Source organism: Staurois parvus, unplaced genomic scaffold (genome assembly GCF_062004578.1).
Source record: "Staurois parvus isolate SC_StPar_1 unplaced genomic scaffold, SC_StPar_1.0 ptg000690l, whole genome shotgun sequence".
Taxonomy (NCBI): Eukaryota; Metazoa; Chordata; class Amphibia; order Anura; family Ranidae; genus Staurois; species Staurois parvus.
Genome location: NW_028318486.1, coordinates 934,518 through 995,952, shown reverse-complemented (window position 1 = coordinate 995,952; position 61,435 = coordinate 934,518). Strand labels below are relative to the sequence as shown.

The window sequence follows — 61,435 nt, the reverse complement described above, 5'->3', positions numbered from 1 at the left end:
AAGGTTGGGTGCAGAGGTCAGATGGGATGTGGATGGGCAATGCAGAAGTAAGCAGCTGTGGAAGAGGGTTGAACTCTGCTCTCTGTGTGTAGCACACCCCTGAACTCTGCTCTCTGTGTGTAGCACACTCCTGAACTCTGCTCTCTGTGTGTAGCACACTCCTGAACTCTGCACTCTGTGTGTAGCACACTCCTGAACTCTGCACTCCGTGTGTAGCACACCCCTGAAATCTGCACTCTGTGTGTAGCACACTCCTGAACTCTGCACTCTGTGTGTAACACACCCCTGAACTCTGCACTCTGTGTGTAGCACACCCCTGAACTCTGCACTCTGTGTGTAACACACCCCTGAACTCTGCACTCTGTGTGTAGCACACCCCTGAACTCTGCACTCCGTGTGTAGCACACTCCTGAAATCTGCACTCTGTGTGTAGCACACCCCTGAACTCTGCACTCCGTGTGTAGCACACTCCTGAAATCTGCACTCTGTGTGTAGCACACTCCTGAAATCTGCACTCTGTGTGTAGCACACCCCTGAACTCTGCACTCTGTGTGTAGCACACCCCTGAACTCTGCACTCCGTGTGTAGCACACTCCTGAAATCTGCACTCTGTGTGTAGCACACTCCTGAACTCTGCACTCTGTGTGTAGCACACCCCTGAACTCTGCACTCTGTGTGTAGCACACTCCTGAACTCTGCACTCTGTGTGTAGCACACCCCTGAACTCTGCACTCTGTGTGTAGCACACCACTGAACTCTGCTCTCTGTGTGTAGCACACTCCTGAACTCTGCACTCTGTGTGTAGCACACCCCTGAACTCTGCACTCTGTGTGTAGCACACCCCTGAAATCTGCACTCTGTACGTAATGCACTCCTGGTATTTAATGCCCCATTATGACCTTCCCACTGTTAGTGAAATTTGGCCACTCCCACTATTTGATGCGGTTTGGAGGGTGCTTGTGGGGGGGAGGTGGGTTGTGGGGGGTTGTGGTTGAGTTTATGCACCTATTCTCTGAGAAAAAAAGCCCTGGAGGAGATAATGGCATAGTTACCTTTTGTTAGTTATTTTAACGTGACTATTATTATAGTTTTATATTCTTTCCTCTTTTTATTTCAACTTTGGATATGCTGAAGCTGGTCAGGGATGTTTTTATCTTGTATATTTTATTGCTGTTATCAACAAGAAATAGAACACTATGAGGTTGATTTACTAAAGGCAAATGGACTGTGCACTTTGCAAGTGCAGTTGTTTCAGAGCTTAGTAAATGAGGCAGGGGCATACCTACAGGGGTTGCAGGGGCTGCAATTGCACCCTGTACACCTAGATAAGAGGAGCGGTGGAGCAGCTGCATATAGAGGAACTGATCTCTCCACTTTCCTCCTGCAGCTGCTGAATGCCTGCAGGAGGGAGAGAAGGAGAAGCAGGCATTCAGTGGCTGCAGGAGGAAAATGGAGAAATTGGTTCCTCTCTATGCAACCACCACTACTCCTATCCAGATTCTTTCTGCTGCCCCCCCCCCCCCCAAGCCTCCAGCCCCCCTGTGCTCCTTCCCAGCCCTCCCTCACCCTCCCCTGTCAAGATGGAGAGCAAGGAAGGGGCCAGTAAATGTTTAATTTACCAGCCCTTTCCTTTTCTGAATGGAGAACCAGTGACTGATCACTGACTTTGTCTATTTATAAGTGAGGCATAGTAAACTGCATTCACTACGCTTCAGTTTATGAATGAACGGGAAGCTCTGTACAGGACTATTCCTGCCCATTCATTCTGCACTGCTGAGGCTGCAGAGATGGAGATTGAGATTGAGGGCTGTATCCTCCATCTCCTTTCTCTGTCTCAAAGGTAAAACATTATAGGTCTCTTTAGAACCCTGATATCTCACCAAAGCCCACCCAGCAAGGCTCCTAAAATAATTGTACAAAATTGTAGAAAATATTATTGTAAAATAAATAAATAAAAAAGGTAAAAAAATAATTAAAAAAAATAACAAAAATAAAAAAAACGACTGACACAAGTGGCGGAACTACCAGGGTCACAAAGGTCGCACTTGCAACCGAGCCCTGAAGTTCCACCACCAGGCTCAGAGGGAAGGGCCCCAGCCAGGGGTCGGGGGGGGGGCCTTCATGATTTCTTGCACCAGGGACCCTGAATGTTCTAGTTATGCTGCTGGAATGAGGGGAAGCTCTGCTGACTTCCGTCATCCAATCATGTGCAAGCAAAAAATGTTTTGTTTTAAATTTTCCTTGCATGTGATTGGATATTCTTTGCAAAGCGAAGATTCACCTCATTTATTAAGCGCACAGTCTATTTACCTTCAGTAAGTCATCCCCTATATATAACTATGTAACTACAGCAATGATCTGTTACCGCAGGGAGAGGTGTCATTCTCCCACTGCGCCCATCGCCTGTAACTAATATACCAGAAACAAAGCCGGACAAGTGGTCCACATACTGGGGAACAGGGGCGGACTGACAACTCATGGGGCCCCCGGGCAATAGGGGATCATGGGGCCCCTGTGTCCTTGCCCAAACTCAAAAAAGCCTATGAAAAAGGTACCAGGGGCATCTCATGGGGCCCCCTACTGACCCCAGGCCCTCTGGCAGTGCCCGAGTTTCCAAATGGTCAGTCCGCCCCTGCTGGGGAAGGAAAATGTACTTGGATTAGGCTGCTATAAATATATTTCCACGTAAACATTAGGAAAAAAGAACATTAAAAATGCACATGTAATTTTGTTCGTAAGAACTTGACTACTAAATCAGAATACTAAATATTGTCTGAAGTCCCCCCTAATACTTATATGGATACATAGTTTCAGTATCCTTTTAGTTTACATATAGAGAGAACACACAGAGAAGAGACTCAGACTGTACCTGTGACTGCCGCAGCCAGCAGGGTGTTGAGAAAGAACAAACTCGCTCGCTCCATTGTCATCATCACTCTCTTACATCTCCCTCTGTCTCTGACTGTCTCTGTGACTCTTGACACTCTTGTCACACTGTCTCTGGGTTGCTGGGTTTCAAATTCGTGTTTTGTCGTTTCCTGTCTGTTGCAATGCACCCTAGTGATCATGTGCTCTGTGTATAAAGGAAACAGGGAGTTTTTGTATAGAAGTCCTTGGTGTATTAGGCAGCAGAGTGCATTGAGAGAGAGAAACTGAGCGCGAGAGAGACACGGAGAGAGAAAAGAAAGAAAGAAAGAAAGAAAGAAAGAAAGAAAGAAAGAAAGAAAGAAAGAAAGAAAGAAAGAAAGAAAGAAAGAAAGAAAGAAAAAGAAGGGGAGAGAGCGAGAGAGAGAAGGAGAAAGAGAAAGAAAAGAAAGGGATTGAGAAACAAAGTGAGAGAAATAGAAAAGAGAGGAGGGGAGAAGATAGATGGTAAAGGAGAAACAGAGCAAAAGGCGGTAAGACAGAGACAGGGATTAAGCAAAAGAGAGACCGAGAGGGTGAGGATTTGGAGAAAAAGACGGAGTGTGATACACAGTGCTGGAGAGAAGGGGTGGAGAATTAAGAAGAGGTAAAGGAGAAAGAGTGAAAGAGAGGGGAGAGAGAGGGACATAAAAAGAAGAGAAAAGAAAAGAAAAGTAAAGAAAGGAAAGGAAAAGAAAAGAAAAGAAAAGAAAAGGAAAAGAAAAGGAAAACAGAAGAAAAGAAAGGAAAAGAAAAGGAAAACAGAAGAAAAGAAAGGAAAAGAAAAGGAAAGGAAAGGAGAAAGGAAAGGAAAAGAAAAGTAAAGGAAAGGAGAAAGGAAAGAAAAGGAAAGGAAAGGAGAAAAGAGAAAGGAAAGGAAAAGAAAAGGAAAACAGAAGAAAAGAAAGGAAAAGAAAAGGAAAACAGAAGAAAAGAAAGGAAAAGAAAAGGAAAGGAAAGGAAAGGAAAGGAAAGGAAAGAAGAAAGGAAAGGAAAAGAAACAGAAAAGAGAAGAAGAGCAAGATAGCCTATAAGAGAGAGGGGATAAAGATAAAGGGTGGTTCAGGGGGTGAATATTGGGGAGACTGAGAGACAGTAATTGGTAAATGAGAGCCAAGATGATACTTACCAATACTGTCATACTGATTGAGACAAAGTAACTATAAAACAATGGAACCAGGCCGACTTTGAAATGCATGGTACCAACCAATATCCAGGACAGAGGATGGAGAGATTCTTCGTTTACTTGGCTCTGGTTTCAGCAGCTACAGGTAAGTCCTCTCTGCCTCCTCTCACCACGCTTATGATAAAGATTTGTAGAGAACAGGGGCGGACTGACCATTTGGAAACTCGGGCACTGCCCGAGGGCCCGGGGTCAGTAGGGGGCCCCATGAGATACCCCTGGTACCTTTTTCATAGGCTTTTTTGAGTTTGGGTAAGGACACAGGGGCCCCATGATCCCCTATTGCCCGGGGGCCCCATGAGTTGTCAGTCCGCCCCTGGTAGAGAAGCAACCAACAAAATTTCAGCTCTCGTTTTGATAGAGCAGAATTGAGAAAGCTGCCACAAAGGAATGAAGTCCGGGTTTGCTGCTCCCATGAGTTCAAGGCAAACCCTGCATCGCCTGAAGTCTGCAGTTCCAGGGAATTTAGGAAATTTGCCAAACTGAATTCTTTATAACCATAATGCACTGCATGGCCTTTGAACATAGGCCAGATGACTTAGAAGGGCTAATAATGGGGGATTTGTTATATGCCAGCCCCTTCACTATAAGGGGGTGGGCTCCCTGAAGCCAATTGTCAGTGTCTACTGGAATAGATTAGGGAGAGCAGATGTCTGAGACTGTGTAAAGAGAGTTCGTTGCTATATTGTGCTACCCATATTCAGGGTTTAACATGTTATAAAAGGGCCGACCCTCGCTTCCACATTTTGACAGCTAGTGGGGGATCTTCTCCCCATGCTAGTTGTCACAATTTTTTTTTAAAAAACCGACAAAGCCCCACACGGCTGGGTCACTCATTCATAGTATTCTGTGAATGGGAAACTACAAGTTCCGACCAGGGGCGGACTGACCATTCAGAAACTTGGGCACTGCCCAAGGGCCCAGGGTCAGTAAGGGGCCCCATGATATGCTCCTGGTACCTTTCATAGGCTTTTTTGGGTGTGGTTTGAGTGTGGGTGAGGACACAGGGGCCCCATGATCCCCTATTGCCCGGGGGCCCCATGAGTTGTCAGTCCGCCCCTGGTTCCAACAGTCTTTTCAGCTGTTCACAATGAACTACCATGGCACTGAGGAGCACCGTGGTAGTTCCTGTCAGTTTGTATCTGCCTGCCTGTACGAGATACAAGTACACTGATACATTGACAGGTCTTCAGGAGACCTGCATGACACCAGCGATCTGCTGATTGCTGGTGCAATGCTTTACAGGCTCCTGCAATACAATTTTTTTACCTGCAAAAAAATGTGCATTTATTATTTTTTTGTCAAAAGATGAACTTATCCTTTAGGCTGGACATATGCTGATCAAAGTTCAGGTGATCTCTGATGAACTGACTGAAATCTGAGCTGTAAGTGGTCCTTTTGACACCCTGTCACCTGACATTTTTTTGTTCCAAAATTTGATGGAGTCAGGCAGATACTTATTGGCCGATTAGTGACTGCAGCTGATTGACATTGCCCATATTCTGGCAGCCTCTGGCACTGGCTACCAGAATCCAATAGCCTCAGCTGTAGATTAGTCCATATGCACTATTCAGCTTGGATGGAGAAATCTGTTAGGATTAGATGTCTTTAACTTCTCCTATTGCACCCTCTTTTTTTCCTCATCCTCCTCATATGCCTCCCCTGCCATAGCCTGCAATTTGACAATGAAGAGTTTGAAAATTATTTGACTACAAGATTATTATATTATTATTATTATACAGTATTTATATAGCGCCAAAAGGTATGCTCAGCGCTGTACAGTAGATCAATGACTTTCTGCAGGAGGATGAGTTTGGTCATGCACAAACTTTCCAGATATTGAGGATGAGGAAGATAGCACCATGACCAAAGTGGAAGGGGACCTCAGGCAGGAAGCAGTAAGAAGAAGTGATGCTCCAGCAGTAGAATGTAGACAGGTGTAGTTTGGTCTCCCTGCACAAGTCACATTGACATCACCACCTGTGCAGGGAGGGTGGAGGAGAGGAGGAACTCACGTTCCTCTTAGGCCTACGTAGGAGTCATCAGGTGGGTGGCTGTTCCATTGGATGCCGTTGTCATGGATGACTGCGCCATCTTTCGTGAAGCTTATAAAAGCCATGACTCCCTACAGATGGCATGTGTTGTGTGTGAGGTTGGGACAGGGAAAGAAACTCGCTGGTTAGGATGAGTTTGCCTAGTGAAAGTAGAGGTTCCAGTGGAGTTAGGGTAGAGTATAGATGGGTCACCAGTTCATCAGTGTGGAGCCTCTTCATTAGATATCCTGATTGCATCACTGCCTGTAAGCCACCTCCTCTGCCAGGCACTGTTGGCATGCGATTGTCACTCTATGTAAAGTTCTTTCTGTGCGCTATTACCAGTTTACTGCTTCCACCTAGACTGTTGGAACTTTCACATTAATGCACTTTGCTGCAACTCGTATCTCCATGTATCTTTCCTCCTATCTGGCTATCCAATCTTGGATCCCCACGCGAAAGAAGTTACTGCAAAGTTGGCTCAAGAAATGAGGGGAAAGTGGATGATGAGTTGGCAGACAGTCCATGGACGTCTCTGATTGGAGAGGAGGAAAGTTCTGAGGGACAAGCAAAATATTAGCCAGGGTGAATTTTCTCCAGGGGCAGGAGCAGCTTGCAGGGGACTTGAAGGAACTGCCATCCTAATCCTCCTGACATCACTTCCACATAAATATAGACCATTGCTATCCACAGGGCTAGTCCACATAGCTCTAAGTTGTGGACCTATTCTAGTATCTGCTGACAGCACAGTTGTGGTCTGCAGAGTATCAGCCATGGTAAATGTACCAACAGCCATCTGCGTACGACATCTTGAGAGAACATATGCCTCTGCACCACAGACTGTGGTGGCAGCAGCACCTCAATGAGACAAGTCACCATCAAAAGGCCTGCACCGCACCTCATTCCTCACTTCTGACATCTCCCCATTCCACAACATGCTCCTGCTGCATCCAACGCAACATCTGCAATCTCTAATGCTGACAGGGAAGGAAGTCTCACAAATGGTTTCAGAGGCTTAATGTCACATCAAGTGAAGGCTTAAAGGTGGATTCTAAAAAACAAAAAAAAAAAATATATATATATACAGTTGTGTTCAAAATAATAGCAGTCAGACATCACTAACCGGATCAATCACTGTTTTTGGTAGAAATGATATTTCTACATGGCAAATAATTTACTAACAGGTGTAGTAGAGTAATAGAAATCCAACAGACCCAACAGTCATGACATGCATGCTGCTGATTCTGTGTCATTGAATCACTCATTGAAAGGGGCATGTTCAAAATAATAGCAGTGTGGAGTTCTATTAGTGAGGTCATACATTCTTTGAAAAACAGGTGGCAATTATTGCCCTTATTTAAGGAAGGAAGGCAGCAAATGTTGTACATGCTGGTTCAGTGCATTTCTCTCTGAAATTCTGAGGAAAATGGGTCGTTCCAGACATTGTTCAGAAGAACAGCGTACCTTGATTAAAAAGTTGATTGGAGGGGAAAACATATAAAGAAGTGCAGAAAATGATAGGCTGCTCAGCTAAAATGATCGCAAATGCTTTAAAATGGCAACCAAAACCTGAAAGACGTGGAAGAAAGCGAAAAACTACCATTGGAATGGATAGAAGAATAGCCAAAATGGCGCGGACTCAGCCAACAATCAGCTCCAGGAAGATGAAAGAAGGTGTGACGTTCCCTGTGAGGACTGTTACAATTAGAAGATGCCTATGTGAAGCCAAGCTATCTGCAAGAAGCCCCCGCAAAGTCCCACTGTTGGAAAAAAGACGTGTGCTGAAGAGGTTACAATTTGCCAAAGAGCACATTGACTGGCCTAAAGAGAAATGGCGCAACATTTTGTGGACTGATGGAAGTAAGATTGTTCTTTTTGGGTCTAGTGGCCGGAGACAGTTTGTCAGACGACCCCCAAACACTGAATTCAAGCCACAGTACACTGTGAAGCCCAATCCCCTGATCTTACTGCAATAGAAAACTTGTGGGGTGACATCAAAAATGCCGTTTCTGAGGCAAAACCAAGAAATAGAGAAGAACTGTGGAATGTAGTCCAATCATCCTGGGCTGGAATACCTGTTCACAGGGGCCAGTAGTTGGGTGACTCCATACAACACAGATGTACAGCAGTTCTCAGAAACAGTGCGACTACAACCAAATATTCATGAAGTCATTCAAAGGAAAGCAAAATCTTCAAACATTTCTCAGTTTACATAGTGAATGTTTGAGTTTGTAAAGAAGAATACAAACACTGCGATTTTTTTGAACCGTCTAATATTCACTTTTCTTCAATTTTTTTAGAGGAACAACACAAATTTGATCTATTTTTCTTCATGTTCTGATTTGGAATATAATGTGTAGTGTTCCCAATGCATTTGTGTGGATGGAAATAAAAGCTATTAGAAGGATTTTGAGCTTTATTCACTTTTTTCAACACACTGCTATTATTTTAACACAACTGTATATATACACACACACTATATGGCCAAACGTATTAGGATGCCTGCCTTTCCACGCACATGAACTTCAATGGCCCCCCAGTCTTAGTCCGTAGGGTTCAATATTGAGTTGGCCCCGCCCTTTGCAGCTATAACAGCTTCAACTCTTCTGGGAAGGCCGTCCACAAGGTTTAGGAGGGTGTCTATGGGAAGGTTGGACCATTCTTTCAGAAGCACATTTGTGAGGTCAGGCACTGATGTCGGGGGAGGAGGCCTGGCTCACAGTCTCCGCTCTAATTCATCCCAAAGGTGTTCTATGGGGTTGAGGTCAGGACTCTGTGCAGGCCAGTCAAGTTCCTCCACCCCAAACTGGCTCCTCCATGTCTTTATGGACCTTGCTTTGTGCACTGGTGCTCAGTCATGTTGGAACAGGAAGGGGCCATCCCCAAACTCTTCCCACAAAGTTGGGAGCATTAAATTGTCCAAAATGTCTTATGTGGGATCTCGCTTCAAATGGTAGAGCTTTTCTTTTCAAAAGCACACAGCAACTCGCTTCTTTTTAAGGGCCTTTTTGCCCATTTTTATTTAAAAGAAACAGTTCCATAAATGCTTCCCACGCAGGGGTATCCACCATCAAACAAATTAAACAATATTCAGCCTTCTGGCTCTCTCAGGTATACCTCTTTAGGTCTGTCTCCTACAGACTCCTTCCAAAAGGTTGTTTTTGCACACAGCGAACCTCTAGCACACAGCTATTCTGGCTTCCACCTCTACTAGGTGAAGCCCACCTGACTCCAAGGCAGAGACCTCCTGTCTGCCAGGGTGGAGCCCTCCTGACTCCTGTCTGCCGGGGTGGAGCCCAGAATCATGGCCTGGCCTCCACAAAAAGGCCTGCACACACCTGTGCAATCAGTAAGCTGGCTGCTCTGAAAACATGGACCCAGGATTGGAGATTTCATCCCTCCCAGATCTCTTAGAAATCTCCAGGTCACAGGTCCCAAAACAGGGTTTGCAAACCAAAGAGGAAACTGATTTCCTCTGCATTATGAGAACTGACTGGAGCCCCTCAACCTGTATAGTCGAGAATCCTGGGTCACCACCGTGATTTCCACCGTGGCAGGATACCGCACTGCCACACTTGGTATGCTGACACCTTAAGAGTTCCCTACACTGGAACTAAGGGGCCAAGCCCAACCCCTGAAAAACAACCGCACACCATAATTCCCCCTCCACCAAACTTTACACTTGGCACAATGCAGTCGAGCAAGTACCATCCTCCTAGCAACTGCCAACTGCCTGACAGAGAAGCATGAATGGTCACTCCAGAGAACACATCTCCACTGTTCTAGAGTCCAGTGGCGGCGTGCTTTACACCACGGCATTCGACACTTTGCATTGCACTTGGTGATGTAAGGCTTGGATGCAGCTGCTCGGCCATGGAAACCCATTCCATGAAGCTCTCTACGCACTGTTGTTGTGCTAATGTGAAGGCCACACCAAGTTTGGAGGTCTTTAACTATTGACTCTGCAGACAGTTGGCAACCCCGCTCCATAATTTTACATGGCCTACCCCTTGGTGGCTGAGTTGCTGTTGTTCCCAGTTGCTTCCACTTTGTTATAATCCCACTATAAGATGAGCGTGGAATATTTAGTAGCAAAGTGATTTCATGGATGGTCTTATTGCACAGGTGACAACCTATCACGGGACCACACTTGGAGTCACTGAGCTCCTGAGAGCGACCCATTCTTTCACCAATGTTTGTAGAAGCAGTCTGCATGCCTAGGGGCTTGATTTTATACACCTGTGTCCATGGAGGGGATTGGAACACCTGAATCCAATGATTTGGAAGGGTGTCCCAACACTTTTGGAAATATATTTATATCTATGTCATGTTTCACATGACTGTCATATGCCTTTAAGTGTTCTTTGTATTTTTTCTCTGCTCCTCCCTTTCCTCTGGTTTAGTTAATGCTGTATAGATAGCCCACACTTTTTCCCAGTAATGCATTTCAGCTTCAAGCCTCATGTCTTATTGAAGCAGATCACATTATGATCTTTTGACCTATCCGATGTTCATTGTTGTAAGATTCTCTCAGTTTATGGAATAAACTTCACAAGATCTACAAAATGTCATCTGGATTGAGTCACTGCCTGTGTTATTCAACTAAGATTGGAGTTATTGCTATCTCATCACAACTGTAAGTTACAGAGATCACACTTTCAAGGCTTAGATTGTAGAGACAGAACAATATATATATATATATATATATATTACATATTTCTAGATATTATATATATAACATATTTTACAAACGTATGAAATAAACAAAAAAAAGGATCAGGGACTTTTCTGCAGTCCAGTAGTATTAACGATTTGGGACCAAATTGACAAATTTTTATTAAAAAGGCTCGAGCCTTCAATTATTATATGCAATAGCTTTCTCATAGTTATAATAGGGATTAACTCTTTGTACCACCTCTGACATGTTGGTTGTAGCAGTGGTTCTCCAATTATTCACTATGGTTAGACTTGCTGCTCACAGGATGTGCATCACCTTAATTCTATACTAAACAGGGATCAAGGGATATACCTAGTAGTGCTAAATGAGGATTAGGTTAAGATTCCAGAAGCCACGTATATTTTTACATTCATATAAAATATGTAGCAAATAAGCTCTCTTCCCACACTGACGCCAACAGGTCGGAGATGTGTCTGGGAATATCCTAAACAACCTATAGAGAGTTAAGTACCATTGGTGTAGGAAATTTAAAGAATTATCCCAATGATGTACACATCGTGTGCTATTACTCAGCACCACTTTTTTCAACTTCAGATGCAGGCAGCACCTGAACCAAATGATTTCTGGCTACATCTAGTCCAACACTGATTTGGACATACTCAAAGGTGAGAACCCCATAAACCAGGGGTGTCAAACTGGCGGCCCTCCAGCTGTTGCGAAATTACAAGTCCCATCATGCCTCTGCTTTTGGGAGTCATGCTTGTAACTGTCAATCTTGCAATGCCTCATGGGACGATTATAAAATCAAACATTCTTCTAGCCTGTTTCTGTGTCCCAGATGTCACCTTTATAATGGTTCATATTTTGACATTTTATTAAATTTGTAAGACACGTGAGGAACTGCTTCCAAACTGACCAGTTTGTACAAAATTGAGTTTTTTATCTTTAATTTTTAAAGCAGAACTCTGCAGTCCACCGGCGCATAAACGTAAATTCCTACATCATATTTCCCAAAATATGAATAAATGTTCTATTCCCTCTAATCCTTGGTTTACCAATTAACAAGCCTGCAAACTGCATATCCAACCCTCCTGTTATCTTGGGATTACCCCAGAGCCTACTTCCCACAGGTCCTGCATATGCCCACCTAAGCCTTTCTTTGGGATTAAACAAAAAAAGATTTGGAGTGCACTTGGGTGTTAGGTCACTTCCAATTTTAAATACACTGGTGCCGAGTCCTAATTAACTGAAAACGGGGGAAAAGGAAATATGCAAAGGGAAAAAATGGACTTTAGAGGCACAGAATGGGATTCCCTATCGCCATGATGATGTTGACATGTGTCGAAGACAAATTCGGTACCTCATGTGTCCTAGAAGGGAAAAACTTGCACTTAGGTATAGCATAGTGTTAGAGAAATGGACATGTACTGACCCAAGAGCAGCGTTCAGCAGTTACTGTCTTTTATTTTTTAAAAGCAGTAATATTTATTTCCATAATCATTAATAATACATTTTAGGCGTATTTTTAAGTGTTTTAGGGTGTTAACAATTCATTCATTATGCTATTAGATAGATTGTGAAATCTACATTACATAAAAGTGTGTTACTACTCAAAACTTTGTATCTTTGAGCCACAGTGACCCTTATCTACAGAATGCAGCTTGAGTGAAACTGCATATTATCAAACTAAGGAAAGCAGAAAGAGAAAACAAGAGTTAGACTAAAGTATATTAAAACTAGTATCCATTTATATCATATTTAGAGCAGTACTCTAAATGTTTATCCTTCTCAATCTCCCCCCTTTTTGATGATAACCACCCCAAAGAGAAAGGTATTGCATAATGTCTCAAGGTATGTCTGGGTAGGAAGGTACCAGGCATCTTCCTACTGGCCAAAGACCTCCAGTCTTCTCCATCAGGAAGCCATTCCCTCAGGTTGGGGTATATGGTTGCAAGTGTCCATATATTGCAGGTCTCCATTAAACATATCGCTCTGGATCTGTGACATCTCTATTGCAATGCAAGGTTCTCTCCCGAGAAAACACACATTCTGGATATCAGGTGCATCAGAAACTTGACTGAAAGGTAAACAGCAAGTATGAATAGTAAGATCAACAAAAGCAGCATACCAAGCTTCTGGAACCAACTAGAAATGCCACCAAACCAGTCTCCAAACACCCTAGACCTTCAAAACGGTTTCATCTTCTGCTATTTGCCTGGCTTCAAGTTGAAGTAGTGAAATGTTTACCAACCCCACTTTCATCATGTACTATAAGGTTCCGATAGCTCAGCAGTTAAATTAGAGTGACCCTCAGTAGAAACCACATAAGGAACAGTCACTGCCACTAATGCTGGTTGCTTCAGACTGAAAGGAAGACTAAAACACACCCAGCATGGTAACGAGTATGGTCGGGAGAATCATCCATTGAGCCGAGTTCCCATTAAGTGGGCTTCTCAACAGCATCTTGGTGCAGCTTTTTACAGTGGCTGACGTGAGTCTAAGAAGATTTTCCTTCAAGTTTGACGGCAGTATTTGTGATCAGCAAAACCTGAAAAAGGTTCTTCATATCTTTCGTCAAGACTCTTTCTGATTGGTTCTTTCACCAGTATAAAATCCCTAGTTTTAGGCAGTGGGTACCTGTGATCACTGAGGGATCTTGGGTTGAAGAATAGACAAGATCATAAGTTCTCATAAGCCTTTGATGCAAAGCCCATCCATAAGGAAACAGTTCACTTACTTTTTCTTCTAACTGTTGGGGAAAGTAATAACCAAGGGCGTATTTACCACAAGGCAAACAAAGCATTTGCCTAGGGCGGCATTTTTCAGGGGGGCAGCAGCATTTTTCAGGGGGACGGCGCTGCCTCCTGGAAGAAGGGACACATTCAGCATGGGGACCAGGTGGGATCCGAGAGATTCTGTGGGCTGCTTAATGGTGTATGCAGAGCCTGACTCTTGTTCCCAGGGCATGTCCAGAGCTGTGAAGGTGAGTGTCTTCTCTCTCGCCAGTGTGGGGGGGTGGCCAGTGTATGGGGTGTGGTGGTAGTAGAAGGCTCTCTCGGATGTGGGGGCTGTGGTGTTGTTGGCCAATGTCAGGCTCTCTTCGTGGGTCGAGGGGGGTGTTCATTGGTGTCAGGGTCTCTCCGTGTGGGGGGGGGGGGAGCTGATTTTATGTGTTGCCTAGGGCAGCACGAAACCTAACTACACCTCTGGTAACAACCCAATCTTGAGACTGCCCCAAATAAAACTTTTTAAGGGGATAATCCAGTCTTGGCCTTAGGGGCTGTTCTGATAATGTGAAGAGCTATAGGAAGGCATTCAACTCATGATTTACTCGTCTCCTCTCTCAGTTTTGCTAGTCTATTCTTAATAACCCCATTTAGTGTCTCTACTTTACCAGACGATTGAGGGTGATAGGGAGTGTGTAGGGCCTGACTGATATTCAAGAATTCAAGAATATGGGTAAAAACCCCTGCTGTCAAATGGGAGCCCCTTTCAGACTCAGTTAGCTCTGGGACCCCACAGCGGCACACTACTTCGACTAGAAGTTTCTTTGCTGTGGCTTTTGCTATAGCAATTTCACACGACCTTCATCCTGTCTACCTTTGTGTCTTTGCGTCACAGTGACCCTTATATACAGGGTGTAGCTTGAGTGAAACCCCATATTATCAAAATAAGGAACGCAGAAAGAGAAAACAAGAGTTAGACTAAAGTATATTAAAACTAGTATCCATTTTTTATCATATTTAAAGCAGTACACTAAATGTTTGTGTTTCTCAATCTCCTCCCTTTTTGATAACATCACCCCAAAAAAGAAATATATTGCATAATGTCCCAAGGTATGTCAGGGTAGGAAGGTACCAGGCATCTTCCTACTGGCCGAAGCCCTCCAGTCTTCTCCATCAGGAGACAATTCCCTCAAATTGGGGCGTATGGTTGCAAGTGTCCATATATTACAGGACTCCATTAAACATAACGTTCTGGATCTGGGACATCTCTGTTCAGAAGTTGCATTTGCAGTGCGAGGTACTCTCCCAAGGAAACACACATTCTAGGCGCATCAGAAACTTGACTGAAAGGTAAACATCAAGAACATGGGTCTAGGACACATGTTCACAGGCCATCTCCATGGAGGAACCTGTAAGCAGAGGCAAATTTCTCTGCAAGTTCCATCATTTCTTCCAGGCTTGGGTTTCACAAATTTCAGACAGGGTTCTCTGAGCCACCAGTTAATTAAACCCGTGTTGGATCACCAACCATAGTTTAAAATCAGCTAGGTAGTTGCAAAGCCAGAGGAGAGCCCTTCCAGGAAAAAGAAACTTTTAAACCTGTTTCTAGTTCAAATTAAAACAGGTCTTAGCTGCATGCAACTGCAAATGTTTGTAGAGGCTACATGTACAGATGCAAGAAAAGTATGTGAACCCCTTGGGATTACGTGGAGTTTTGCATGAATTGGGCATAAAATGTGCTCTGAACATCATCTAAATCACAACAATAGAAGAACACAGTCTGCTGAACATAATACTACACAAACATTAGATGTTGCCATGGTTTATTTGCACATAACATGTAAACAGTCACAGTGCAGGGAGGAAAAAGTATGTGAACCTTTGGACTTAATAACTGGTTGACCCTCTTTTGGCAGCAATAACCTCAACCAAACGTTTCCTGTAGTTGCAGATCAGACCTGCACAACGATCTGGAGACCACTCCTCTTCACAAAACTGTTTCAGTGTAGCAATATTCTTGGGATTTCTGGTGTGAATCGCTCTCTTAAGGTCATGCCACAGCATTTCAATCGGGTTGAGGTCGTGACTCTGACTGGGCCACTCCAGAAGGCGTATTCTGTGCTGTTGCAGCCATTGTTTTGTTGAATTTCTTGTATGCTTTGGGTCATTGTCCTGTTGCATCACCCATCCTCTGTGGAGCTTCAGTTGGCGGACAGATGGTTGTACGTTTTCCTGCAAAATGTCTTGATAAACTCTGGAATTCATTTTCCCATCAATGACAACAATCCGTCCAGGCCCTGAGGCAGCAAAGCAGCCCCAAACCATGATGCTCCCTCTGCCATGTTTTACAGTGGGGATGAGGTTTTGATGTTGGTGTGCTGTGCCTTTTTTTAGGTCTTCTGAGAGCTCTTTTCTGCGAGGCATGGTTCACATCAGACAGTGCTTCTTGAAACCAGTAAACCCAAAACAGGTATGTGTTTTTTAAGGGCAGGACAGCTGTCAGCAACACATCCAATATCATCACACTGATTGGAGTCAAGGTTGGCTCACTCCTGGCTCCAATTAGCTCTACGAGAAGTCATTAGGCTAGGGCCTCACATACTTTTTCCTCCCTGCACGGTGAATGTTTACATGTTATGTGCAATTAAACCATGGCAACATCTAATGTTTGTGTAGTATTATGTTCAGCAGACTGTGTTCTTCTATTGTTGTGACTTAGATGACGTTCAGAGCACATTTTAAGCCCAATTCATGCAAAATTCCACGTAATCCCAAGGGGTTCACATACTTTTTCTTGCAACTGTAGCTACCAAGGCCAATCTCTGCAGTTCTACTATGAAAATACAATTTATGGAAGAATGAGATTGCTGTCAATTCAGTCACCTTTCGTCCAGTTCTCTAGAATACTCTTTACAGCTAGTACATATAAATATTTCCTGTAAGTTTTGAAGAAGAGACTGATTCCTGTGGGTCCTTGTGCAGACATGCATGGAGAATATTATTTCAATAAATGTGTTTTGTATTAAATCTGTCATTATGTTAATGAGGGTGTTGGTCTGGGGCTTAGAGCCTAAGAGGAATGCTAATGTGTTTTTGAGTTAATGCTCTTTACAATAGATCTAAGCCCAATCACTTAAACTTCATATAAACTTTAGCATGTAATGAGAATTGATTTCACCACTTCCATATCGAGCACTTTTACCCCCTTCCTGCCCAGGCCAATTTTCAGGTTTCAGCGCTCTCACAATTTGAATGACAATTGCGCGGTCAAACAACATTGTACCCAAACTGAAATTTTATCATTTTCTTCACACAACTAGAGCTTTCTTTTGGTAGTATTTAATCACCGCCGAGGTTTTTATTTTTTGCTAAATTAACAAAAAAAGACCAAAAATTTTGAAAAAAACCCCACATTTTTCTTTGTTTCTGTTATAAAAGTTTGCAAATAAATAATTGTTCTTCATAAATTTAGGCCGAGATGTATTCTGCTACATGTCTTTGGTGAAAATAACCCAAATCAGTATTTATTATTTAGTCTGTAGGAAAGTTATAGAGTTCACAAATTATGGGATATAACTGAAAATTGATCAATCCTGAAGTACTGACAGCCAATCTAATTTGTTGAGGCCCAAAAATGTCAGAACAGTACAGATATCCCCCAAATGACCCCTTTTTGCAAAGTAGACAGTCTAACATATTTCAAAAGAGGCATGGCGAGTTTCTTGAAGTTGTAATTTTTTTGTTATAATTTTTCGGAAAATGAAGAAATTTAATAAATTATTTTCACAATTTTTTTTTACATACTGTCACCAGTGCAGTACAGCGTCAGCATATAACTGGTGTGGTGGTGATCAGGGACACTGACAGGTGACAGTACGAAAAAAAAAAATTATAATTTTTTTTCAATTTTTTCAATTTGTTATATTATTTTAAAAAAAATTTATTACATTTTTTCTCTTTTTTTAAGATTTGTTTTTCATATTGCACTATGACCAAAGTAGTATAATGTTACCATAGTAACACTGTACTACTTTGGGGAAGTGATCAGTATTTGTTTCTTTTTACACAATTTGATTGATTATAGCAAAGAATTACTTTGCTATAAGCAAGCATTTACCTGAATGAAATCAATTCATTCATGGTTTTTTTTATTGTGATCAGCTGTGATTGGCCAAGGCTAATCACATGACACAGCTGGGCTGTGATTGGCCCAGCTTGTGCAGGTGATTGCTGTGACCATTCACAGCTAGACACACTAGTATACAATGGATGGCATGAAAGGAAGCCATCCATTGTATACAACTGTCATGTGACCTGCTGTGATTGGTCACAGCAGGTCACATGGAACTGGCAACGCCCCCATACACAGATCTGTCATCAGGTGTGTCCGAGGCAGGGGCGGACTGACCATTTGGAAACTCGGGCACTGCCTGAGTGCCCGGGGTCAGTAGGGGGCCCCATGAGATGCCCCTGGTACCTTTTTCATAGGCTTTTTTGAGTTTGGGCAAGGGACATAGGGGCCCCATGATCCCCTATTGCCCGGGGCCCCATGAGTTGTTAGTCCGCTCCTGGTCCGAGGTACACAGCCAGTGACAGATCTTGCCACAGCACAGCTCTGCAGGCACGCGCAAAGCGTGATCTAGGAGGGCCGCCACACGGTGTCCTCCCGGAGGGATGGAATGTTCACCCGGCCACCATTTGACCATAGGCCGGGCAGCAACTGGTTAAAGAGGTTGTAAGGGTTAATTTTTTTCTAATATTATAAACATGTTATACTAACATGCTCTGTGCAATTGAATTGCAGCCCCGAACCTCCTCTTCTGGGTTCCCCCACCAGCGCTCTCAGCTCTTCCGCTCTTGTGCCTACCACCATTGCAAGCTGCTTGTTATGGGGGCAGATATGTGGGCTCGCTCCCGAGCCAGCCTGTGTGCATCATTAGACACACACAGCACAGCTCAACCCTGCCCCCTGCTTTCTGCTCACAGGATTTGACTGACAGCAGAAGGAGCCAATGGTTCCTGCTGTTGCCTCTCTGTGTCTTGGGGATGCAGGTAGAGAAGAGAGAGCCACTACAGACGGGCACATCGCTGGATTGAGATAGGTAAGTATTTAGGGGGGTGAAAGGGCGATACTGTTACGGGGACATTTTTTTTTACTAAATTCTGTTTATTAAGTTTAAATTGTCAAGGTACAAAACAGTGTACCTCAGTGATCAACAGAGCTTGGTGCAAAAGACAGAAGAATACAATTACAAACAACTTCAAGAAAAGAATAAATCCCCCCTCCCAAAGTCAAGCTGCACCAAACTAAACAATACCTTAGAAACAGGTCCCTAGATGCATGTGAAGGACCTCAGGGACATAGCAGGAGTCATTAAATCAGTAAAGTTAGCTGGTGAAAAATACATTGGCAGCTAACAAAACCCAAGGGGATTCTGGCACGGCAAGCAAAATAGGACATACAGTATAATGGAGAGATCATACTAAACACTGAGATCATTGGAGGGACCACAACCACCTAGAACATAGAGTGCAGGTTCTGGGAATTATATTTAATAATGATATATATAGCCCGAGGCATTGGTGGAGGGAGAGGACAACTAGGGCTACTAAACAACATGGGACATTCTCTGCTCAAATAAGTGGCTTTGTAGAACGGGTCCATTTTATTGACTAACGACTTCCAAAAGGTCACCGTAGGGTTCCTGATTGCCTTCCAGTGCAGCACAATGGCCTTACGGGCATAGAATAGGAGGAATACTGAGTAGTGTCCTGGTAAGAACCACTCCCTCCACTAAACCCAACAAATACACAGCAGTCTTCAATGGTAGAGAAACAGTAATGGCATCATAACAGTTGGCTACATCCTTCCAAAATTTCTGAAGCACAGGGCAGTACCTAAAAATGTAACCAAATTCAGCTGGTGACCAAATTCAGCTGGTGTGTAAGAAGAGCCCCAAAACTCCGCCATAATCAAAGAGTACAAGGGGTGGATTGACCATTTGGAAACTCGGGCACTGCCCGAAGGCCCGGGGTCAGTAGGGGGCCCCATGAGATGCCCCGGTACCTTTTTCATAGGCTTTTTTGAGTTTAGGCAAGGACACAGGGGCCCCATGATCCCCTATCGCCCGGGGGCCCCATGAGTTGTCAGTCCACCCCTGAAAAGTACATGGAAGAAAATTTCACAGGGATATAGTAAATTCTATGGAGAAATGTAAAATTGATGAGTCTTTTTTGGCTGAAACCAAATGGGTAAAAGGACAATCCCACATATCCTCCTGATCCTCCCCTTGCAAATCAGGGACATCAGCGACCCACTTAGCCTTACACTTCACTACTGATGGAGGAGAGATAGGAAATAGTTCCTTTTAGATCGCAGCTAAGGGCATCTTGAAAGAGTCATCATATAATAGATTCTCAATGAGGTAGGTGTGAGTCTCTGTTCGAGGTGCACCAAACTGCAAGGTGAAGGTGTGCTGCAGCTGTGGATAGAGGAAAAATATAATCATTAGGAAGAATGAACTGTGTTTTCAGCTTATGCAAAGGGAGCAATCCCCCATGAGTACTGTCACCGAGGGTTAGAACACCTTTTGTTGCCAAAGTGGCTGGATCGGGAAAAGTATTAAAGTGGGGCAAGCACTGATTCAGCCAAAGTGGGGATGTCAGTCTGACTAGTGCCATGAATATGAACAGGGGCGGACTGACAACTCATGGGGCCCCCGGGCAATAGGGGATCATGGGACCCCCGTGTCCATACCCAAACTCAAAAAAGCCTATGAAAAAGGTACCAGGGGCATCTCATGGGGGCCCCTACTGACCCCAGGCCCTCGGGCAGTGCCCGAGTTTCCAAATGGTTAGTCCGCCCCTGAATAGGAAGAATATGATCCCAGGCCTTAAAAGTTGCCTTCAAACATCCAGTAATAGGAAATTCAGCTTTTGGCCCTCAATAAAGTAACAATTTGAGACTCTCATATGACCCCAGCGTCCTCCAAAACTGTAGCCGAGTCCCAATCAGAGTAATATAATGTTGTCCTAGTAACATTGTACAACTCTGGGGAAGTGATCAGTATTTTTTTTTTTTTACATATTATGATTTATTATATATTATGAATTTCACTGCTATAGGCAACAATGAAATAATTTCATTCAGTGTTTTTATTTTTTGATTAGCTGTGATTGGCCGCAGTTAATCACATGACACAGAAGGGCTGTGATTGGCCCAGTCTGTACCATGTGACCATTGTGACCAATCACAGCTAACAACACAATTGTATACGATGAATGGCATGAAAGGTAGCCATCCATTGTTTACAATCATCATGAGACCTGCTGTGATTTGACGCAGCGGTCACATGGTACCAGCAACGGGCCGGTACACAGATCTGTCACTAAATTCTGGACCTACCAAAAATCATGGGAAAGCAGTTGACCCTGCAACTTCACTCCACTGCTACAGGTGAGTCAAAAGGGTGATATATATATATACAGTGGGGATCGAAAGTTTGGGCACCCCAGCTAAAAATTTGTATTAATGTGCATAAAGAAGCCAAAGAAAGATGGAAAAATCTCCAAAGGCATCAAATTACAGATTAGACATTCTTATAATATGTCAACAAAAGTTAGATTTTATTTCCATCATTTACACTTTCAAAATAACAGAAAACAAACAAATGGCGTCTGCAAAAGTTTGGGCACCCTGCAGAGTTAATATCTTCTACTGCCCCCTTTGGCAAGTATCACAGCTTGTAAACGCTTTTTGTAGCCAGCCAAGAGTCTTTCAATTCTTGTTTGAGGTATCTTTGCCCATTCTTCCTTACAAAAGTCTTCCAGTTCTTTGAGATTTCTGGGCTGTCTGTCACGCACTGCTCTTTTAAGGTCTATCCCTAGATTTTCAATTATGTTGAGGTCAGGAGATTGTGAAGGCCATGGCAAAACCTTCAGTTTACGCCTCTTGATGTAATCCCCCGTGGATTTTGAGGTGTGTTTAGGATCATTATCCATTTGTAGAAGCCATCCTCTCTTTAACTTCAGCTTTTTCACAGATGTTTGATGATTTCACATCAAGTTACCATCCAAAATTTGCTGAAATTTTATTGAATCCATTTTTCCTTCTACTTGTGAGATGTTCCCTGTGCCACTGGCTGCAACACAACCCCAAAGCATGATTGATCCAACCCCATGCTTAACAGTTGGACAGAGGTTCTTTTCATTAAATTCTGTGCCCCTTCTTCTCCAAACGTACCTTTGCTTATTCCGGCCAAAAAGTTCAACTTTAACCTCATCGGTCCACAGAACTTGTTTCTAAAATGCATCAGGCTTGTCTATATGTTCATTTGCAAAGTTCAAACGATGATTTTTGTGGTGATGACGTAGAAGAGGTTTTCTTCTGATGACTCTTCCATGAAGACCATATTTGTACAAGTACCGGTATCTCTTTATAGTGGAATAGTGTACCACAACTCCAGTGTCTGCCAGATCTTTCTGGAGGGATCGTGCAGTCAAACGTGGGTTTTGAATTGTTTTTCTCACAATCCTGCGAGCTGTTCTGTCTGATATTTTTCTTGGTCTTCCAGATCTTGCTTTAACTTCCATTGTTCCTGATGACTGCCATTTCTTAATTACATTCCGAACAGAGGATATTGACATCTGAAAACGCTTTGCTTTCTTCTTATAGCCTTCTCCAGCTTTGTGAGCATCAACTATTTTCAGTTTCAGTTTTCTAGACAACTGCTTAGAAGAACCCATGGTGCTGATTGTTGGGGCAAGGTCAGATGAGTCTGGGCATTTAAAACCTTTGAGATTGACATCACCTGGTCTTCCCAGACGATGATTGAGAACAATCCATGACACTGGCAGGTCTCAGCTTTGCAAAGGGGGCAGTGCATGCTATAAATTCTGCAGGGTGCCCAAACTTTTGCAGACGCCATTTTTTTGTTTTCTGTTATTTTGAAAGTGTAAATGATGGAAATAAAATCTAACTTTTGTTGACATATTATAAGAATGTCTAATCTGTAATTTGATGCCTTTTGGAGATTTTTCCATCTTTCCTTGGCTTCTTTATGCACATTAATACAAATTTTTAGCTGGGGTGCCCGAACTTTTGATCCCCACTGTATATATATAGTATATATCCTGTAGAAACCTGTTGTTTCCCTTTAAGTAAGACCAGCAAAGATTTCAGCTTGGTGTCTGCAGAAGCTGGATGCTTTCTATTGATCCCTGCAGTAAATCTGAGGACCGCGATTCACTGACAATCAATAGCAATGCTATTTCATGTTCCTTATTCTTAATCACATTGCAGCAATTCAATACTGCACTTGCGTGTGTGACTTACAAGGAAATTCATGCTTTATGGATTGAAATGCCTCTCACCTACAATTGTGTTCTCAGTTATTTAAAGGAAAATGAAAAAAAAAATGATATATAACTTAACAGTATAGGACAGCTAAACAAGTTATTATGTAATTTAATGTAATTAAAAACCGCCTTTCCGTTTGGGTCTGCAGGCAACTAAGACTTACTTTTCGATGTACTGTCGAAAAAAAAAAAAATTCTTTTGCTTCTAAGAGTGGCAACAATACTCTAGAGAAAAGATTTCCAAAAATCCTCACCCCCCCCCCCCCTGTTCCTGTAATGGGTTCAATGTCTCTCCCACGAGTCTGTGCAGCAGCTGGGGTCATAGTATGGTCCTCCCCCGCAGTACCCATTAATTTACTGCACTGATTGGTACCTTGGGTGAGATACTTGGATGGAGGGTGTCTAAGGTGGTATGGTACTTTTAGGCACCATGAACATTTTATTTTGGAATGGAACTTCAAAACAACAAATGTGAATGATTCAAGGATCAACTATGACATGCTATAATTTTTAAAAATTTATACTGCATATAAATAATTGTTCCAACATAGTAGCAGCTGTGGCAATACGTGGGCAACATATTGTATCAACAAGTCCTTTCAGTGGCCTTTGGTGGAAAAAATATATTGCATATATACACACACACATATATATATATTTATTTATTTTTTTAATTTACATTCTTTTTATGGCCCTGATGAAGGGTGAGTTGTTTCGTCCCCAAAACATGTTGGCTGTTTTGCGTTGCCCTGCTGTGAAGTAATTTTATTAATGAAAGATTTGGGACTCTTAGAGTTTTGGTTGGCACTCTCATTAGACTGTACAGTAAATGCAGAGTTCTTACACTGGGGCCTGTATATTCAGCAAGGGTCAAAACTGGACTATGGCTATAGAAACCATCAAATGAATATGTGTATCTGAACAGCAGCTGTGAAAATTTGTTTAGTATTTGTGAACTTCACTAAATTTTATATCCCTCTCTGGGATAAATTAAAACGGATGACCACCCCTCCCAACATTTTTTTTTTGGATCCAGCGATCAGATGGGGGTTCTGATTTGCTGAATCCCAAAAAAAAAGTCTAGATGCCCTTTTTGACTTATCTTAAGCTGCAGTCATGTCATGTTGGAGCCCTGAGTCTTCTCCTCTTTTACTTTCTGCTTGGGCCCATCTTTGGGTGTCCACGTCATTGGCTGCCTGCTGTGGACAGTTCCTAAAGGATAGGTGGGGTTCTCTCAGGATCCAGATGAGGACTGACGTCATCATAGGGGGACAATAGGAGACTAGGGATCTCGGGCTTCATCATACCGCTGGATTTTCAGAAGTGGTGAAGGTGAGGGACCTGGAAGGGAAGACTTAGGTGAGTATACCAGTCTTTAAATGGAAAGGGGAAAAAAACTTGGGTCTATCTTGGGGTGTCCATGTCAGTGGCTACATGATGTGGACACTTCCTATTGGATGTCCAGTGGTGGGGTTCTCTCAAGATTGAGATGAGGACTGACGTAGGAGACTAGGGATCTCGTGATTCATCATACCGCAGGTTTTTAGAAGTGGTGAAGGTGAGGGACCTGGAAGGGAAGACTTAGGTAAGGATATCAGTCTTTAAATGGAAAGGGGAAAAAAACTTGGGTCTATCTTGGGGTGTCCATGTCAGTGGCTACATTATGTGGACTCTTCCTATTGGATGTCCAGTGGTGGGGTTCTCTCAGGATTGAGATGAGGACTGACGTAGGAGACTAGGGATCTCGTGATTCACCATACCGCTGGATTTTCAGAAGTGGTGAAGGTGAGGGACCTGGAAGGGAAGACTTAGGTGAGTATATCAGTCTTCATATGGAAAGGGAAAAAAAACTTGGGTCTATCTTGGGGTGTCCATGTCAGTGGCTACATGATGTGGACTCTTCCTATTGGATGTCCAGTGGTGGGGTTCTCTCAGGATTGAGATGAGGACTGATGTAGGAGACTAGGGATCTCGGGCTTCACCATACTGCTGGATTTGCAGAAATAGTGGTGTTGAAGGACCTGGAGGGGGAGACTTAGTTGAATATTTCTGGCTTCACAAGGTAAGGAGAAACAGCCCTATTAGGATGGAATAGAGATGATCAGGAGGGGTGGGAAAAACAGTTTTAATCTGGAGTGGGGCTTTAAATATGCTTTCAGAATGTTATTCAGTATGTCTGTGTTTGTGAAAGTACTAGCTTGGATTAAAGGAAATTCTGTCATTGGAGGCTGCCATCAGAGCCAGGACGAGGGCTGGGCAAGAGGGGCAAGTTACCCTGGGCGCAGCAGAGCAAGGGGGCAGAGAATTATCATAGGGTGGTACACCCATTCTACAATATGCATTAGTAGTAGAGTTGGGCTTGATGTTCGACTCGAACATTGGCCATTCCTGTGTTCAGCGAACACACGAAGGGTAAGGTGCCCCACAATGCACTGCGCCTTGACAATGCATTGTGATTGGCCAAAGCAATGCACTTCGCCAATCACAGCACATGATGATGTCACAAGGAGGCAGGGTCACCCAGTTGACATCGCCCTTGCCCCTTAGATATTTAACAACTGTCAGGCCGGAGCAGCTGTCAGACGACAGGAACCAGTGTAGAAAGTGGAGCTTTTTTTTCCCGAGTTGGCAGTGGCAGCGAGCATTGTGATCGATGTTGGATCTGCTTCGGGGGACGTTTTTTTAATGTTTGTTTTTAATAAAGGACTTGTCAAAGACTGTCTACTGTAATTTTTTACACTACACTTTTTTTTTGTGAATGAGTAGCGGTACCCCCTAGTTAAAGGAGGCTTCCAGATTCTGATAAGCCCCCTGCCCGCAGACCCCCACAACCACCGGCCACGGTTGTGGGGAAGAGGTCCTAGTCCCCATCAACATGGGGACAAGGTGCCTTTGCCCCAAAGCACTCCCCATCTTGAGGGCATGTGGCCTGGTATGGTTCAGGAGGGGGGGGGAGAGTGCTCGCTCATCTATCCCCTTTCCTGACCTGCCAGGCTGCATGCTTGGATAAGTGTCTGGTATGGATTTTGGGGGGGACCACCACGCTGTTCCCTTCACAAGCCATACCAGACCGAAAGGCCGAACCCACGCTGTTTATTTTTAAAATAAATTTAATTGCCGACAATTCTTTTTACATTCCACTAACAGTTGAAACATTAAAGAATGTTTTCACTACTAAAATGCCGCATGACTTAATAATATAACTCATGCCGTATTTTAATAGCTGTGCAGTATCTTATACTCGGATACGGCAAGATACCGCTTAGTGAATTGTCCCGGTTTGAAGCTCGCAGTCGAACTCTTGCTAGGTTTTCAAATGTTTGACCACGAACCGAACAAGGGGGTGTGTCAGGGATGCGGGTGAGACCAGAAGTGTGTGGACTGACACAGGGAAACGCAGGCTTCAGATATAGTAAATAATATAATTTATTAAGACTAACAATACAAACGCAGTGCAAAACTAAACATAACCCAGTGCAAACAAACTGAACCAAACCTCCAACAGATAACAAACATACGATACAAGAGTAGTCAGGCAGGCCGGGTCGGTAGCAAACAGGCAAACGGAGTACCAGGAGCAGGCGGGAGAGTGGTCAGGACTAGCCGAGGTCAGTACAGGCAGAGTTCAGGCAGCGTCAGGACAGCAGAAACAGGATCAGGAAACCAGGGCCAAGCAAACAGTACAACAAGGCACAGACTGCAGGTCTGGCCATCCCTTAAATACACCACCTGCAATCAGCCCCAGGTGATGGCTAATTGCCGAAGTGAACCTCTGGTTGTTGAGAGCACCCGCTGGCCAGCCCTGGTACTGCAGCCCACAAGGCAGGTGAGTCCCACCACTATTGGCAAGTCCATTCCTGACAGGGTGTTCGGTCCATCATTAATTAGTAGTGGGGGAGGGGTGCAGTTCCACATCCTTGCCCTGGGTACTGAATAGACCAGTCCCAGTACTGGTTGCCATTACTGGCCCCTTGTTCTGAAAACCCTACTAGCTTAGCAGCCATGTTGACTCTCTTACTTTGAATCTTTATGCAGAAGAGGACTTCCAACTTTCCCCTGACTTTTTAATTATCTCTATCCCTTTTTCCATTTTCAGCGCAGTTTCTGATCGACATTCAGCAGAAGTTCATGGTGACAGCAGTGGGATCGGACATTCTGTTGCCCTGCACTGTCACCCCGCCATTGTCTGGCGTTGGCCTAGAGGTGCGCTGGTTTCATGACCTTTTCCACAATGTCGCCTTCCTGCTCAAAGATGGCAATGAAGACCGTCAGCAACAGAGTCCGGACTATCGCGGAAGAGCCTTTATGCTGGCTGGACCAGACAAAGGAAATCTGTCACTTAGTCTGCGCCAGGTCCGCCTCTCCGATGCAGGCAAATATCACTGCTTTGTGGAGAACACCATCACCCAGGGCTCTGATGAGGGAATCATGACACTCACCGTTGTGGGTTAGTCTGACCGAAATGCCATTTTTTTAAAATCCAGCAGCATGTGGACATGGTAGTACTGAAGCTTTGCTCAGAGCTTTGGATAAGGTTCTAGAGATCAACAAATTAGCTACACAAATAGTTTTGCCTTGATTTTTTTCAAATCAAAATAGGGTTCTGCAAAGCTGAATTTTAAAACTGACATTTAAAGGATCCTTTGGTATAAGTTGTCCTTTAAGGCATGCCAGCCAACCCCGCCCTGAGTTCAGGTCACCTGGAGAAATACCTTCCTTCTTGATCTGCCTAAAGCCACATAACCTTGTTTCGGAAATGTCATCCTGGCTATACACTGTGGCCTTATTCCTTCCTATGGGGAAAGCCAGGACTGCTGGAGGCGCTAAAGTATGGCTGTCCATAGGAATGAATAGGGCCATGGCTTGAGTGTGCAGAATGCAAAGTACCCAACGAGGATGCTTTCTGAAGATAGACTGGACAAGGCCACTCAGCGAAGACTGCTGGAGAAAGAGGCAAGTATCAGACCAGGTGGGCTGCACAAAGGAAGGTGGGGACATGTCTTAAAGGACAACGTCTACTAAAGGTAAATTGCCCTTCAAAACTCAAGTCCTGGCTCAGCCTTCACTCCGTAATCACTGCCTTTGAGTGCTTCCTGCAGTCCCACCAAACAGTATGTTATGCTATGTTAAGGAAGGAAAAGAATGAAAAAGAAAGGAAGAAAGTGAGGAAGAATGCAAAGAATGAAAGAGGAAGGAAGGAAATAAGGGAGGGAGGAATAAAGGAAGGAAGGGCAAAGGTAAAGCAGGAAAGAAGGGAAAAAAGGAAGGGAAGAAGGAAGGGAGGGAGGAGAAAGGAAAGAATGGGATGGGAAGAACAAAAAGAGGAAGTGAGGAAGGGAGGAAAGAAGAAAAGAATGAATAGGAAGGAAGGACCGAGTAAGGCAGGAAAGAAGGAAGGGAAAAAGAAAGGAAGAGATAAAGGAAGGGGGGGATGGAGGAGAAAGGAAAGAATGGGATGGGAAGAATGAAAGAGGAAGGAAGGAAGTGAAGAAGGAAGGAAGGAAGGACAAACAAAAGGCAGGAAAGGATGAAGGGAAAAAAAAAAGAAAAGAAGGGAAGAAGGCAGGAAAAGAAGGAGGAGAAAGAAAAGAATAGGAAGGAAAGAATGAAAGAGGAAGGAAGGAAATGAGGATGGAAAGAAAGAAGGAAGGAAGGACATGGGAAAAATGAAAGAGGAAGAAAGGGAAAAAGGAAGGAAAGAAAGTAGGAAAAAATGAATAGGAAGGAAGAATAAAGGAAGGAAGGAAGGAAGGAACTTTATTAACAGAAATAATGGTTGTCCTTTTGGACTTATCATAAAATGAGGGATGTCTGTAGCCAGATGTATCTAGAGAAAGGCAGCCATGACAGTTGCCTAAGGCACTGGATAGACGGCATGAATTATCAGTCTCGCAACAAAGGAAGATATTGAAAATGTCTCTGAGGTGAGAAGCATGGCAGACAATCAGACTTATGTCTGCTAGATTTACTGACATTTTAGGTAATACATCATGGAAAATGGAAGTCTTATACTTAAAATTGCTTCAGCTTGGTTATTTTTAGGCAGTGCATGAAATTCCTGAAGAACAAAGAACTGTTATTAATTTTGAGCTCAAGAAAATAAATTGTAGAGTCCCATTTTTGTAAGAATGATTACTTCACTCATTCTTTCCATTGGTCAGTCTGATGACATCTTGTTTCTTATAGGTTTGGGGACTCCGCCTCTTGTAGCAGTTGCTCTGCAGGGCAGTTCTGTTGTTCTCTCATGTTCCTCTGAGGAGTGGTTTCCAGAGCCAACAATGTTCTGGGTGATAGGAAACGAGGAGCCAGTGCCAGCAAATCACAGTGCAAAGAAAAACACCTCCAGTGGACTTTTCCAGGTCCAAAGCAACATTCACCTTCAAGATGCCTCAGGTGGGCATGTCTACTGTGGACTACGGCATCCCGTGACAAAGACAGAGACTGGCGTCTACGTGTCAGTTTCAGGTTGGTGTCCTGTGGCCAGATTCAGCATCCTAGACCATAATCTTATAATGGAACCAAAATTATTCTGTGCTCGTTTTTGTGTTTGATCTGAACCTGGAAGTTAGCTGTCATTGTTGGGCCAATGCTGGGTGGAGATTCTTCTGACATCATTGACCTAATATGTCCACATGGCCATAGTAGGTCAACCAAATTGACCTACCATGGCCATGTGGCCATGTTACATCAATGATGTCATGAGCATCCCTGCCCCTCATTACATCATTGATGTCCCTGCCCCTGGGATTCTCCCACCCACCGCTCATTGGCCCAGCAGTGATAGATAATTTTCAGGTTAAGTTGAACTTGGGTTTGGACCAAGCCCAAGCCTGAACCCAAGCTCATCATTAATCTCCAGCCATACTCTTCCCTACCTACCTTTTACCCCCTAATTGCTAAGATTAGTTAAAAATAAATTAAACCAAAAACCACTTTTTCGTCCCTAAATATTGGTCACATGATGGTCCCAAGTCTTCTATTATCTGGACTGCATAGTGGGAGGGTTATTCTTCAGGTGCCCTTTCCATTGTCTATACATTCGTAGTGTCTTGTCAGGTTTTAGAAGATGGCAACGGAGCGAGGATGTCACAACTAAGGACTGTAACCTCAAAGTTTAAATGGTGCTAAAGGCTAAACATTTTTTTACCTTAACGCTTTTTGTGCATTAAGGTAAAAAAATCCACATATTGTTCCCTCTCATCTCTAAACACTTATCTGACTCCTCTCAGTGATCCAGCGCTGCTCCCAGCTACAGCTCCGCTCTACCACTTCCTGGTCTCATGGGAGCTATAGGCTGCTGCTGTAAGTCAAACTCCTGTGAGGAGGAAGTGGGAGCGTGCCTTACCGGTGTTGTGTGTCTATGGACACACACAGCCCGGCACACATTTTGTTACCTCTGGCTCTCTGTATGTAAGAGACAGCAGGGAACCTGCAGTTAGTATGACTGGATTACCTCTCTTACACCACAAACCAGGGTTCCAAGATTACCAACAAAAGTTGGATTGGTGGACTGACACACCATAGATGAAGTCGTGAGCAGGTAGTCTATGTCATATTTCAAATTCAGCTCAAAGTTTCCGCTCTCCTCCAATCTATATTTCTTCTCTGACATTTTCCACTTTTGCCTTTCCATATTTTGTTGCACAGATGACATCTTCCCTCGAGCCTCCCCATGGGCGATTACCTTCTGGATCTTCTTGATCTTTAGCCTTTGTGACTTAGCTTTGTTGTCTTGGTTCTTCTACTCAAAACAAAAGGAAAAAGGTAAGGTTGGGGTTGAAATTAAAGTACATTTTTGGGAACAGGGTAGGTAGGATACCTCCCTGAATCAAGGTATTGGGTAGGTGCAAGATGGTGCAGCAGGCAGTAAACATACAAAATCCTGACTTGCAAAGAATGTTGTGTTGTAACAGCCAAGTCAACGGTACAAACAGGCCCGGCGGGAAGCTCACCCATCCAGGGCCACTTACAACTGAGCAGAAGATAAACTGCAAACAGAAGACTCCTAGATGCTAACAGCACTTGCCAAACGCCAAAGCTGTCAAAGTGTGGCTTGGCCAGTACGACCCAAAGGGGAGGCTTCCAGAAGATAGACGTAGGCCCTGCTCTCTCCCTACTCTACTGGATCCTTTCCCTAACACTTTCACTGTTCCTGACAAACAGGGTTTCTGTCCCTAAACTGTCCACTTGCTTGGGAGCCAGGGTCTTAAATAGACTCTGGCCAACCCAAGATGACCACCAATGTCACTAATGGGATAGCTGTCTCCCCATGACCGTAGAAACTATAGAGTAACCAAGTTCATCCCGAATTCCTCCCCCATCTGCATTGCCACTACAGTCAAGCATCATGTGCAGTGGCTTATAAAGACTACACCTGCCTACAAAGGCACAACTTGATTAAAATTTCCAAACTGAGACAACTCTGCCCTTCAAGTTGTCAGAACGGAGATGTACCAGCTCGACAGCTTGAAGGATGAAGGTCTTTGGATTGGGACATTGGGGTAAGGGTACTGCAGATTGTTGCACCTATTGTATCCCGATCAAGAGATGTAGCCTGTCTGTTCCATTTTTTAAATGTTTACTTACATTCACAGAGGATGGCTGTTTAGATATTTATTACCCTCAACTAGAACTTCCAAGGGGGATCAGAGGACTCCATAAAGCTAAATTTCAGAGCATTTGTGTTGAAATAGACTAGGAGTAAGGTCATGACTTGGAGCTTACAAAGGGCTGAGGACTCTCACCCTGCTACCCTTTGCCCCACATGGGCAAGGTGATGGTGGGATCGATGTACTAAAGGAATACAGCAAGTTTACTATCAGAGCAAAGTTCTACATTGCAAAATAGATTTTCACTTTGTTTCATCTCATTCACCCATAGAGTTGAAAACTCACACTGAAAGTGAAAAAAACTCCTTATCTTTATGAAATCAGGGTCACTGTCACCCTTTTACTGCTGGTGTTCTACATAATATTGCAGCAGCAGTCGGGCATTTTTTATCTTGACTGCCAGCTATGCTTTAGAAATGATTTTACATGCCCCCCCATCCCAACCTCCAGGGCTTAAATTTTCTTCCTGGGTTCTCTGGGATGTCCATGTTGGTTGTCAGGATGGAGAGCATATGCTGATTTTTCCCTGGGTGACATAAACCTGGAAGAGTTCAGCTTTGAGAATTTCCATGTTCAGGGCTATAAACACCTAGCAAACAGCAGATTGAGCAAAATTTCTGTTTGATCTGCTCTGGGAGCAGTTCTGGGTCTGGGATCAGAATTCTGATGTCTCCTTTAGAAGAACCTGTCACCTGCCCTATGCTATCACATAGGGGGCTTATCAGCAGTCCCTTGTGGTAGCAATAGAGGTAAGTAAAAAATAACTAAATAAAGTTTACAAAGATAACCCCACCCAGAAAAAAATTATAAAAACCCCACGCACCCCTTACATGCATATTCGAATGTGCTTATCAGGGGCACAGAAATAGAAATTAGAGGGTGGTGGAATTGTGAATCCTACTGCTACATCCCTTGATTATTTCTACAGAACAACAAACATGTCTCCCCTGGGACTTTTCAGCAGTCACAGATTAAAGTATAAAGTCAGTATCAATCATCAAAATTCCTTTAAATCAGATTGATTTTAAGGAATTTTGATGACCGATTTTGACTTTATACTTTAATCTGTGGCTCCTGAAAAGTCCCAGGGGAGACATGTTTGTTGTTCTGTAGTCATGGGCACATATACATGATAATGGCGGCTGGACAATACACTTTAGACATTGCCCTATATGTCAGAATTAAAGGAATAATTCTATGGCCATCGTTCATGGTTAATTCTGAATTGATGAGCTATGAAGGCTTTTGAGGCGTCACCTAATGGCAATTGTGTCCCTTTTTTTTCCTTTTTTTATGTCCCTGCTCCTAGCTACCATTTTCACCAAGACGAGAATGATGCCTCCACTGCTCTGAAGCCTCTTGGGATATGCATATCACATATCCCAGTATACTTCACTTTCCATTTACAGTGGCTGGAGGAGGATGGGCATGATGCAGGTCATCAGGAGGTTGGGTTGCCTGTATAGGAAGAGGCACCCAGCACCTAATGACATCAGTAACAAAGATGGCGGCATGGGACAAGGCATGTAGCAGGACAATGCTTGTGTAGTGCTACCCTCGTGAGGGCCACTGTGTTGTGGGTATTACTAAGCTTCCCTCTGCACAGCCAGGTAACAGGGATTTTTCACACAGACTTGTATCCAAAGACAGTGACCAGTCCATGAACTTGGTTTTGTTGTTTTATTACTAGGAATTCAACTTGGATAGGGAAATAGGGATTATGGGATGCCCAGTTTGACTTGAAACAGTGGAAGTGGGACACTTGCTTCCTATGTACAAAGCAGATCCTGCACTATTTTTTTCCTGAAAGCTGTCAATCGTTGCCGGACCCCCCATAAACATACAGACTAGGCCTCCACCCATTCCTGCTCACCGACCTCTGGAAGGTTCTATGGTCCTCCAGAGTCACGAGGAGGTGATAGAGCCACAACCTGTAGAGTCATCCAGCTGACCTGCAATAACCCGACCTCAATCACATGACTCAAACAACTACCATGAGCCATAAACAGTTATTTTACCTCTAATACTCTACACAATTCTAGTAGCGCATTAGAGGGTGCTACACTTGCATCCAATCGGTGGGTTTCTTCAGGCCAAAAATGGCCATTGTGTGCAAAAAAAAAAATAAAACTCAGGCAGCAAAAGCGCTAAAGAAAACTTTGGGGAACTTATTTTATTTTGTTTTCCATGTTGAACACCATGTATGTTGCTGCCACTGAAGACTATTAAATTGATATTTGCATAAGTAAGCTGTGAACACAAGCAAATATATTGTAACTAAGGTGTCCGCTACAAACCAAGCCCTGAATAGGCAAATAATCAGGTGCCAGAATTTGACTAATGTCTGCTCTCACAGAAGGGGAGTGAAAGGTTTATGTAAAACTCTGAAGGAAGAAGTGGGGCTTTGTACATATGGGAATTCTTTGGGTTTTGGACCTCCCATAGGCCTCTACAATAAACTGTGGATTCCTTCCACACAGATAGAGCTGTATGTTCTATGAATCTGGTGCCAATTCTGCAGATAAGGCAAGTTCAGAGTAAAGCCAAATTGCAAGCATGGTATATTTCTGCATAGTTAAATTTGTCGAGCTTGCACCAATGTAAGGATACATATTCCATACCTGGCCGACCCCTCTGGTTGATGCCAATACTGCATTGATCCTTGCTGTATGCTGCTGTCAGGCATGGACTTGCCAATAGTGGTGGGACTCACCTGCCTTGTGGGCTGCAGTACCAGGGCTGGCCAGCGGGTGCTCTCAACAACCAGAGGTTCACTTCGGCAATTAGCCATCACCTGGGGCTGATTGCAGGTGGTGTATTTAAGGGATGGCCAGACCTGCAGTCTGTGCCTTGGTGTGTGTTTTTCCATGGGCCCCTGTATCTTGTAACCTGCATTCCTGTTCCTGTTCCTGTTTCTGCCTGACTTGTTGCTGACCCTGCCTGATCCTGACCTCTGCTGACTTCTCCTGTTTGATCCCTGGCTTGTGACCCTGACCATTCTCTCCGCCTGCTCCTCCTGTACCTACCTGCCCGATAGTTATTGACCCGGCCTGCCTGACTACGTTGTGCTCTATATGTGTATGTACCTGTGTATCTGTATCAGTTTAGGTTTGGGTTTGTTTCACCTTGTTGTATGTATTTGTGTTAGCTTGGGGTTTGGTGCACTGCGTTTATGTTAGTATTGTTAGTCCTAATAAATTGTCTTATTTATACCATATCTGAAGCTTGCGTTTCCCTGTGTCAGTCCACACACTTCTGGTCACACCCGCATCCCTGACAGCTGCTTCCTGTACTGAGGTACTGCCCTGCAGCCTAGTGAACACAGGGGGTCACTTTCTTGGCAGAGGAGCTATTCAGAGAATGTCTTGTACTTTTCTCAATCAATGGACAAAGTAGAGAGGTAGGGTGGTGACATCACAATCTCAAACTCTTGAGAACGTTGCATTCTAGTGACGAAATGCATTGGATGGGACTTCCGGCACGTCATTTCCTTTGGAACGCACATTGAAACGCAAAGTGGCGTTCGATTGCTTCTGGTAACCATTACATGCTTGCCTACTATATAGAGTTGTGAGTGCATATGGAAGCTTTTAAATTATTTTATTGATAAAAAGGTAAATGCTATGAGATCCTTGGTTTTGTTTTGCCATTGTCCGTTTGCATTGTGAATCCCTCTGAGTACTTAGGTGGAGTAAAGAATACCTTAAAGGAATGGACCACTTGTATTGAGGTCCTAGAGAAGTGGAGGCCATTGGGCAAGTCTTGGAACACATCGAGTGCTGGAAAGCATATTTTGACTTACTTGTACATACAAGTGGTCGCATACCATCTGCTGAATGCAGTGTGTGGTGGACGGACACGCAAGTGCACAGGGTGACGTATTCATTGAAGTTGGATCTACAAGGAATTGTGTCATCTAACCCATGAACTTTATAATTTGTTGGGAAGAGCACACAAGCACATTTTATTTGGACATTATATCTTTTCACTCTTTCATTTTCTTCTAAATTTTATTTCCAGTCTTTTAATTGTATTAGCACTCTTATTTTGTGTGCTTTGTAACTATCTCAAATACGTCCAATCTGAGAAAACCTTGTATTCACTGAGAAAAATTCAAGGCACTTTGTAACTGGCCCCTGTGCCAAGTGAGTGGCCTCTCTGCGGCATAGTGAAGATAATAGATTCGGAAGACATTGAGGACCACTGTGGTAGCGGCAACTGGTACAGTGCTCAGCCCATGCTACAGCCCACTTGCTCAACTTGCTACAAAGTTACAATGTTGCAGTTTGATCTGTAGACTGAGGAAATGCTTCTCCCTGCCTGCAGCAGACCAATGGCATCATCTCATGCTAGGCAAAGATAGACTGGAGGTCACAGATGGCTTCCTAATGATAAAAGGTGGAGACTTTTTGAAAAAGGATATTGCTACTCTATATTGCAGTGGTTCTCAACCTGTGGGTCGCGACCCCTTTGGGGGTCGAACGACCCTTTCACAGCGGTCCCCTAACACCCTCAGAAAACACATATTTCCGATGTGTAAAGAGCAGCTACTGTGTAGAAAGCAGCTGCTGTGTTGAAAGCAGCTACTCTGTTAAAAGCAGCTACTGTGTTGAAAGCAGCAGTATTGAAGGTAAAACGGCACTTCATGAATTATAATTACTGGGTAAATAATTTTATGGTTGGGGTCACCACAACATGAGGAACTGTATTAAAGGGTCATTAGGAAGGTTGAGAACCACTGCTATATTGGGACATGTCAGGAATTTATTCACACAGACTGCTGAAGTTACTTAAATTAAAGCCGAAGTTTAGGAATACTTCTTTTAAAGGAGGGCCAAATTTAATCTGAGCTTTCCTATTGGATTTCTCCAGTTTGGTAAAGAGAAGCCCCATTTGTATTACTGTAGGCCGTAAGCTGTATGCCCCTGCAGATGAGGGCCTCTCGATGGTGCAGTGATGCTGATCACCCGGCATTTATTCAATTATGTGAGTCAGCAGCTTGCACTCGCCCCCAAGACCAGCAGCACATTAATTATCAGGTAGCTGCATTGCATCACAGGAAGCTACATTTAAAGTTGAACTCCAGGCAGATGTAGAAGACATAAATGAATGGAGCTCTGTAATCATAAGACATTATTAAATGTATTTTTTTTTTAAATGCAAGCAAATGTAAGCACCTGAATTTGGCCTGGTATCAGCCTATTGCCATCACGGCAGTGGCGTGCCGTTGTCTGTCAGGGCCCGGGAAAGGCAAGTCATTCTGCCCCTAACAAGAGAATGAGTGAAAGAGAAGGAGAAGGGCAAGGGGAAAGGAGAAGGAGGGGAAGTGTAAGTGGAAGGGAAAGGAAAATAAGAAGGAGGAGGAAAAGGAGATGAAGGAGAATGAGAAGGAGGAGGTGGAGGAGCAGGAAGAGGGGAAGGGGAAGGAGAAGGAGAAGGAGGGGAAGTGGAAGGAAAAGGAAAAGGAAAGGAGAAGGAGAAGGGAAAGGAGAAGGAGGAGGAGAAGGAAGAGGAGAAGGAGAAGGAGTGGAAGTGGAAGGAGAAGGAAAAGGAAAAGGAGAAAGAGAAGGAAAAGGAGAATGGAAAGGAAAAGGAGGAAGAGGAGAAGGAGTGGAAGTGGAAGGAGAAGGAAAAGGAGAAAGAGAAGGAAAAGGAAAAGAAAAAGGAGAAGGAGGAGGAGGAGAAGGAGAAGGAGAAGAAGTAGGAGGGGAAGTGGAAGAAGAAGGAAAAGGAGGAGAAAGAAAAGGACAAGAAGAAGGAGGAGGAGGAGGAGAAGAAGTAGAAGGAGAAGAGGAAGAAGGGGAATGAGGAGAAGGTGGAGGAAGGGAAGGAGAAGGAGAAGCACAAGGAGAAGGAATAGGAGAAGGAGGAGGAGGTGAAAGAGGAGGAGGAGGAGGAGAAGGAGAAGGAGAAGAGAGAAAAAGAGAGAGAAGGAGAAGTGGAAGGGGAAAGGGAAGGAGAAGGAGAGAGAAAAAGAGAGAAAAAAGAGAAAGAGAAGAGAAAAAAAGAAACAGAAAAAGAGAAAGCGAAAACAAGAAAGAAAGAGAAAGCAGTGCTCCGATCACATCCCCTGCACACCGCCCAATGTTCTGGCAAGGATCAGACTAGTGGGGTGTCCAGTGCAAGCTGCGTGCCACCTCCTCCTCCCCTAGACGTAACTGGCCGTAGCGGGAACTGCAGAGGACCCAGAACTGATCGGAGGGGTCCCAGGTGAAAGCACTGGGGGGAATATGGGCCTGGCCTGGGGAAGCAGCAGCAGCACAGCCTGGGCACCTGGCAGCTACTGCCATCATCGGACACAGGGTGACGGTCGGTCACAGTGTAGGGCTCAAGACGGTGTAAAAAAAAGAATTGCTGGAAATGAAAAATTAAGAAAAAAAAATGGTGTGGGGTCCCCCCCATCCACACTAAGCCTTTTGGGTTTGTTATGGATTTTGAGGGGAACCCCAACACCAAAATAAAAAAAATGGTGTGGGGTCCCCCCCAAAATCCATATCCGAGCATGCAGCCCAGCAGGTCAGGAAGGGAGGAGGACGAGCGAGCCCTCCCCCCCCCCGAACCATAGCAGGCCACATGCCCTCAACATGGGGGAGGGTAGATTATGGCGAGGGGCTCTGCCCCCCCCGAAGCACCTTGTCCCCAGGGTTGTGGGAATCTGTGGGAGGGGGGCTAGCAAGGGGGCCCCCAGATCCTGGCCCTCCTATGTGAATGAGTATGTGGCACATGGTACCCCTACTCATTCACAAAAAAAGTGTAGTGTAAAAACCACAGGACCCTTTTTCTTATCTTTATTAAAAAAACAAGTTCCTCAGTGTAGTTCTATCGTCAATCACGAAGCCTTTTGCTACAGTGGCCCGAAAAAGGAAAAAGGCTCCGTTCTCAACAAAGGCCCCTGCCATCTGACAGTTCTTAAATAACTAAGGGGTGGGGCCACCCGGTGACATCGCTGAGTGACCTCGCCCCCTTGTGACGTCATTGACTCAGCATGCCCTGGTCATTCCCCCACAAATCCGTACCAAACCTGAAGTGCTTGGTATTTGATGGGAGGGGGGACCCCACGCCGTTTTTCTTCGTAATTTTGAATGGCCAGCAATTCTTTTTTTTTTTACACTGAGCTCGGGTTCCCCACTGACAGCTGATGACTCGTTACATTATCTCATGTTTTCACATGCCATGACTAACTCATGCGGTATTTTAGTAGCGATTTTTTTAGGGAATGCCAACATTTTTTTTTTTGAAATGCTGTGCGGTATCTTACCTAATAGTTGGATGAGGTGAGATACCACTTTGTGAATTGTCCCCACTGTCTGGACCACCAGATGAAAATAAAAAAAGAAATTCTAAAAGGTTCCATAGTGAGTATAACAAGCATGCTTTACTCAGGGGCGGACTGACCATTTGGAAACTAGGGCCTGGGGTCAGTAGAGGGCCCCATGAGATGCCCTTGGTACCTTTTTCATAGGCTTTTTTGAGTTTGAGCAAGGACACAGGGGCCCCATGATCTCCTATTGCCCCGGGGGCCCCATGAGTTGTCAGTCCGCCCCTGGAAGGGACTCTTATGGGAAGGTGAAATTGAAATTTTAAGGAGTGGGAGTGGGGCCCCATGAGTTGTCAGTCCGCCCCTGGCTTTACTGCATATACAGACTGATTGTACTGTTGTGGGTTTAGTAATACTTTAATGTTCGATTATTACCAGATGATACCTCTCTTTACAAACTTCATTTTTGTCATTGCAGAGAGACAACTGCAAGCAAGAGATGTGTATGCCGGTGAGCAGTACAGCCTTTTGTCATTATTCTCAACAAACATCTCCCAATGCTGCAAATCACAGTGGTCACATGATCATCAATCCTTCCTCCCCCCCAGGCATACAGACCCTATTAAAGAGGCGCTTGGGCTGGGCGATAGGGGGTTAAAGCGGAACTCCACTCTACTGTCAAAAATAAAATGTTATATTCCCAAAACTCATCCCTGTATAAAAATAAAAGAAAACATATGCACTAGTCCATGGAGTCCAGCGTTGTCCTGTCTGTAGGGGAAGTGCTCCCTACGCTGCTCTTCTCTGGAACCGCCAATTGAATTGTGATCTGACGCATGCACAGACACACCGCCTGGTCTTTGGGACCTGGCCGATCCCCACATGCCCCGGACATCCTAGACATGCGCAGAAACACCATTGGCTCTGACAGTAACCTGGGAGAGATGCCACACTGTTTCTGCGCATGCGCAAGATCCCACAAGCTGCCTCCTGGGATATGTGACGTGGAAATCCCAGGAGGCAGTTTGTAGGACCTCACACATGTGCAGAAATGCCGTCAGGGCTTCCAGTGACCACAGTATTTTTGCGCATGTGAAGTGCCCAGATACATCATTCTCCCCAAGGCTTGTGTAGGCAGGTGCAGTTATTTTCTCCACTGCAGGTGGCGCTCAACCGCAGCAGCATTGCAGAGGGAGAGACCATTGTGCTCTACTTCTAAGAGAAGAATGATCTTGTATGATAGACAACAGGGACACATACAGTGCCTTGAAAAAGTATTCATACCCCTTGAAATGTTCCCCATGTTGGTATGTTACAACCAAAACCGTCAATGTATTGTATTGGGATTTGATGTGATGGACCAACACAAAGTGGCACATAATTGTGAAGTGGAAGGAAAATGAGAAATGGTTTTCAACATTTGTTACAAATAAATCTGTGAAAAGTGTGGCGGCATTTGTATTCGGCCCCCCCGGAGTCAATACTTTGTAGGACCCCCTTTGGCTGCAATTCCAGCTGCAAGTCTTTTTGGGGATGTCTCTCCCAGCTTTGCACATCTAGAGAGGGACATTTCTGCCCATTCTTCTTTGCAGAATCGCTCAAGCTCTGTCAGATTGGATGGAGAGCGTCTGGGAACAGCAATTCTCAAGTCTTGCCACAGATTCTCCATTGGACTTAGGTCTGGACTGTGACTGGGCCATTCTAACACATAAATATGATTTGATCTAAACCATTCCATTGTAGCTCTGGCTGGATGTTTCGGGTTGTTGTCCTGCTGGAAGGTGAACCTCGGCCCCGGTCTCATGTCTTTTGCAGACTCTAACAGGTTTTCTTCTAAGATTGCCCTGTATTTGGCTCCATCCATCTTCCCTGTCCCTGCTGAAGAAAAGCATCCCCACCACATGATGCTGCCACCACCATGTTTCACGGTGGGGATGGTGTGTTCAGGGTGATGTGCGGTGTTAGTTTCCCCCCACACATAGCGTTTTGCTTTTAGGCCAAAAAGTTCCATTTTGGTCTCATCTGACCAGAGCCCCTTCCTCCACATGTTTGCTGTGTCCCCCACATGGCTTCTCGCAAACTGCAAACAGGACTTCTTATGGCTTTCTTCCAACAATGGCTTTCTTCTCGTCACTCTTCCATAAAGGCCAGATTTGTGGAATGCGCGACTAATAGTTGTCCTGTGGACAGATTCTCCCACCTGCGCTGTGGATCTCTGCATCTCCTCCACAGTTCTCATGGGCCCCTTGGCTGCTTCTCTGATTAATGCTCTCCTTGCCCGGCCTGTCAGTTTAGGTGGACGGCCATGTCTTGGTAGGTTTGCAGTTGTGCCGTACTCTTTCCATTTTCAGATGATGGATTGAACAGTGCTCTGTGAGATGTTAAAAAAATTAGGATTTTTTTTTATAACCTAACTCTGCTTTAAACTTCTCCACAACTTTATCCCTGACCTGTCTGGTGTGTTCCTTGGCCTTCATGATGCTGTTTGTTCACTAATGTTCTCTAACAAACCTTTGAGAGCTTCATAGAACAGCTGTATTTATACTGAGATCACATGACACACAGGTGGACTCTGTTTACTAATTAGGTGATTTCTGAAGGCAATTGGTTCCACTAGACTTTAGTTAGGGGTATCAGAGTAAAGGGGGCTGAATACAAATGCACTCCACACTTTTCACATATTTATTTGTAAAAACGTTTTGAAAACCATTTATCATTTTCCTGTCATGTCACAATTATGTGCAAACTTTGTGTTGGTATATCACATATAATCCTCTTGTTCATCAGAGGCTCCTCCTCACCCCCCCCCCCCCCCCCACACACACACACACTTCACAAACTCTGCCATCACTACAGAGCCCATCTTACACATCAGTAGCCTCCATCGCATCCAAGAACCCCTTTCACACTTTCACATTAGACCCCCCCTACACATCAGAGCCTCTCACCATATCAAAGTCCTGCCTCACATCAGAGCCCTCCTTTGTACATTAGAGCCTCCCCTTGCATATCAGAACCCCCCTTTGCACATCAGAAGCCCCCTTCACATCGGGGCCTGTATCACCTGCTGGTGGCACTATGGTTTGCAAAACAGAAGGTTGTAGTCCCAGTGTCCACCAGCGGGTGTCTCCCAGCACATCCCAGCAATCAGTCTCCACCCGATGCTGGCTGCTGGGAGGTGTTTAGCCCCTACCTCTACGAATACCTTGTGCTTTAATGTTTTGCCCTGCTTGCTAATTGATCCTGAGCCTGGTTCCTGCCTGAGCCTGCTCCCCCTTGTTTCTGATCCCAGTCTTGGTCCGCCCCTTCCTGACTTTTCCTTACACCTCCAGTTTTACCCTGTTGATCTGTGTTCCTCATTTTATATATATTATTATAGTTAGGTCGTTAATTAGGTATTTTGTCACTCGGCTTATGGTTCACTTATATCTGTACGTTGGTGTTTGGATAGGTTTTGTTTCACTGTTAATAGACTTGCTTCAGGCCTGGTTCACACCTATGTATTTTTTTAGTGTGTTTTGCAGAAATGCACTACAGCCCATTTAACATGATTTCCTATGGATCTAGTTCACATTTGTGAGTTTTGAGCTGGTGCATTTTTTTTGGGAAGGGTCAAAGACTTTTTCCTGCAGCAGATTGCGTTTTGCATATAATAGATGTAACGGAATCGGACCCCGACTGCACTAGGTTATTTCTGTTAGACTCCTGCTTCCCTGTCCGAACACAGATCCACGGACACCACCGCTGACCATACAAGACGAGACAGCACCAGACTTGTATTAAAACAGGATATAGACTGCTTTATTTTAACACCGATACAAGATATATACACAGGGCGGGGCAATACATTTAGCAACAAGAGACACACAGCAGTCACCCCCCACCAAGCCAATACACAAACATACATCCCATAATAGTTTGCTCCCAAGCAAGACACACAATAGAACAACATGGCATTAAACAATGAGCAACCCCCACACCCCACCTATACATGTCTACACAATATCAGGACATTCCACCCTGTACCCCTAACAGGCACAGGGAGACTTACACATAATAGGGATATGGGGAGCTGAGAAAGGGGTTTCCCTACCTCTCCAAAGGGGGCTGTGTTCCATGGGCCCCCCACCCACTCCCGTCACAATATACTTCAAAGGACCCGCACCAAAAATGCAAATGATGCATTTTGCGTTTATATTTGTTGGCTAATAAGAAAGTATGACAGTTTTGTTCATGTAGTGCGACATTGACGCGACTTTGCTGCTACTTGAGTGCCAGAGAGTGTAAAGTCCCATCATAGTCGCATCAAAGTCGCACTACATGAACAGAATTGTCATACTTTCCTTTTAGCAGAAAGAAACGCAAAACAAATCAAAAACGTAAAAAGATGCATGCTCGCAAACACAAAACACACCGGAACACCGCATCAACCCCAACATGCATAGATGCGAACCTAGCCTCAATCATATCTGGTCATCCCTGCTGTGGATGGCTGCATTCGGCATCCCTGACATCCTCTCACCCCCAGAGTCTCTAATATATATGCATCACACAGATGTTCTGTCTGTATAGAAATCTCTCACAAAAGAGAAATATTGGTTTTGGAAAAAGTCTTTAAAATGATTTCAGGCTAATAATCTGACAATGTGTGAAACATCGAGCAATGTCAGGGAAACCTGGTCACAAGGAAAGTGTGTCGCTGGAATAACTGATATGTTTCGTCTTTTATTTACAGAGTCCTTAGAACGGGAAGTCGGTAAGTGTCGTGATGTCCTTAAAGTGTAACCAAAAATGTATCTTACTATAGCTTACCAGTCCTGAGATGTGGTGGCTGCATTAGTTTTTGTTCTTTTATTTCCTTTATTTTCACCTGGTAATCCTGCAAATTACAATCTATTGAGGGAACCATGGTTGTCACCCAGGCTGGACTGCAAACATGAATGGGGAAAGAACAAAAAGAGGGCGCACAGGCCTAGTGCATTACCATAAAAAATGTTTAATAAAAAATAAAGTAGGTTTTGTACTCACAAACGACAATATAGTCAAGGCACATCATAAAAGAACAGCTGGATCAACACCGCGCTGAGTAACAGTCCGCAATAGGGAGTTTAGACATCCAAAAGGCTGACGCGTTTCGAGGACTTGCCTCTTCCTCAGAGCCAACTGACCAAATGTCTGCTCCCTCTTTTATATGCTCACTACTATATAAAAGAGGGAGCAGACATTTGGTCAGTTGGCTCTGAGGAAGAGGCAAGTCCTCGAAACGCGTCAGCCTTTTGGATGTCTAAACTCCCTATTGCGGACTGTTACTCAGCGCGGTGTTGATCCAGCTGTTCTTTTATGATGTGCCTTGACTATATTGTCGTTTGTGAGTACAAAACCTACTTTATTTTTTATTAAACATTTTTTATGGTAATGCACTAGGCCTGTGCGCCCTCTTTTTGTTCTTTCCCCATTCAGTATATTTGGATTCCCCCGGTCCATTTGAGGGCAGCAAGGTGTGCATGTTCCAGGACATTCTTAATGTGGTTGTAGCCTGCATCGAGTCCATCCCCAAGCGCAGGAGCATTTGTGTTTGCTGGTTCTTTGGACTGCAAACATGTCTGCCTTTGCTCATCTCTATTTGGCCCCTTTCACACGGGCGTTACCTTTTTTTTATCAGTTCAGTTTTTTCCAAACAAAAACGGATCAGTTTACTTCCATTTTTCATCAGTTTACATCCGTTTTTTCATCAGTTTACATCTGTTTTCGCATTAGTTTACACCCGTTTTTCATCAGTTTACATCTGTTTTTCATTAGTTTACATCCATTTTTTATTAGTTTACATCCATTTTTTCTTCAGTTTACATGTTTTTTCATCAGTTTACATTCGTTTTTCATCTGTTTACATGTGTTTACATCCGTTGACATCCATTTACATCTGATTTTCATTAGTTTACATCCGTTTTTTATTAGTTTACATCCATTTTTTCTTCAGTTTACATGTTTTTTCATCAGTTTACATTCGTTTTTCATCTGTTTACATGTGTTTACATCCATTGACATCCATTTACATCTGATTTTCATTAGTTTACATCCGTTTTTTATTAGTTTACATCCGTTTTTCTTCAGTTTACATGTTTTTTCATCAGTTTACATTCGTTTTTCATCTGTTTACATGTGTGTACATCTGTTGACATCCATTTACATCTGATTTTCATTAGTTTACATCCATTTTTTATTAGTTTACATCGGTTTTTTCTTCAGTTTACATGTTTTTTCATCGGTTTACATTCGTTTTTCATCTGTTCACATGTGATTACATCCGTTAACATCCATTTACATCTGATTTTCATTAGTTTACATCCGTTTTTCATTAATTTACATCTGTTTTTTTCATCACTTTACATATGTTTCTTCATCAGTTTACATAATTAATTTATCAGTTTACATCCGTTTTTCATTAGTTTACATTCATTTTTTTCATCAGTTTACATACATTTTTTCATCAGTTTACATACGTTTTTGCATCAGTTTACATAATTTATCAGTTTACATCTGTTTTTCATCAGTTTACATCCGTTTTTCATTAGTTTACGTTGTTTTTCATCAGTTTACATCTGTTTTTCATCAATTTACCTCTGTTTTCCATTAGTTTACATAAGTTTGTTCTTCAGTTTACATCTGTTTTTTCATCAGTTTACATTCGTTTTTCATCAGTTTATATCCGTTTTTTCATCAGTTTTATATCATTAATTCATCAGTTTACATCCGTCTTTTCATCGGTTTACATCTGTTTTTTCATAAGTTTACATCCGTTTTTTCATCAGTTTACATTCATTTTCATTAGTTTATGTCTGTTTTTTCATCAGTTTACATCCGTGTTTCATTCGTTTACGTTTGTTTTTTCTTTAGTTTACATCTGTTTTTCATCAGTTTACATCCATTTTTTTCATCAGTTTTTCATCAGTTTACATCCGTTGAAATCCATTTTTCATCAGTTTTTTTGTCCCTTACGTGTTTTTTTTAAACTTAAGAAAAATAGGATTTTCTTCTGTTCAAAATAACGGATGTAAACAGATGATCATCCGCTAGTCCATAGAAATACATGGGTGTCCGTTTTTCATCCGTAAACAGATAAATGAAAAACGGACATACGGAACACCCATGTGAAAGAGGGAGGAGGGGAGAAGGGGGTTGTTAGTTTATAGAAGGAAGATAACATTGTTTGTGCTTCCAGTTAAGCTCAGGAAGTGACAAGGACACCACGTTTCGGGCAGGATCAACATATATAGTACTTGAGAAAAAAATTTCTCAGCCTTAAAAAAAAAATGAATGCAGCCACCACATCTAAAGAGTTGTAAAGTACAATTGAGAAAACACGGGTGCATGGCTAAATTAGAATTTGGAAAAAAGCTGCAGTGAGATTTTCACCCTTCCAGACTTCATCTTACTCCCCTGATATAGAGAAAGTATCATCAGAGAGTGACAGCATGGGGGTCCATGTTCAATATTACTACAACTTTATTTTCTTTTTCTCTTAACAAAGAAAATGTGTAATATTTGCAGATTTAATTTCATTGAGTGACAGACCAACATTTGTGCTGTAACGACCAACAAAACTAACAACAAAAATATCATCCCCATTTTTTTCTTGTTTTTAGAATGGAGGAAGATTTCCATTATAAAAGGTGAGTAGATATGTGCATCCACTGCCTGTTGTAGTGTCATGTGATCATTTCATTTGAACATTTTAGCCAAGTTGGTCACCCCATGGTTTTCACTTTAGTCTTGCACTAGCCACAAAAATGGTATATTTTAGGAAAATGTAATCAACCAGTTCCAAAAGTGCTCAAATGATTGAATGTGGCCTACCATCATCAGTTGGATTCAACACCATGACATGATCTAAAGCAGGGTTTCTCAACCAGGGTTCCATGAAATCTGAAGGTTCCTCCAAAAGTTGCTAGAGGTTCCTTGAGCAATGAGCAACTTCTGCCTCTCAGAGTTTCCACTGACACCATTGACCTTTTTAGCTATCAGTAAGGTGGGAATTCTTCCCAATGTCCAAGTGTAAGAAGTATTTTTCCCAGTGACCATCACAATCATTTTTCATGAGTTGTAGACCTAGTAGGGATTCCCTGAGAACAGAAATTTCTTCCAAGGGTTTCTCTATGTTGAAAAGCTTGAGAAAGACTGATCTAAAGACCTGGTGATAGGTTGCTGGGTTGATGAAAGTCTGGTTGCATGCCCGATGTCAGGACTTACAGTTTACACAGGACTCTCTTTGCCCCTATATCACATACTCCCTCATAATTGGAAGTCTTCCTTTGCTCCCAGCCAGCAGGAGTTGGGTGGGGGGGAAGGGAAGATGAATATATGCTACTGGTTGGACCGCCATCAAAGCCCAACTGCACCAGCCTTCGACACCCCCTGCCTCCCCACACCTCGGCAACATTTCTCTTGACATACCTTGAATACTGCTGTTACGTGGCCAGTCATGGGATGGTCCTTTTTCTTCTACTCTGGTGGTTGGCTGTTCTCAATGCTATGTAGCATTCACTCCTGTAGGAGCCGCGCTGTTTAGGCCCCTAGGCTCCTTCTCAGTAGATTCACCCACAGCCAGGTACCAGTCACTCTCTTGGCTCACTAATCAGTTTAGGGGTATGCTTTTCTGATGCTTTATTGTGGAACTTGAACATATAGGGTAATTGTGGGATACTCCAGTAACTTTAAGAACTCAAGGACACTAATCTTCCTCCAGGAATCTGAGCAAAGCCCTTGCCTACAGCCATTTTTGGACTAAGGTTTACCAGGACACCATGAACAATGTCCCTTTGAGCAAAGCTGGCTGTAGCATAAGAGGGATAGTAGCAGCAGACTGTCTCAGGGATCTCTCACACCAGTCTGTACTCACTAATGTTCTTAGATAATTGGATGCCTCCAATCCAACAGTCCTGAACCCCAGAAAAGGTCCCTCAGTCAGCTCCAGTGAATTTCAGCAGAATAGGCCCCCTAGGTAGCATAGCTTGGGCTGCATAAGCAGCAGACACATGGCAGGCCTGCCCGGAAGGACAGTAGCCCTCCAGGCTGGGATTTCCTCCTCCTGGACAAGAATCCTTCTGTTCTAAGACACTGGATATTTATGCTCCCTCCCAGCCACCATCTGGGCAACACTCCCCAGGGATTGGCCAGGGATGCATAAATATTCAGCTGCAGATATGACTCTCCCAGTCCAGTATCCTCTAGAACTCTTCCAGACAGACAGGAGGAAGCAGTCAACCCTTCAGCCAGTGAAACACAGAACAAATTAATCACGTGCAGCCCAACTGACTACAGTGAGCCCAGAACTAAATGTACCTAACCTAGCACCTATCTACAGCTATGTAGAAAACTACTCGTTATGACATCAGTACTGCTCTCCTAAGTGACTCCAGGCCAATGTGATGACACACTCTCTGGGATTATGTCCATGACTTTCTTGGCCCACAGGAAGTGACCCAACCCAGTAAAGGTGCTGGTTGTGTCTGTTGGGACTTTACCATTTTTGGGGGGCTTGATCTAACTTAATTTTAATTTTGGCCTTTGAGGGAGAGGTTGCCGACTGCTGGAGGGTTTATTGATGCTGGTTGCTGGGAGATTTGTTGTTGCTGCTGGGGGGTCTAATGTTGCTGGGGTGGATTCTTTGTTGCTGGAGATGGTATTTTGCTGTGGGTAGTCCATTGTTGCTGTGTGTGGGAGTCTATTGTTGTGTGGGGATCTATTGTTGCTAATGTGGGGTCTGTTTGTTGCTGCAGGGGATCTCTTGTTGCTTGAGTGGGGTCTGTTGTTGCTGTAGTAGGATCCATTGTTTATGTGTGTGTCTGTGGGGGGGTCTATTGTTGTGGGGGGATCTATTGTTGCTAGTGTGGGCTCTATTTATTGCTGAAGGGGATCTCTTGTTGCTTGAGTGAGGTTTGTTGTTGATGTGGTAGGATCCATTGTTGCTGTGTGTGTGGGGGAGGTCTATTGTTGTGTGGGGATCTCTTGTTGCTTGAGTGGGATCTGTTGTTGCTGTGGTAGGATCCATTGTTGCTGTGCGTGTGTGGGGAGTCTATTGTTATGTGGGGATCTATTGTTGTTGGGGGTGGGGTCGATTTGTTGCTGCAGGGGATCTCTTGTTGCTTGAGTGGGGTTTGTTGTTGCTGTGGTATGAACGATTGTTGGGGTCTGTGTGTGTGTGGGGGGGGGGGTCTATTGTTATGTGGCGATCTATTGTTGCTTGAGTGGGGTCTGTTGTTGCTTGGTAGGATCCATTGTTGCTGTGTGTGTGTGTGGGGGGTCTATTGTTATGTGGGGATCTATTGTTGCTGGGGTGGGGTCTATTTGTTGCTGCAGGAGATCTCTTGTTGCTTGAATGGGCTCTATTGTTGCTATGGTAGGATCCATTGTTGCTGGACGAGTCTGCTGTTGTGTGGGGGATCTATTGTTGCTGGCTGTAGGGGCTCTATTGTACTGCTTTTATTGTTATCATAAACTCATTCATACAAATTATTTGGCACCACAAAATGATACTTGGCTCTGTATTCTCTAAAAGGGGCGGGACTGGGAGGTGAGTAGGGGGTGGAACCAAGTGACAGTGCTCAAAGGATGGTAGAGGGCGGAGACAAGGGGGACTCAGAAGGGGCGGAGTTCCTGCACCTATTCTCTGAGAACAAAAGTCCTGACAGCACGCATTTCAAAACAGTGAAATATCAGGAATTTGGGCTTACAGAGTGACTAGTTGCCACTTTGTTAACCGACTTGAACAAAAAGAACGTCACTTTGTTTGTTTATTTCCCATTTTTGAATGGAACAGACCAATCAGATTGTAACGTATTCTGTCAAATATACTGAATAATCCTAACTGTCCTGTAATGATAGTAATAATCAATTGATTTTTAATTGAAACATTTCTTCCAGAATCCATTTTGTTTGATCCTTCTACTGCTTTTTGTGGCCTTCTGGTCTCTCCGGACAGTCGCACCATCTCAACCACGGATGTGGTCCAAGATGTCCCCCAAAACGAAGAGAGATTTGACACCGAGCCTTGTGTCCTCTGTCAGGCCGCCTTCCAGTCAGGCACCCACTATTGGGAGACAGAGATTTTGGAGAGGAATGGAGAGTTCTGGTCTCTTGGGATAGCCAGCAAGTCAGTGAGGAGGACCGGAGGTCAAAGAGAATGTCCTGAAGCTTTGATATATGCCATTCGAGGAACAAGAGAAGGTTACTATGCTCTGTACACCCCACCAGTGCCCATTGTGTTTGAACCTGGGCGGATACAGAGAGTCGGGACTTACCTGGACTATGACCAAGGGAAGGTGTCTTTTTATGATGTGGACACTTACAGGCTCCTCCACACTTTCACTGAGAGGTTCTCCGAGCCTGTCTATCCATTTTACTATGTCGGACCAGGCATTGCTTTCTCTTTAAATCCATAGGGCTGTGAAACCAACGCTCCAGAGGGCGAGTCCACCCAAATCGAATTTAGTCTTTAGTGGGTGATGACCGAGTCAAGGTGGCCGTAGACCTATGGAAACTGAATGGGCAATGTCAGTTGGTGGATGTGACTCGAAGATGGTTAGGTAGACCTCCAGGATATGACATTAGGCACATGGAGGTTGTTTTACTAAAATGCAGGAGTGCAAAATCTGGTGCAGATGTGCATGGTGGCCAATCAGCTTCCAACTTCAGTTTGTTCAGTTAAACCCCCACCCCGGCGGTATTCCTGAGTGTAGCTCGGGGTTAACTTTCAGTACCAAAAGCGGTAACCCCGAGCTACACTCGGGAATACACTGCAGCATTGCTCTGGGATTCCCTCCAGCACTTACCTTGTCCTGCGCTCCCGTGATGTCCCCCCTGCAGCATCCCCAGCCATCTCCTCCAACCAGGGGCAGACTGACAACTCATGGGGCCCCCGGGCAATAGGGGATCATGGGGCCCCTGTGTCCTTGCCCAAACTCAAAAAAGCCTATGAAAAAGGTAGCAGGGGCATCTCATGGGGCCCCCTACTGACCCCGGGCCCTCTGGCAGTGCCCGAGTTTCCAAATGGGGGCGCCATGGACATTCACTCAATACACTAAAATCACACAGTATTCCATTCCTGTATCAAACCATTTCACATACATTGTGTCCCGAGTGCTTTGTCCGGCGCCCTGCCTGCATTTTTACTGTTCTTTCTGCCTGGAAACTGAGAAACGTCCATGGCGTCCAAAATGCGTCCCTTTAGGTCAAAAGCGGTTTTAGACCGGCTAGAGAACAGCGATAGTAAATCAGAACCACTTGCAGAATTGAGTGATAATGATTCATGGGGGAAATTCCTCATCAGACACTGAAAACGATTCTGCGACTTTGCTCAGCGATGTGCGAACTTGGCGCTATATTTCACATTTCAGTGTTTTTGGTTTGATTATAATATTAAATTACATTTATTATTTTTATATTATTTTTTATGATTATTTATTATATTGGCCACTTGTAGTCTCCATTCGAACCCCATGTGAAAAGGTGACAACACCGTTGGACAATTGGGAGACAAGGTCAGAGTGTTGTCACCCTAAAACAGGAAGTGCCTGAACTGAGATCTTTATGTATTTTTTGAGATCACCAGGTGTCAAACTTAATGATAGCTGCAGACTTTAAAATATTGTAAATTATATTATATTACATTATGCTTTAGTTTGCTTTATACTTACTTTTTCCAGAAGTCTTCAAGATGGTCACGTGACATGATGGTCCTCTCCACCTCTTCAATGGCATAGGGTAGTTCTGGATGATGCAGAGATTGGTGCTGATGTAATGAAGTAATTGCACCTATCTGTGTTACTAAACCCAGGACCCTGCATCAGGGACATCCCTAGGGTTGGTGTCACCTGGTGCGATAACACTTGGTATCAACCCTACGACGATCCCCGCAGGATGGATTGGATCTGCGGATTGAGCATAATGGATCGGACTCCGATCCATTATGCTCAATCCGCAGATCCAATCCATCCTGCAGGAATCATCAGCTTACTTTAAAACTTACCTTTTGGTGGAGCAGGTCCAGTGTCACCCCGTGCGATAGGTGTCACCTGGTGCAGTCTGCAACCCCCGCACCTGCCTAGGGATGCCACTGTCCTGCATTCACTATATCTGGTCTCCCCAGGCCCTGCATTCACTATATCTGGTCTCCCCGGACCCTGCATTCACTATGTCTGGTCTTCCTGGACCCTGCATTCACTATATCCAGTCTCCCCGGTCCCTGCATTCACAATGTCTGGTCTCCCCGGACCCTGTATTCAATATATCCGCTCTCCCCGGTCCCTGCATTCACTATATCCGGTCTCCCCGGACCCTGCATTCACTATATCCGGTCTCCCCGGACCCTGCATTCACTATATCCGGTCTCCCCGGACCCTGCATTCACTATATCCGGTCTCCCCGGACCCTGCATTCACTATATCCGCTCTCCCCGGACCCTGCATTCACTATATCCGCTCTCCCCGGACCCCGCATTCACTATATCCGCTCTCCCCGGACCCTGCATTCACTATATCCGATCTCCTACAGTACACACAACATGGAAATGCAATTATTTTAGTAAATATAAACTGCTAAATATCTTTTGTCATCAGCAGTATATAGCAGTTTTGTGACTTCTATCAGTGTCCAGCAGAGCACTGGTTAAATCTAAAATATATATTGAATAACTCATGCGCTAACTATGGTGAAAAAAACAAAAATAAAATAATATTGCTGTAGCCGCTAGTAGTGCACACAACCCATGTCTCAGTGGGACAAATATACAATCAAAGTGATATGAAAAATGCTGTGCTACATAAACAAACCATTAAACAAGATGAAAAAATATATAAATAAATAATTATTAGAAGAAAAATAGAAGTGGAAAAAATATTAATATTAAAATAGAAATATAGATTTATGAATATATATATATATATATATATATATATATATATATATAATATATTTATATGTTTTTATATATATATATATATATATATATATATATATATATATACATACAGTTGCAAGAAAAAGTATGTGAACCCCTTGGGATTACGTGGAGTTTTGCATGAATTGGGCATAAAATGTGCTCTGAACGTCATCTAAGTCACAAAAATAGAAGAACACAGTCTGATGAACATAATACTACACAAACATTAGATGTTGCCATGGTTTAATTGCACATAACATGTAAACATTCACAGTGCAGGGAGGAAAAAGTATGTGAACCTTTGGACTTAATAACTGGTTGACCCTTCTTTGGCAGCAATAACCTCATGCCACAGCATTTCAATCAGGTTGAGGTCAGGACTCTGACTGGGCCACTCCAGAAGGCGTATTCTGTGCTGTTGCAGCCATTGTTTTGTTGAATGACTTGTATGCTTTGGGTCATTGTCCTGTTGCATCACCCATCCTCTGCGGAGCTTCAGTTGGCGGACAGATGGTTGTACGTTTTCCTGCAAAATGTCTTGATAAACTCTGGAATTCATTTTCCCATCAATGACAACAATCCGTCCAGGCCCTGAGGCAGCAAAGCAGCCCCAAACCATGATGCTCCCTCCGCCATGTTTCACAGTGGGGATGAGGTTTTGATGTTGGTGTGCTGTGCCTTTTTTTCTCCACACATAGTGTTGTGTGTTCTTCCCAAACAACTCAATCTTGGTTTCATCTGTCCACAGTATATTTTGCCAGTAGTGCTGTGGAACATCCAGGTGCTCTTTTGCAAACTTCAAATGTGCTGCAATATTCTTTTTGGACAGCAATGGCTTCCTCCGTGGTGTCCTCCCATGTACTCCTTTCTTGTTTAATGTTTTCCTTATTGTAGATGTGTCAACAAAAATGTTAGCATGTGCCAGAGATTTCTGTAGGTCTTTAGCTGACACTCTGGTATTCTTCTTTACCTCATGCAGCATTCTGCGCTGTGCTCTTGCAGTCATTTTTACAGGACGACCCCGCCTAGGGAGAGTAGCAACAGTGCTAAACTTTCTCCATTTGTAGACAGTCTGTCTTACCGTGGACACATGAACATCAAGGCTTTTGGAGATACTTTTGTAACCCTTTCCAGCTTCTTGCAAGTCAACAATTCTTGATCGTAGGTCTTCTGAGAGCTCTTTTCTGCGAGGCATGGTTCACATCAGACAGTGCTTCTTGAAACCAGTAAACCCAAAACAGGTGTGTGTTTTTTAAGGGCAGGACAGCTGTCAGCAACACATCCAATATCATCACACTGATTGGAGTCAAGGTTGGCTCACTCCTGGCTCCAATTAGCTCTGGGAGAAGTCATTAAGCTAGGGCCTCACATACTTTTTCCTCCCTGCACTGTGAATGTTTACATGTTATGTGCAATTAAACCATGGCAACATCTAATGTTTGTGTAGTATTATGTTCAGCAGACTGTGTTCTTCTATTGTTGTGACTTAGATGACGTTCAGAGCACATTTAATGCCCAATTCATGCAAAACTCCACGTAATCCCAAGGGGTTCACATACTTTTTCTTGCAACTGTACATGTAGCCTCTACAAACATTTGCAGATATATATATATATATATATATATATATATATATATATATATATATATATAGTAACCACAAAAAATAAAAATATATAAAAATATTTTAAGTATGAAAAAACCAAGTTCAATTAATGAAGTGTTCATTCAGTGACCCTTCCTTTGGATAATGAAAATATGTGAATCTGTCATCAATGTAAAGACTTCCTCCACCATATATCTGCTCCCCTCACGCGGTGTGACCTCACATTATACAATGTTACGGTCTAACTGCACTTTTGGTCCCAGATGGACTCAGAAGATCAGCTCGCTGAATGAAGACTCCAAAGTAAGCTCCGTCCTGATGAGCGTCTTTGTATCAGCCGTATTCCTCATTAAAAAGAACACATACAGTAGTGCTTTATCCTTATAAACGTTTATTCATCAATTAAAACATAAGAAATACACTCACGTTCCGGAGGTGTATTTTGCACCAGGCATGATGAGATCCCGTGATGTACTGATTAAACACTAGATGGCAGTATCATCTCAGCAGCAGAGTCCTGTACAAGCTCAAAACAGACCCCATCTGTCCTAAAATGCAAAGCAAAGCACGGGCCCACTCAATGAATGCTATTGCCTGCTGTAATGCCGTTTCAAGAGCCGTTTGTAGAGTACTACAGGCCGCTATCTCGATGAATGGCAATGTTGTGACGTCATCCGCACACTCCTCCCCGATGCGTTTCGTCACTAGTCTCGTGACTTTATCAAGGGGATATGCAAACTCCAATCTGGCTTCCAATATGTTTCCGTGTCAGCAGTGGGGTCCTCCTGGGTCTACTACCATATTTCTGTGGCAGCAGTGGGGTCCTCCTGGGTCTCCTACCATAGCGTCCCTTTTCATTCAGATGGGACATATAGTGCGAGCCGACACAGTTGTACCCTGTGCCTCAAGGCCGGCTTGGAGTTGTCTGGAGGTTGATCGAGGTTCTTTAGCCACCATTCGAACAATCCTTTGTTGCAATCTTTCGATCAATTTTTCTCTTCCATCCACATCCAGGGAGATTAGCTACAGTGCCATGGGCTGTAAATTTATGGACAATTTTGTGCACAGTGGACACAGGAACATTGAGAGCTCTAGAGATGGACTTGAAACCTTAAAGTTGTTCATGCTTTTCCACAATTTTTGCAATCCTCAGACAATTCTTTGCTGCTCATATATATATATATATATAATTATATATTCATACATCTATATTTTTATTTTAATATTAATATTTTTTCACTACTATTTTTCTTCTAATAATTATTGATTTATATATTTTTTCACTTAGTTTAATGGTTTGTTTATGTAACACAGCATTTTTTCATATCACTTTTTGAAAGCACTGGTCAAAGCTTGTAGGAGGAGTTTTCATTCTGTTCTAGGAGGATGCAAAACCCCTGACCTCTGTCTGGACTGTGCTGATTGGCCCTGTGCTGATCACATGCATTTTCCCAAGAAAAAAAAAACCTCTCTAGCAATACACACCAAACTGAGCATGTGTGCATGCCTACGGTTCAGTCTGGAGATAAAAGGTGGTCACTTGAAAAAGGGGAGGAACAGAGAAGACAGGATCAAACAGCCTTTTTACACAATGCAGAGGATTAACCCCTTAGGTCCCACATTGAGTATAACAAGCATGCTTTGCTGCATCTACAGATTAATTTTACTGTTTTGGGTTTAGTAATACTTCAATTTTAGAGCGCAGGATGTGGTGGTGACACCTCTCTAAGATGCAGGTCCATGACACCCTGCACTCACTGTATTTCCTCAGTCTTGTGGGTTGAATAAAACTGGGCATTAAGGAACCAGGATGTCTGAGGACATCTTGGGGTGAAAAAGGATTACCGCAGGGGCCAGCCCCGAATGAGTATTGCAGCCTGAGCTGCCTTTTCATTGTAAGCACCTGCTGGGTGAATATTCTATCTCTGAACATATGGGAGCCCATTGTTGAGCTTTAAAGTATATAATATCACTATGGTACTCTTTTAGAACCCTTGTACAACTTGTATGTGTATGCACAAAACACGAGGGGGCACCACCTAAGTGCAGCAGGAGTGTACTTTATGAATTTTCAACTTACATGGCAACCATGACAGTGCACCCATCATATAGAATGTTCCCAAGGATGGGAGGGGGTTCTTATACTTGCAGTGTAGAGGCATCTTGCAATGTGAAAAGCCACACATAATCCAGACTAGGAAGCACCAAAACCAGCATGGAACACGGAAGCGGAAATGATATCACACCAGAGAAGGACCTACAACCAAAGGGCGTGGCTACGAGTTTCACAGTGCTCAGGCTCCTCTATAAAACCCTTGCTTCAGTCTATATGCTCATTACATAGGCAGGATCTGGGTCCTAATTGGAGCACTAAACAATGACCATTCTTCTTTCTCAGTCCATGTCTATGGTTCAGGTCTGGCCAGAAGGAAAGCAAGAGGCTATGAAGCTAACTGCCTTATCTCACGTCCTACTCTGTGTGATTTGGCTATGACACTAACTGTCTTATCTCCCATCCCACTCTGGGGGGAGGTGCTTTGACTATGACACTAACTGTCTTATCTCCCATCCCACTCTGGGGGGAGGTGCTTTGACTATGACACTAACTGTCTTATCTCCCATCCCACTCTGGGGGGAGGTGCTTCGACTATGACACTAACTGTCTTATCTCCCATCCCACTCTGGGGGGAGGTGCTTCGACTATGACACTAACTGTCTTATCTCCCATCCCACTCTGGGGGGAGGTGCTTTGACTATGACACTAACTGTCTTATCTCCCATTCCATTCTGGCAGGGGTGGTCCAGTCCTACTCTGGGGGGGGGGTGTGATTTGGCTATACCGCTAACTGACTTATCTCCAGTCACACTCTGGGGGGGGGGGGGGTCGGGGGGTTGGCTATGACACTATCTTGTCTCCCATCCCACTGGGGGGGCGGGCGGGGTGGTTTGGCTATGACGCTGTTTTATCTTCCATCCCACCCTGGGGGGGGGGGGGGGTTTGGCTATGACACTAACTGTCTTGTCTCCCATACCACGTTGGAGGGTTGGGGGGTCTGTGGGTAGCTATGAAGCTAACTGTCTTATCTCCCATCCCACTCTGGGGGGGGGGGGTAGCTATGAAGCTAACTGTCCTACTGTCTTATCTCCCATCCCACTCTGGGGGGGGGGGGTAGCTATGAAGCTAACTGTCTTACTGTCTTATCTCCCATCCCACTCTGGGGGGGGGGGGGGTTGGCTATGACACTAACTGTCTTATCTCCCATCCCACTCTGGGGGGGGTTGGCTATGACACTAACTGTCTTATCTCCCATAACACTCTGGGGGGGGGGGTGTTGGCACTAACTGTCTTATCTCCCATAACACTCTGGGGGGGGGGTGTTGGCACTAACTGTCTTATCTCCCATTCCACTCTGGGGAAGGGGGGGTGGCTATGACACTGTCTTATCTCCCATCCCACTCTGGGGGGGTAGGGGTTGGTTTGGCTATGACACTAACTGTCTTCTCCCCCAACCCACTCTGGAGGGGTGGTTTGGACCCCCCATCCCCCTCCGTTATCTATGCCCCTGCTTCATGGAGCATTTATGATTGCTATTAAATATGGAGCAGCAGGACAGCACGACGGATGAATGCCCCAGTAGGTGTGCACTCGCTGAAAATACACTTTAGTTTCCCTTTAAACTATGCGGCGACGAGGCTGCTTGTTTTGCAGCGGGGGCTCTCCCTTCAGGAGTGAGGGGCGTAGGAGCGCATTGCTCACACAGCGTAAACTATACAATTGAATAAAAATAAGTTACGAGCAGAATCTGCGCTAAATTATTCAGCGAGCCAGCGGGGGTCCCACCGCAACAAGCCGAGAATTGTTATTATACACATGTGGGACCGGCAGCTTTTTATAGATCGACGTTTTCGTCTCTGTTAAACTTTAATGCGCTCCGTCCTTTGTGTTTGACCTTTTTGCTGATAAAGTTCTTTTAAAAAAAAAGCCTTCGAAACATCAAAGAGGCAATTTTATGGTCAGTTTTCACTGAGATGCGCTCACTAAGGCGAACAAAACGATCCGGCGATTCGGGTCGCAGAGGGGTCAGTCCTGCAGCTTCACCGACTTTATTCTTTCAGTTGGATTTTGTTTAAGAGACTCTTCCACTTCCGGCATTCTGAGTTCAGGGACCACGGGCGGACTGACAACTCATGGGGCCCCCGGGCAATAGGGGATCATGGGGCCCCTGTGTCCTTGCCCAAACTCAAAAAAGCCTATGAAAAAGGTACCAGGGGCATCTCATGGGGCCCCCTACTGACCCCGGGCCCGAGTTTCCAAATGGTCAGTCCACCCCTGCCATGGACCAAGCCAGCGGGGTCACCCAACTCCAGGGACCGAGCCAGCGGGGTCACCCAACTCCAGGGACCGAGCCAGAGGGGTCACCCAACTCCAGGGACCGAGCCAGCGGGGTCACCCAACTCCAGGGACCGAGCCAGCGGGGTCACCCAACCCAACCCTCAGTCTGCTGCCATGTGCGTTGCAGCACCCCTTCCTGCCCAGTCTTGGCAGACTTTTTACTGGGTCTTTACGCGGGGGCGTGGGATGGGGGGTGAGAATAGGACACACCTCCCAATTCATTGATCACTGCGATTGGCTGTTGCAATGGTCACACAATCAGGAACCATGTTGGTGCATTGGTCTGCCCATTATGAGGGATTCCCACCATCCCTGTGCTGAGTTCCCGGGTCTGTACACCTGCTGTGCACATTATGAGGGGTTCCCACCATCCCTGTGCTAAGTTCCCAGGTCTGTACACCTGCTGTGGCCATTATGAGGGGTTCCCGCCATCCCTATACTGAGTTCCCTGGTATGTACACTTGCTGTGGCCATTATAAGGGGTTCCCACCATCCCTGTGCTGAGTTCCTGGGTCTGTACACCTGGTGTGGCCATTATGAGGGTTCCCAGCATCCCTGTGCTGAGTTCCCTGGTATCTACACCTGCTGTGGTCATTATGAGGGGTTCCCACCTTCCCTGGGCTGAGTTCCCGGGTCTGCACACCCGCTGTGCCCATTCTGAGGGGTTCCCACCATCCCTGTGCTGATTTCCCAGGTCTGCACACCCGCTGTGCCCATTATGAGGGGTTCCCACCATCCCACCATCCCACCATCCCTGTGCTGAGTTCCCGGGTCTGCACACCCGCTGTGCCCATTATGAGGGGTTCCCACCATTCAACAGAAAACTAAAGTTGTACACTATTAGAATTCTAGATGTAATCAAGGTACCACACCCTCAGCAATCACTTTATAGGACTCCCCATCCTACAGGACTTTTAAGGAACTTTATGTAGTTTTTATTCAACAATTTAAAACCTGGAGATAAAATATTCTCTGCTGCTCATTGTACAAACATCTCAGGAATCCTTCATTCATCCCCGATCTCCCAATACATTCCTATACAGATCATTCATTAATACACATTTCCATAGTAGACGTGTGGTGGGAAATCACGCGCTCCTCTGACCTGCACCCACTTCTTCAGGAAAAGGGATCAATGTCTGCACTGCAGATCAGGAAACATTATCAGCAGATTACAAATGATCTCATACAGAGGTGATCCACCCAGCAAAGAAATACTGAAAGTGTTAGTAAACCCACAACAGTACAATCAGTCTGTATATGCAGCAAAGCATGCTTGTTATACTCACTGTGGGACCTAAGGGGGTAATCCTCTGCATTGTGTAAAAATGCTGTTTGATCCTGTCTTCTCTGATCCTCCCCTTCTTCTACTGTCTCCAATCCATCTGCTGATAGAACAGAGCCTTGGGGCAAGCTGCACATGCTCAGTTTGATGTGTATTGCTAAAGAGTTGTTTTTTTCTTTTCTTGGGAGAGTGCATGTGATCAGCACAGGGCCAATCAGCACTGTCCAGACAGAGGGCCAGGTGTCCTGCATCCTCCTAGAGCAGTTTCCCCAATCCATCTGCTAATAGAACAGAGCCTTGGGGGCAAGCTGCCACATGCTCAGTTTGGTGTGTATTGCTAGAGTTTTTTTTTCCTTGGTAGAGTGCATGTGATCAGCACAGGGCAATCAGCACTGTCCAGACACAGGTCAGGGGTCATGCAGCCTCATAGGACAGTCAGAGGAGAATAAAAACTGAGGGGCTCCATATGCCAACCAATCACGGGGTGAGATTCATTTTTGTATACAGTAAGGGAGGGTTATAACCTCTGCCAGCTTTTTTTGCCATCTGCGTTTCATTGGGGAGAAGAAATCCCTCCAAAGTGAAGGAATCCCCACTGGAAGTTTTCCCTTCTTTTCCTGTTCTGGTGGCAACCCAAAATTTGGGATTTTTTTTCCCTTTTGAGGATTTATTTATTATAGGTACTTGTACAACTCTGTCAATTTACATATACAGGTGAAACTCAAAAAAATAGAATATGGTGCAAAAGTTCATTTATTTCAGTAATGCAACTTAAAAGGTGACACTAATATATGAGATAGACTCATTACATGCAAAGTAAGATAGTTCAAGCCGTGATTTGTCATCATTGTGATGATTATGGCTTACAGCTCATGAAAACCCCAAATCCACAATCTCAGAAAATGAGAATATTGTGAAAAGGTGCAATATTCTCGGCTCAAAGTGTCCCACTCTAATCAGATCATTCAGCCATAACACCTGCAAAGGGTTCCTGAGCCTTTAAATGGTCTCTCAGTCTGGTTCAGTAGGAATCACAATCATGGGAAAGACTGCTGACCTGACACCATCACTGACACCCTCCATAAGGAGGGAAAGCCTCAAAAGGGAATTACAAAAGAAGTTGGATGTTCCCAAAGTGCTGGATCAAAGCACATTAATAGAAAGTTATGTGGAAGGGAAAAGTGTGGAAGAAAAAGGTGCACAAGCAGCAGGGATGACCGCAGCCTGGAGAGGATTGTCAGGAAAAGGCCATTCAAAAGTGTTTGGGACTTTCACAAGGAGTGGACTGAGGCTGGAGTCAGTGCATCAAGAGCCACCACACACAGACGGATCCTGGACATGGGATTCAAATGTCGTATTCTTCTTGTCAAGCTGCTCCTGAACAACAAACAACGTCAGAAGCGTCTTACCTGGGCTAAAGAAAAACAGACCTGGTCTGTTGCTCTGTGGTCCAAAGTCCTCTTTTCT

General features: G+C 44.2%; 1 protein-coding gene across 1 annotated transcript; it reads left to right on the top strand.

The window, feature by feature from the left end:
- Window positions 1-2,884: 2,884 nt before the first annotated feature.
- Window positions 2,885-51,185, top strand: LOC149446789 (butyrophilin subfamily 1 member A1-like). Its single transcript, XM_089652711.1, has 8 exons — window positions 2,885-4,175; window positions 26,978-27,328; window positions 29,068-29,346; window positions 30,529-30,645; window positions 39,227-39,259; window positions 43,484-43,504; window positions 46,392-46,418; window positions 49,669-51,185. Exons 1-8 carry the CDS (start codon window positions 4,097-4,099, stop codon window positions 50,184-50,186), a joined length of 1,425 nt encoding a protein of 474 aa, XP_089508837.1. The 5' UTR covers window positions 2,885-4,096; the 3' UTR covers window positions 50,187-51,185.
- Window positions 51,186-61,435: the final 10,250 nt, after the last annotated feature.

What these genes read in the sequence shown, in the direction of transcription:
- LOC149446789 (XM_089652711.1), top strand. Translation starts at nt 4,097, where the DNA reads ATGCATGGTACCAACCAATATCCAGGACAGAGGATGGAGAGATTCTTC. An exon ending in TCTGGTTTCAGCAGCTACAG is followed by an intron (nt 4,176 to 26,977) that starts GTAAGTCCTCTC and finishes TTCCATTTTCAG; the next exon opens with CGCAGTTTCTGATCGACATT. An exon ending in AGCAAGAGATGTGTATGCCG is followed by an intron (nt 39,260 to 43,483) that starts GTGAGCAGTACA and finishes TTTTATTTACAG; the next exon opens with AGTCCTTAGAACGGGAAGTC.